Source organism: Sus scrofa, chromosome 15 (assembly GCF_054392235.1).
Source record: "Sus scrofa isolate SSC_HxYL_T2T_F1_AM1 chromosome 15, Sscrofa_HxYL_maternal_Yorkshire_Landrace_v2.0, whole genome shotgun sequence".
NCBI lineage: Eukaryota > Metazoa > Chordata > Mammalia > Artiodactyla > Suidae > Sus > Sus scrofa.
Window position 1 is genome coordinate 143,399,125 of NC_139397.1, and position 72,089 is coordinate 143,471,213.

General features: G+C 43.3%; 2 protein-coding genes across 5 annotated transcripts; both read right to left on the reverse strand.

Moving 5' to 3' along the window:
* Positions 1–10,198: 10,198 nt before the first annotated feature.
* On the reverse strand, positions 10,199–35,594 carry SLC19A3 (solute carrier family 19 member 3). 4 transcript variants are annotated; one of them, XM_021075295.2, is made up of 7 exons: positions 35,523–35,594; positions 30,990–31,151; positions 21,538–21,689; positions 17,634–18,447; positions 14,763–14,955; positions 12,720–12,861; positions 10,199–11,935 (listed from the first exon to the last, which is right to left on the reverse strand). In XM_021075295.2, the coding sequence occupies exons 3-7, from the start codon at positions 21,685–21,687 to the stop codon at positions 11,777–11,779; spliced, it is 1,458 nt and encodes a 485-aa protein (XP_020930954.2). In that variant the 5' UTR covers positions 21,688–21,689; positions 30,990–31,151; positions 35,523–35,594; the 3' UTR covers positions 10,199–11,776. The 4 variants fall into 4 exon arrangements, with proteins under 4 accessions (XP_020930954.2, XP_005672321.2, XP_003133743.2 ...); XM_005672264.4 differs by having other exon boundaries at positions 35,519–35,594; XM_003133695.5 differs by lacking the exon at positions 30,990–31,151 and having other exon boundaries at positions 35,519–35,594.
* A 3,616-nt stretch (positions 35,595–39,210) lies between these two features.
* Positions 39,211–42,845, reverse strand: LOC146396174 (uncharacterized). The gene is made up of 2 exons (XM_085000860.1): positions 41,224–42,845; positions 39,211–40,640 (listed from the first exon to the last, which is right to left on the reverse strand). Exon 2 carries the CDS (start codon positions 39,669–39,671, stop codon positions 39,324–39,326), a length of 348 nt encoding a protein of 115 aa, XP_084856986.1. The 5' UTR covers positions 39,672–40,640; positions 41,224–42,845; the 3' UTR covers positions 39,211–39,323.
* Positions 42,846–72,089: the final 29,244 nt, after the last annotated feature.

Consider the following 72,089-nt stretch of genomic DNA (forward strand, 5'->3'; position numbering starts at 1 on the left):
GCGCGTTGCCCACAGCATGTGGAATTTCCCAGGCCAGGAATGGAAGCTACCTCCGAGCAGCGACCTGAGCCACAGCAGTGACAACACCAGCTCCTTAACCCACTGAGCCACCAGGGACTCCTCACTGGGTTGAATTTTTAAAAGTTCACACACTTCTCCTTTTTCTTTATGACATTTTACATGAATTCCTGTCTCCAAGGTTGACTGCAATCTCCTCTATCATTTTCATTGGTAAGGTCTCCCTTTCCAGAATCTCAAAATTATTTTGGTCTTTTAGGATTAATATTTGGACATCTGCTTCCTATTATGGCAATTATTAATGTGCTGCCTCATTTTCCCTGTTACATCACTTACAACCTGACCTTGAACCACCTCTTTTAAGACATTTGCATTGGCTCTGGGCCAGCATTCTTCTGTCTGCATGTGGGTGTAGCTCTTGGGGCTGGATGTTTGCCCATCAGCACTGTGGATTTGCTGTGATGACCCTAAAGCCCACAGACATTCTTCAGTTAGGTCGGCTCTCCTTATACGGCCATAACCTCTGTATCTATAGGGGGCTGGTTCCAGGACCCTCTCGCGCTACCAAAATTCACAGGTGCTCAAGTCCCTGTATAAAATGGCATCGTATTTGCATAAATAACCTACAGCCATCCTTCTGTGTGCTTTAAATCATCTCTAGAGTACTTATATATCTCATACAATGTAACCACGAGGCAAAGAGTTGCCAGGGAGGACCAAATTCAAGTTTTGCTTCTTAGAAAATTTTTGGAGTTTTTTTCAAATGTTTTTGATCGGAGGTGGGTGGAATCTGAGGAAGTGAAACCCTCCGATACAGAGGACTGACTGTATTCATTTTGAAAGATATGAAAGAGAAATGAAATTCATGAAGAAAACAAAAAGAATCCACCGTGTCGCCCAAGATTCTAAGCTGTGTGCGGTAGAAGGGAACAGGCTATGGAGAGGGCACCCCCCTCAAACACACTTCAGAATTTGCCTTGGGCAATCTTAGCATCCACTTGCCCTTCCAGATTCATCCCTTATCTTTCTGGGTCATCCTGGGAGAGAAACCCAAAGGCAGTACCTCATATGATAGTGACTGTGGAGTGGACACTGCCAGATGCCAATATTTTTTCATTCCTCCCACTCCTTTTTTTTTTTAATTCCAAAGGTCTAGAAGAGCTAAGCTGGTGATGAGAAATTTGTAAATGGTTGGTTTTCATTGCCCCAAACATCCACGTTGTTTTGGCGACAATGCTTTACATGCATCTTCATAATCCACTATTTCCCGTAGTGTCTCCAGCGTAAACTTTGACTATAAAGTTAGAGTTTGGGAGTTGGGGGTAGGGTCCACCAAAACGGGATACCAGAAATTGGAAATTTAAGAATTTAATTAAATTTCATATCAATTCAAATAAAATACATTTCTAATTTACTCGGTGTTAAAGCAGGGAACCCCCCACCCATCCGTTTAGATAAAGCCCTCATATGATCTAATCTGAGCTAAGATCTAATTTGGTCCAGATGGAGCAAAAAAGAGCAGATACTAAAGGAAGGGAAGAGAGTTGTTTAATTTTTATGTCTCTGCTGAAAATAGAAAGCCTTCTGATTAATGCAGGGCCTGGAATAATGCCTGCTCATATCAAACTCTCCAATTAATTGCTAGTACATAAAAGATTTTACTTTTGATGGGACCCCCTCCAAAGCAATTCAGTATTTTCAACCTCAGGCAGACCATCTCTTTGCAAGACCTCTAATTTTCCTGCTAGTGCAGTGACCATCGTTTTCAAAACCCAAAGTAGTGCACTGCTATGTAATTAGTCAGAACCATAAGATATTTGAAATTTCAACTGTCCTAGAAAAATGCTAACAATGTGGTCTCTGAACCCAAACTTGCTCAGCTCAGGAAAACATGTATGCCTGAACTTCTCACATTAGAGGAATCATTGCTAACAGTAATATTAGCCAAGACTTACCCAGCCCTTCCTGTGTCCTGGGCACTATTGGGTATGTGACATGCGGGTCTTAATCCATTTAATTCTCAAAAAAATCTTAAGACATAAGACCACACTTGTCCTCATTCTGTAGATGAGAAAACAGTAGTACAAACATGATAACTCTCTGGCCCTGAGTCGTGCAGTGCCCAGGGATGGGAAGCTAGGCAAGTTGACTGTACAAATAAGACAAATTCTCCTGAAGCTCCATCAGAATATCCTATCCCATCATCCAATTCCCTCTTCCGTCACCAAGGAAGAGAAGAGGCTGACAAATGGCATGAGTTACCTGTTCTCACTCCTGCCTGTGTTTATTCCTTTCTGGATGAGTTCTGATTTCTGCTTCTCCTGCTACCTGTACCTGTGATTGCCCAGCTTAAAAGTCTCCCCAGAGCCACCCTGCTCCACTGCCAAGCTGTCAGGGCATAGTCTAGACACTGAAGCATACACTCTGCTGAAGCCAACTTCTTTTGTAAAGTCACACAAGAACTGGATTCTTGGATCCAGTTCCCTTTCTGGAAATATGGGCAGCTGGGGAAAAAAAGCATAAACCAAGATTTTCCTTAGATTGATAAGAGCGAAGGAACTTAATTCAGAATTTCTTTAGAATTTTGTGCTCAGTGGCCTAAAGTCCTAGAACTACAGATAGAAAAGACTCCCAGGGTAGGTGGCCCCCTATTCAGTGTCACTGCTGTCTGAACACCATCCCTCTGTCCCCCTCCCCCCTCCCCCCCCCCCCAAATGACATTTTTCCACCCTCTGCAGAAGTAAAGGGACACAGAATGGTAGGGTCAGAATGCTGTTGCTTTTATCTTGCATTTTTACTTTAAATTGAATGTGAGATGTAGGGAAGAACCTGTGCATTAGTAGAGAGCTAGATATTATCTAGACATTAGAGCACATTTTTTTCCAGTTACCTCATTCTCGACTTTCATTGCCAGGTAGGCTATTTTACAGAGCTGTACATTGTAGATAAGTACCTGCAACAGGAAATAACCCTTATCTATAAACATGCAAATGAATTCTGTCATCAGAGGGACCATCCTTCTTCCCTGTGGTAAAAATGTTTGAAAGAGAGTTTCTTTGGGACACAATTTTTTTTTTCTTTTTATGGCCGCACAGGCGGCATGTGGAAATTCCAGGCTGGGGGTCAAATTGGAACTGCAGCTGAGGCCTATGCCACAGCCACAGCCACAGCAGAACCAGATCTGAGCCACATCTGTGACCTACGCCACAGCTTGCAGCAATGCCGGATCCTTAACCCCCTGACTGAGGCCAGGGATTGAACCCACATCCTCACAGAGACAACGCTGGGTCACACTGGGAACTCCTGGATACAATTCTTGGTTGACATTTTATCTTCTGCTGTCTTCTGACTTTCATTGTGTTGAGACACCTACCTTTGATTTAGTAATTATGTCTTTGTAGGTGATTTTCTCTTTTGTTCTGGCTATCTTTAGATTTTATTTGCATGTGTGTGTTTGTGTGTTTGTGTTCTTCGGCTTTGCTATGGTGAAACTGTCTGAAGTTTGAATTTCTTTGACCTTATCCACCTTGGTATTTGTTGAGATATCTGAATTTGAGGACTGGTGTCTTATATCAGTTTGGAAAATTACCAACCACTGCCTTTGAATATTAAGTCTTCTCCAACTTCAATTAGCCATTCTTTAAACTAATGCTTCTCCGTAGAAGTACTGTTGTAAATTTGGATGGGAAAATTCTTCATTGTGTGGGACTCTGCCTTCTCCTATAAGATATTTTCCATTCTCTGTTCTCAGATGCTAACTGTTATTATTGTGGTGAAAGTGCCATCTGACATACCCAAATACCCCCTAAGCTAAGTTATAGCACCTCTGCTGGGGGACCACTGTGATAAATCTTCTCTCTTTTGTCTAAGTCTTTCCACTCTTATATTTGTAATCTCTATGCCTCTTTGTGCTGCATTCTGAATAATTTATTAGGCTGTGTTTTCTGTCTCTGGTGTTCTCTTCAGCTGTGTCTCATACTCAGTTTAACCTTTCTATTAGGTTTTAAAATACAGTTGTTTTATTTCTCATCTCTAGACATTCTAGAAATTTGCTTCATTTGCAAATGGTATTTAGGAATTGTTGCTAGCCTTGTGTTCCTTTGTCATAGTTATATTATCTTTTATTTCTTCATACATGTTAGCCATGTTATATTTCTAGATTTGGTTGAACACAAGATGTCACTGACTGTAATAAATACCATTCATTTATGTACCACTTAAGAAAGATAAAGGACTCTGTGATAGGCACGTATCTTTGCAGTAACCCTCTGAAAAGAAATATGGTTTCTTATTCATTCAGACTCTTACCCACTTTTTGGAAAGTGATCAAACATCTAACACTTTTCCTTGAGATTCTCCTAAAATCTGAATTAAGGCTTATGTTTTAGGATTGTAGTGGGAGAGACCAGAGAGATGGTGCCTCTGATATAATTCAAAATTCAAAGGAAAACCTAGTCAGATACAACATAACCTTTCGATTACACAGATTGCTTCCATAATTTCTTTAATTTTATGCTGTCCATCTATGATCACCTTTTTCTTTGTGTTTGCAAGTCAACACATTAGATATGGATGACAGGATGGATGACATTTCCACATGACTCAAGGTCAGAAGGACGTATACTTTCAATTGTGTGTCTAGAGGTGGTAATCATTTGCTCTGGGCAACACATGTCCTCACCTAAGTCAGTCTGCCAACCCACAGTGTACATTTATACAAGAAGGAGATTTAGAGTGTGTGGTTATGGTGATGGACTAAAGCCCACATAGGAATAAAACCTGTTCTCTGGCCCCCGTTAAGACTCAGTGGTCCTACCTTGATGACACAGCCCCAGCTGGACTCTCTCCAGGGCTGCCAGGAGCCTGGAAGATGCACTGTGTCTCCCATTTGATCCTAATCCTTACTGTCTGCTCCCAAGGTCTTAATTCCTGGATCATTTTACTCTTGCACAGTGACCCCCGACAACTTCACCAGCCAGCACAACCCTATCTCCTCTCTGCATCCGCAGTGCCAGGAGATGTTCTAGGTCCCACCCTGCCCCTCGGTGTGGGACCTGGGGGATCAGCAGCATTCTCTCAAGTGGAACAGTGTGTCTCTGGAACAAGGTAAGATTCATGGCCACTCATTGCTGCTACCTCTATCTTTCCTTCTTTTCTCCACCCTGTATTCTACTGATCAGAAAGCCCCCATATTCTCCTTTCTTGCAGGTCCCGCCTTCTGAGTATGTTGCTTATGAGTCTTGGTTCTTCACATGTAAATGGGATCTTTTCATTTTTATAAAATTTTCTCCTAAAATTTATTAAAATAAATGTTTCCGGTAAGGATACAAATGAGGACGACTCTAGATTTTTTTTTTTTTCCTGGAGTAAATAGTAATAAGGAAGAGGCCATTTTTTTTTTTTTTTAATTTTCCCACTGTACAGCAAGGGGGTCAGGTTATCCTTACATGTATACATTACAATTACATTTTTTCCCCCACCCTTTCTTCTGTTGCAACAGGAGTATCTAGACAAAGTTCTCAATGCTATTCAGCAGGATCTCCTTGTAAATCTATTCTAGGTTGTGACTGATAAGCCCAAGCTCCCGATCCCTCCCACTCCCTCCCCCTCCCATCAGGCAGCCACAAGTCTCTTCTCCAAGTCCATGATTTTCTTTTCTGAGGAGATGTTCATTTGTGCTGGATATTAGATTCCAGTTATAAGTGATATCATATGGTATTTGTCTTTGTCTTTCTGGCTCATTTCACTCAGTATGAGATTCTCTAGTTCCATCACTGTTGGTGGGAATGTAAACTGGTACAGCCACTATGGAGAACAGTTTGGAGATACCTTCGAAATCTATACATAGAACTTCCATATGACCCCACAATCCCACTCTTGGGCATCTATCCGGACAAAATTCTACTTAAAAGAGACACATGCACCCGCATGTTCATTGCAGCACTATTCACAATAGCCAGGACATGGAAACAACCCAAATGTCCATCAACAGATGATTGGATTTGGAAGATGTGGTATATATACACAATGGAATACTGCTCAGCCATAAGAAAGAATGACATAATGCCTTTTGCAGCAACATGGAAGAGGCCATTTCTCATGTGTCCTGGGTCACGCCATCACTCCCCTCTTCAAGATGGTATATAACGGTTTCCCCAGCAGGAGGTGGCATCGGACCGTCCTCATCTCCTGAGTCTCCTCCTCACCTCTCCCGAGTTCTTTCTACTAACACCCTGGGCTACTGTGGCTGTGGAAGTTGTGGTGGCTGCAGCAGTGGCGGTGGTGGTTGTAGCAGTGACTGTGATGGCTGCAACAGCTGCACCAGCTGCAGATGCTCCTGGGTGGGCTGCTGCTCCAGCTGTTGCCCCTGCTGCTTCGGCTGCTGTGGGGACTGCTGCAGTTGTCCCCGTGGTCTGCTGCCACGGCCACACCTTCAGCAGCAACTTGTGTGGCCGTGGCTGCAGGAAGGGCTGTTGCCAGCCGAAGAGCTGTTGCCAGAAGCAGTGCTGTTCCTAGGGGGCTGGCCTGCTTGCTTCAAGGGCAGGAGATGCTGGGAACTGCTCTCTGCAGTCAGTGAGGCTTTCCTCCATCTGTCCTGTCTGCTCCTCCCACGTGCTGTCACTTGCATCTCCTGGGACTAACTCTTTCCGACGATATCTCTGGCGTTTGAACTCTGTGCTCCTCTCTTTCATCCTGATGGTCTCAAACCATTTTTTTTTAAGTTGTTTAAAATTACAGTTGATTTGCAATGTTCTGTCAATTTCTGCTGTACTGCAAAGTGACCCAGTTTTATAAAGTATATATATATTCTACTAACCCCAAATTCCCAATCCATCCCACTCCCTCCCCCTTGGCAACCACAAGTCTGTTCCCCAAGTCCATGAGTTTGTTTCTTTTCTGTAGATAGGTTCATTTGTGCTGTATATTAGATTCCGGATATAAGTGATATCATATAGTGCTTGTCTTTCTCTTTCAAACTTACTTCACGTAGTATGAGAGTCTCTAGTTCTCTCTAGTTTTTCTATTTGGAAAAAAAAAAAAATCCAGACCAACAAGAAATGGCCATTCCAAAGCTGCAAACCCAGCCAAAGGAATCACAATTCTGAATGTTCTCTCTGATGGGTGCTTATGCAGCTTTCCAACTTGGTCCTCCTGTGCCCACACTCACACTGTTTCTCTTACTCTTACCTGTTCTGGTTCTACGACTCTTGTTTCCTTTCACCACAGAGTCACTGCCAAAATGTCCTAATAAAACACAGAAGAACGACCCTCAGGGATTCTGTTTTGATTCTGCTATGCAAGACGAGATTTCTATCTTCCTGTGTAAGTGGAATGACAGGCGTGCCGTGAGAGCGATGCTCGATCAGGGGCCTCTGGCCCTGGCCTTGGAGCCACCTGCCATTTCCTTGTCGCATGGGATGAATGAGTCTCTCAGATATTTCAGCTCCCGATACCTGGTGTGCCTCTTCCCTAAAGGCCCTGTGACCCCACTCGCCCGTCCAAAGGGCATCACATGCCTCTTTCGTGACAACTTCCTCAAGCCAGATCTAAATATTTCATCAAAGTCCAGGCCTAAATATAGGCGAAGGGCAAGTCTAAAGCAGCCAGGCCCATTACCCCCTTTTCTTCTCAGAAATGCTTATTCTTTGGCTGTTTCTACCCCCTTATTTCTGTTCCTTGTCCATGAGTTCTGTTTCTGTTGTTTCTGAGTCACACTATGAACAAAACGCTGAAGGTATTTCTCCATTAGATGTTACTACCAGTCTCAAAACCCTGCATCTTAGGAGTTCCCATCATGGCTCAGTGGGAATGAATCCGACTACCATCCATGAGGACACAGGTTCGATTCCTGGCCTGGCTCAGAGGGTTAAGGATCTGGCGTTGCCATGAGCTGTGATGTAGGTCACAGACGCAGATCAGATCTGGCGTTGCTATGGCTGTGGTGTAGACCGGTGGCTATAGCTCCAGTTGGACCCCTAGTCTGGGAACCTTCATGTGACATGGGTGTGGCCCTAAAAAGACAAAAAAAAAGAAAAGATAGAAAACCCTGCACCTTACAAACAAACCTGTGTTTTAATTCAAAAAGTAATAATCTTCTCTTTAATGGGATACAAAGATATAAAAATATCAGAATAGTTACATATAAAAATAAGAAATCTTTACCTCCTTATTCTTCAATGCTACTTTATCCCCAAAGATTAAATGCTTTTTCGAAAATTAGCACTTTAATTTGGGGATAATTTATATGGTGCAAACATCAAAAACCATGAAAAGATGACCCATTTCCCATTACCCCACAGCAGGGAATCATTGCTATTAGGGTTTTTTTTTTTTTTTTTTTTTGATTCTTCTGGAAAAGCTGCAAGTGTATATAAGCCAATGTAGTAGACATTTTTTCCATTACTTTTACACAAATGATGAGCTATTGCATGCATTATTATTTTGGCACTTGTCTTTTATGATTTGCTAAATAATAATAATATATCTTAGAGCCCTTTAGCACTGTGTTAAGCTTTTCCTCTTTTTTTTAAATCTGGTGAATATTATCATAAATTAATATACTGGTGTACCATCATACATTTTCCCCTGTCTTCATTTAATGAAATTGAAATAATTTCCAATCCTTTGTGCTTAGAAACTTTACGGTAATGAAAAATTTTTTTGTATAAGTCAGTTCCCAGGCATGTACGAATATCAGCAGTATATATTTCCATCAGAGAAATCTATAGGTGGAAAGATATACACACTTGTTATTTTGAGGCTGCTGAATTTTCCTTCGTAGCAATGAAACCTAATTACACTCCTGCCAACAATCTTCATGATTGCCCATTCTTAGAGAACAAATTCTATCGTCTCACTCTGAGATCATTTTTGAGTCTGACAAGTGGAAAAGGGTGCTCTCTTGTGGTTTTAATACACATTTCTCTGATGAGTTAATTTAAGCATCTTTTACAGGTCTGATCCACTTGTGTTTCCCTTTCTCTGAAGTTGCTGTTCACATCCATTGCATATTTTTCCATCAGGGTATTGACTTTTTTTATTATTATTATTCATTCGTATTGGTTCTATATAAATTAGGAAAAGTAGCTTAGGTGAGTTGCACTATTTCTTCCAGATTATCACATCTTTTGGCTTTGCTTACATTATTCCTTCCATCCATGCATTAGTTTTACTCTGTCGATTCACTTTTTAATGACTTCTGGGTTTTCAGTTACTTTAGAAAAATTTAAAGTTACAAAGTTATTCTTACACGTTTTCTTTTGGTCCTTTTGCAGTTTCATTTTTTTACACAGGCATATCGGTACATACGCATTACATACAGATGTTATTCTAGCAGTCTTGGGTGCAACTTAGTTCTTCCTTTGAAAAAAATTGTTCCAATCTTATTAAACAATCCACCCTTTCCCTCTAGTATGAAACTTCCTTCTTGTGTGAAGCTTTATCACAGTCTAAAATCCCATATGAATTAGTGACTAATTCAGAACTTCCTTCTGTTTCACTGGACTATCTCTTCATGAAGATTATGCTCCTGTCGTTAAAAGTTTAGAGTAGAAATTTATTCTCTGCAAATAACAATATCATTTTTCCACTTAGAAAATCATTTTCTGGAGTTCCTGCTGTGGCACAGTGGGTTAAGAACCCAGTTGCAGCAGCTCAGGTCACTGTGGAGGCTCAGGTTTAACCCCCAGCCCAGGGCAGTGGGTTAAAGGATCTGGCGTTGCCACAGCTGCAGCGAAAGTTGCAGCTGTGTCTTGGATTCAATCCCTGGTCTGGGAATTTCCATATGCCTCAAGTGCAGCCATAAAAAAATAAAAAATAAAAAAAAGCCATTTTCTTGGTTCTTTGTTAATTTTCCTATTTATTTATTTATTTATTTATTTGGGGGCGGGGGGCTGCCCCCGCAGCGTGTAGAAGTTCCAAGGCTAGGGGTGGGATGGGAGCTACAGTTGCTGGCCTATACCACAGCCACAGCAATGCAGGATCCAAGCTGCATCTAAGACCTACGCCACAGCTCAGGGCAATGCCAGATCCTTAACCTACTGAGTGAGGCCAGGGACTGAACCTGCAACTTCATGGTTCCTAGTCAGATTTGTTTCCACTGCTTCACAATGGGAACTCCTTCCAAATAATTTAGAATGACCTTTTTTGGTTAAAAAAAAATGTATCTTTTTCTCTGGGATAGGCTTTAACATTAAATTTATTTAGGAAGCCTGATGGCTTTATACATTTTTTCTTCCTAAGAACAAGGTAGGCTTTCCCATATGTTTAGGTGTTAATTAATAATCTTCAAAACTTTTTCAGAATACACATATATCTTACACATTTGTTAGATTATTAAATAGATTACATATAATCTTAGGTATTTCATTTTTATTCTACTATAAGTGCAGTCTATTACCCCCATATATTTTCTAAATGGTTGCTGTATCATGAAGGTCATTGGTTTTTAATGTATTTATTTTCTACACCATCATCTCAGGTTTTAGTTGAGTCTCTTGGGTGCATACTTGTAGCCTTTGGAATTATGATAGTTTTGCCTCCTCCTTTCCAATTTTTAATTTTTTTCTTGTCTGTGTTGGCTAATATCTTCAGTACAACTACAATTTTGATGTAATTAACTATTAATTTTCCCCACTAAGTGTGTTGGCTTTTGGACTGAATTTTATTTTTAGTCCAGTGGCTGAATTTTTGAGATTTGGAGAAAAGTCTGAAATACAAATCTTGAGTGAGCACACTTTACTCCCCATGGCAGACCGCTCAGGAAGACTTTTGTTGGTGTTTCAAAGGACAGATAAACTCAGACAATTTTCAGCACAATTCATCGAAAAATTAGAAAGGCTCTTTAATGTTTTTTGCACACATTATTTTATTTACAACAATCGCTGCCATTTAAAAATTACATGTTTTGTTCCACAATCAGTGTTTTCTTATTTACAAATACTTCCAGAAATCCCTGAAAACTTATACTTACGTTCTCCTGTTTTAGACAGACATCATCCCTACATGACACTAAAACACCTGTCTAGAGTCACGATAGGAGAAAGCTCAACGACTCTCCTGGGGCTGCTCAGAATTGACATGAACGTCATTCTTTGGCCCAAGGGGAAGGTCTGGAACTAGTCCTGAGGTAGAGTTTCAACAGCAAAGCTCAGCAGAGCACAAAGTGAAAAGTAATCATGAAAAAATTAAATGGTGATATTATCAAAACAGTAGCTTGGGAATAATACTATGTTATCAGGAGAGAAAAGGAGTCCTTAGAAATAGGACCCAGCCCTATAAGTTTTAAAGAAAAATACTTTACGGAAGAAGGACAATGGCTCAGGTGACATAAAAAAAAATGCCCATTGTGTTGCCTGCTTCGGTGAAATAAAACAAACCATCTAAGCCAAGTGACAGGGTCACCTCTGTTCACATTTCTGGTCACAAATGGGGAACATCAACTCTAGGATGGCTAGAGTTCTCTCATGTTTGTTTTCATGCCCTTTGCACATCCTTGCCAGCAATCAAAACCAGAATTTTCCAGGCATTGCTATTCACTAGGGTTCCCCAACGTGGGTTGTTTAACTGAGATGATAGACCTGGACAAGTGCATTCAGTTCAGCTGGGCACATAGACATCTGGTCTGAAGCTGAGCTTTCTTGGTTTTGAAAAGGTTCATTGGAATTCAGATTTGTTAAGTGGGTCAATTTATGGCACTCGGTGATTCTATGACCAGCACAGTCCTTGCTCGGAGGCTGTAGAGGTTGACGGAGGTTCATCAGACATTCTTTGGCTCCTCTGGGTGTGGCCCATATGGATTCTGACTTGTAGCAGGGCTTTGCACTTTCTTACCACAGTTGGTTGAGTAGAGAATGTACATGCTTCGAATTAGGAAAATGCCAGCAATGACTGCAAAATAACTGCCATACACTAAAAACTAAAGGAAAAACAAAGAATTAGACACACACGAAATATGACCATCTCTGTCACTGATAATTGCGAGGCCGTTGACTTCCTTGGATTATGGGGTAACTGAGACCCAGGGTCTTAATATGGATCTTTTCGACTGGCACAATACTTTCTTCTCCCCTCTTAGAAGAGCTGCTTAAGTATGAAAGTATAAGCAATGTAGTAACTAAGAGTGTGGGCTCTGGAGTCAGGGTTGTTTAGATTCAAATTCTAGCAAATATCACCTATAGTGAATCAACACTAAATCCCACTGATTGATGTGTCTATGTTCGGAGGTTGTGCCATGCTTTGGTAACATCTCCAGGGATGAACTTAAGACGCTGAGGTTACTTTTTACCTGCCTCGTCCCCTGTTACTCAGATCCAATGTGAAACTGGTCCAATTGAAGTCTCCCAGTGTTGGAAGGAAAAGGGATCTAAACTGTGCAGCCACGTACCCATTCCCAGTTACATCTTGGTAAACTTTGGTACCAAAGGATAGGAGAGAGAGGAGACATAAGGGCACAGAATGGCCAGGGTGTTACCTGATAGGGACCAAAGGTAAATGCTAACCACAGTGGTTATTGCTCAATGCCTACTTGGCTTTACAGTTGATAATGGAAGGAATGGCTTATTTTAAAATTGGCCTAGCCAAGGAATTCAAGAAATTAAGTACTGGCAACAGTAAGGGTGAAGAAACCCCCTTTGAGATGACCTAGGCATTCCACCTTCCCCCAGCTACCTGCAGAGGATAATGGAAGTGCTGTGGCTTACCTGAGTGCTGACTGGCAGCTCCAGCCCCCTCCGATCTACTACGATCACGGTTATGATGGTCTGAATCACCAGGGCAATGAAGGTGTTGATTCCAAAGACCAGGGCATAGCGTTCCACACTCAGATTAACTGCGATCTGAAATCTGCCCGGAAACAGAGACTAAGTTCTTAAGAAAGAACATCCATGGGATTCTGAGCTTTAAAAGACAGACACTGAGGAGAAAGCAGTGTCTTGGTAATACCACTTTTTGTCTAAATCTCCTCTCTTCCAGTGGAGACAAGCAGGCAGAGCAAACAAAAAATTTATTCTTGAAGGCCGACTTAGAATACACTTAAAGGAAATATGGCAAAACTCCTCCTAGCCAATTGAATGCTTCCAGAAATTAAACATAAAGGTGCTAACTCTCACAACTTGAGAATAGGGGATGCTATCTGATTTTAGTTACTATTTTGCAATGAATTTTTACCAAAATACTAGCTATGCCCAACCTAAGGAATTTTTTTTGGAGAGTTATTCTTTTCATTGTCGATTGCATCAAGTTTCAAAGTCTGGTAAGTGAATTATTTTTTGAAGATCCAGGTCATGATTGGTTGTACCACTAAGTGATTCTATAATTAATTTATTTCTTATAATTATGTAGATTTTGAAATCTTACTGCAAAACATTTAGGAAAGATGAGCAAAGCATGTCGTTTACAATTTGTCCTTGGAATGCGGGGGCTGCTCCACGGCATATGGAGGTTCCCAGGCTAGGGGTCTAATCAGAGCTACAGCCACCGGCTTAGCCAGAGCCACAGCAACTTGGGATCCAAGCCGCACCTGCAACCTACACCACAGCTCTCGGCAACGCCGGATCCCTAACCCACTGAGCAAGGCCAAGGATCGAACCCACAACCTCATGGTTCCTAGTCGGATTCGTTAACCACTGCACCACAATGGGGGAACTCCTGAACATTCTTAAAATGAAAAAATGTCACCCTACTTTAAGAAAATTCTCATGTGAAAAATAACCCAAGACACATGAGTTTGATAGATTAAATTGATAGCCTTCAGTGAAAAAATTGAACTTGCCACAAGGTTCATCTCTTTCCTCAGTTTCATAATCTCTTCTCAGGGACCATGTATTTCCATGTGTGGTCGATTACTTATCAAGTATTTTTCACAAATTAAAACGCAAAACTTGATAAAGCTTTTGGCTCTACTTCTTTCATCTGATGAGAAATTCAAATGATTCTTGGGAGTTCCCTTCGTGGCTCAGCGGTTAACAAAACCCAACGAGGATCCATGAGGGTGTGGGTTCAATCCCTGAGCTCGCTCCGTGGATTAAGGATCCGGCATTGCCATGAGCTATGGTGTAGGCTGCAGACGTGGCTTGGATCTGGCATTGCTGTGGCATAGGCTGGTAGCTACTATTTGACCCCTAGCCTGAGAACTTCCATATGCTGTAAATGCAACCCTAAAAAGCAAAAAAAAAAAAACAAAAACAAAAACAAATTCAAATGATTCTTAACTCTTTTGGTTAATACCAAAGCACATTTCCTAAAGTCAGTTTTCTCTGCACTTATATATAGAACCAAATGTTTTTAATCATTAAAAAAAACTATCTCTGGGGTTTATAGTTGCTTGTAATCTTTGCATCTACTTTTTTTGGTATGCAACCTTAACTTGCTGAGAATACTCTGTTTCATACAAAACTATATGCCTGGAATTACTCAAGCAACCACATGAAATTAGAGGTGAAATTTCAGCAATCATTCAAAATCAAATTACACCACACCACGTTGCGGCAAATTGTTTGAAATAAAAATCACAACCTGACAGTGTATCATAGCTTTGCTTTTCCCTGACGACTAATCTTAGCAATATTCAGAGGGCAAACAGGTAAACGGAAAGATGGCTTCACCGTGTCTAACCTAATACGAAGTCAACATTTAACACTGCAATTGATGAAAATCCTTCCCACATTCTCAAAGGAACTACAGGGATACAGAAGGAGAACGTGGTTTCGTTTCAGGAGTGGAAAGAAATGCTTAGTCATACTTACACTGCTATGGTGATCAGCAGCATATAGACGGTCTTGAATATCAAATAGCCGGCATAGCATGCCCAGATGCTGGTTGTGTAATGCATGAGAAACAGAGAGCCTGCACTGACCACGGAGAAGATGGCCAGAGCCAACTCTCCCAGAAGATCCCAGTTGACTTTCACATACCCCACTGCCAAGGCAGCCACGGCCCCTGGAGAAGAAACATTAAGGCAGATCCAGCATATTCTCTTTGGCCATGGGAAACCTCAGCACGCTCTCCTAAGAACGCGGGTCTCAGTTCACAATTCATGAAACTAGTGTGATCCACCTAAGAGGGGATTTATCTTTTTCTCAACCATGTTTCCTTGGGTTACTTGCTTTAATTTCTATTCTTTCAGTCATTTAGTTGTCTCACTTTTAATCAGCATGAGCTAACTACATGCCAACAACTGCTGGCATATGGTCAATGCTAATGCATTATGCAGAGGGTTCCTAATCAAGACCTCAAGGAGAAATGGTACATAAACTCAGTCACTTAACACAACGTGCTCAAGGCGGGGATGGATAAAGGTGAACAACTTCTCTGGGAATACACCTGGCTTGTTCACATTTGACTTCATTGTTTTTCTCAGTTATAAGCAACAGATGTGCTGCATTGGGTAGTACGTTTTAGTCTTCAGTATTGGTGTTGTGATTACTTTTATTTTAGTCATTCTGAGAGATGTGTTTGTGATATCTCATCGTGGGGTTTTTTTGGGGATGGGGGCATCCCCCTGGCATGTGGAAGTTCCTGGACCAGGGATCAAACCTGTGCCGCGGCAGAAACCTGAGCCACTGCTGTGACGATGCTGGATTCTTAACCTGCTGTACCACAAGGGAACCCCCTCGTTGTAGCTTAAATTTGCATTTCTTTTTTTTCTTTCATTTTTAAAAGTTTTACTTACGTGTAGTTGATTTACAATGTCGTGATAATTTCTGCTGTACAACAAAGTGAGGTTATATGTACACACATCCATTCTTTTTCAGATTCTTATCTCAGAGATTATTAGAGAATATTGGGTAGAGTTCCCCAGGGATTTGGGACTGGCATATACACACTGCAGTAGATGGCATGTCTAGCCAGCAGGGACCTTCCATGCTAATCTTTTTTAATCTTAATCTTACTTCTAATCTCCATTTCATGTTTTCAATATCTGGCTTCATTTACTTGAGGTTTTGGGTGAACCTCTTAGAGAGTTTAAGAGGTTGAATAATTAGCAGTGATTAGGGTTAGTAATTATACTTGAACAAAGTGAGAGGTATTTATGCTTCAAATAACTGAGATTTGATTGACTTTTCCAAATGTGATGCAGGCAAGAATGATGAAAACAGAAGAAATAGTTACTTTTCTCTCTAGAATTTGGAATGCACCAGAAAGAATTTCAGTGAATTCATTCCAGCCCAGTCTTGGTTTCCAGGAGTTAGATTGAAGTCTCCTGGAAAAGAGACAATAACAAAACGGATGCCACAAGAAGTTTCTGAAAATTTCTGTAACAGAGGGTGTGGAAGTCTCCTGCTTCCTAGAAAATAGCTTCAAAGTCTTAGTTGAATTTAAGCTTCCATTAACCAGGATATAAATATTTAGGGCAGAGGGAACTTCAAAGGCACGTTTTCCTCTGATATTAGAATCCTGGCTGCTAGATATGTTCAACGTCTCATTCAAACTCATAAGAAAACTACTTTTGAAATGTTGTTTGGCCTCAAATTGCTTAAAAGATGGGCACGAGCCAAATCAAATCCCTTAGTAAAAAAACTCTTCCAGTGGTATTGGAAATCTTAACAGCTCAATTCCTTTTCTAAAATAATAAAAACTCGGGGGAGTTCCCGTCGTGGCACAGTGGTTAACGAATCCGACTAGGAACCATGAGGTTGCGGGTTCGGTCCCTGCCCTTGCTCAGTGGGTTAACGATCCGGCGTTGCCGTGAGCTGTGTAGGTTGCAGACGAGGCTCGGATCCCGCATTGCTGTGGCTCTGGCGTAGGCCGGAGACTACAGCTCCGATTCGACCCCTAGCCTGGGAACCTCCATATGCCGCAGGAGCGGCCCAAGAAATAGCAAAAAGACGAAAACAAACAAACAAACAAAAAAACTCGGGTAAGCAATGAGATCCTGCTGTATAGCACAGGAAACTGTACCTAGTCACTTATGATGGAGCATGATAATGTAAGGAAAAACATGTATACATGTTATGTATGGGTCACCTTGCGGTAGAGGAGAAAACTGACAACACTGTAAACCATCTACAGTGGAAAAAATAAAAATCATTATTAGAAAATAAAATAATCAAAACTCATTGTTTATATACAAGATGCCTATTTTCCTTTCGAGATAAAAAAAATCTGAAAGAACAGGAGGCATTATGAACCCTTTTCCTGATGATGAAATGGAATTTTAGGAATCTGGTTAGAATGTAATCATTGGTGCTGAATCTTGATCTCTTGAGTTACCTGTAATGATAACACATTAAACAGAAATGTCACATTCCCCTTTTTTCCCCTTCTGTTCCTGAAAAAGCTTAATATGCTATCTGAACAGAGCTAAGTTAGCACCATGGGGAATTTAGCAACTGGAGAAATAGACTGAAAGGGGGTACCCTCAAAGGAAGGTAAGTCAGGAGCTCCTGCTGTGGCACAGTGGGTTAAGAGTCTGACTGCAGCAACTTGGGTTGCTGTAGTGGTGTGGATTCTATCCCTGGCCTGGCACATTGGGTTAAAAGATCCAGTGTTGCTGCAGCTGCGGTGTAGGTTGCAGCTGAGGCTTGGATTCAGTCCCTGGTCTGGGGACTTCCGTGTGCCGTGGGTGTGGCCATTCAAATTAAAAAAAAAAAAAAGGTAAGTCAATGCTTACTTACCTCCAAAGGTTGCAACAGCTTCCACTGCTCCATTATATACTGCAGAACTCTGGGACGGTGCCTTGTTATCCCACAGGACTTGAACGTAATTCAAAATCTGATTATAACCTGCGGTGGATAAGGCCCACCATAGGGACCAGTAAAAAAGATGCTTTGAGGCATAACACTCCTTCAGATCTCGTAACCACTGCACAAAAACTCTCAAAGCTACGTTTCCTGGTTTGGGGTCCCTCGACTGGACAACGTATGGGGTCTCTGAAACAGGGACTTGCTCTTGGCAGACTGGGTTGTGATCCTTGTGAGGTTCCCCTAAGGCAGCATCCTTTTCTGATGGCTTTGGAGGTGCTTCTGTGCTGGGTTTCGCGTGAAAGAACAGGCTCTTCTTAGGCATTGGTAGGAAAAGGGAGAAAAGGAAGGCCGTGGAGACGGAGACCAAGGAGATGACATTGAGGTAGAAGTACGACAGGCTGGCCAGGGACACCAAGAGCTGGGCCAGCACCGAGGCCAGTGTGTAGGCCACCAGTGTGACACTCCTGCAGTAGCCGCTCACTTTCTGGTAGTGCTCTGGGCTGACCACGCTGTATATGTAGGCATAGTAGGCCACCTCCGTGGCAGTGACCATCCCATAGCAGAATTCCAGCACCTGCATGACCTTCACTCCTTGGCCAAACAAGAGCAGCAGCCAGGTAACGATGTAGCTAATCCCTTGGAAGAGGACGACTGGCTTGTAGCGGACGTAATCGGTCAGCACAAACACTGGGAAGAGCAGCGCCAGGTAAGAGTATGTCCACACGGGGAAGATCTCATTTGTGATCTGCAGAGTCGAAAGATCGCGTGACCAGAAGCACCAGGAAGTGAGAAGGGTGACCTTTCTCGGATACCTTAACTTATGGGTCCCTAAGTTAAATTATACGTGGCTCGTCCAATCTCAAACTCTGCATCCGCTCCGATAGGCTAGTCCTCATAGCATGAAACAGCCCAACAGAAAACTGATTTTCAAGGACACCCCTAGGAAAGGCGAGTTCCTCCTGCCCCCAGGAAAAAACCTCACTTCATAAACGTACATGCAGCTCAGCAGAAGAATCTATTGGCTTGAAGTGCAATTTGAACTATATTAAATTTATAATGGTATGTCCCCTACAGTCTGGGCATACCTCATTTTACTGAGTTTTGCTTTATTGCACTTTGCAGATATCATGATTTTTTTTTTTAATACATTAAAGGTTTGTAGCAACCTGTGTTGAGAAAGTTCATTGGCACCGTTTTTTCCAACAGCATTTGCTCACTTCATGTCTGTCTTACATTTTGGTAATTGTTCCAATAGTTCAAGCTTTTTGTTTGTTATTATATTTGCTGTGGTGATCTGTGATCAGTGACCTTTGATGCTACTATTGTACATTTTATTTGGTATTTTTTTTTTTTTAGCAGTAAAGTATTTTATTTATTTATTTATTTTTTAGTAAAGTACTTTTTTTTTTTTTTTTGTCTTTTTGCTATTTCTTTGGCCACTCCTGTGGCATATGGAGGTTCCCAGGCTAGGGGTCTAATCGGAGCTGTAGCCACCGGCCTACACCAGAGCCACAGCAACGCGGGATCCGAGCCGCGTCTGCAACCTACACCACAGCTCACGGCAACGCCGGATCGTTAACCCACTGAGCAAGGGCAGGGATCAAACCCGCAACCTCATGGTTCCTAGTCGGATTCGTTAACCACTGTGCCATGACGGGAACTCCAGTACTTTTAAATTAAGGTATGGATATTGTTTTTTTAGACATAGTGCTACTGCACACTTACTAGGCCACAGTATATGGTGTACACATAACTTTTTTATGCACTGGCAAATCAAAAACTTCATCTGACTCATTTTGCTGCAATATTTACTTTATTGCGGTGCTCTGGAGCTGAACTTGCTCTCTCTCTGAGTTCTGCCTGTGAACTGGTTAAAACTTGTTCAACAGACACTTCTGGGTTACTCAGGCTATTAAAAAAATACTATGCTTATCTTGTTCAAAAAGTAACAACATTAGATAAAGCAGCTACAATGTTAGAAGAATCCAACAACATTGATCTTTGTGTGATTCATCCTTAGGACAAAAATCTCAGCCCTTCCAAAGCTGGGATGAACAGACCCACGAAGACAGCAAAGAGTAAATCTTCTTGCAGAATTAAGGTGTGGGCACGAGCAAGGCATTGCATCCCTTTCCTGACCAAATGAGTCGGGCTCCCAACCCCTTTTCCCTCTAATTCTACTGATTTGTCTCAATACTCAGCCCTGGCCTCAGTGTAATGTGGGTTATTTCAAGGAACTAGTCAGAAATGCACGGGACCTCAATGTTCATTTATAGAAAGAAAGGACTGAAGAAGTTGTTGAGAATTGGTGCCCAATGGGTGGCAGTGCAGATCAGCTGCATAAATCTTGGTTCTGTGCCCCTCTGCTTTCTCCAGCAACCTCGGCTGGTCCAGGTGTCACTGCCGAAGGCAGGTTCAGTGGTCCGAAAGGCCATTGTGACTGAGCTGTACCTAACTCTAACCCTAACCCTAACCCTAACCCTAACCCTAACCCTAGCTGGCCCACAGTGGATGTGGAAGCAGACCTCTGAGGTTTGCTGGCTGATTCTGGACCTCTGTCTGTCTTTTGTTTTATCTTAATTGCACCATGCTTCCACTTGGAAAGCTTTGAAACAGAGTTGCCCCTAAGGGACGGTATCCCACAGCAGAAAAAGCTTGCCTTCCTGTTCTTAGGCCTCATCACCAAATGAAGCAGCATCAGTGAGCCCTTCAGGTAAAGCCACACGCTCTGCAGTAATTTCTTAGCTATGGCAGGAGACTATAAAACCTGCCCAAGGTAATTCTCCCACTGGGTCAGTGCCTTTTCTTGCTGCACTTGCGATTAAAAAAAAAAAAAAAAAAAAAAAAAAAAAAAAAAAAAAAGATGTGGGAGAATTCCCACTGTGGCACAGGGGGTTAAGAGCCCGATATAATGTCTGTAAGGATGTGGGTTTGATCCCTATCCTTGCTCAGTGGGTTAACGATCCGGCATTGCCATGAGCTGCATGGTAGGTCACAGATGCTGTGGCTGTGGTTTAGGCTGGCAGATGTAGCTCTGATCCAACCCCTAGCCTGGGAACGTCCATATGTCACAGGTGTGGCCATAAAAAGAAAAGAAAAACAAAACAAAACAAAACAACCTGTGGATCTTTTGAGTAAGAGGATTGGAACTTCTGGGGAAGATAAAGCTGGGAGATAAAGCTGTTAACGTTTTACCTGCTGACAAACAGTTTTTCAAAACTGAGTAAGAATCCTAAAGAAATTTCTACAATTCTTTTGTACAGCACTGCGAACTACTTCTAGTCACTTATGATGGAGCATGATCATGTGAGAAAAAAGAATGTATATATGTATGTGTCACTGGGTCACCTTGCTGTACAGTAGAAAATTAATGGAATACTGTAAACCAGCTAAATGGAAAAAAATAAAAATCATTTAAAAAAAAAAAAAAAAAAGAAATCCTACAATTCTTTAACTGATTCTGCTTATACCCAAGTGGGCAGAAAGTTTATTAGGACTAGATCCTGTGCCTGGCAGCGATTTTATTTTAGGATTAGTATAATGGAATCAATGAAGACTTGACAGGTTCCCACGTATGAACACGTCTGTTAGAACTGTATAATAAAGTGAAAATATTTATTACCCATATAATGTGTTTTGGTTTCCCGCTTTGCAAGTATGAGGAGGAAAGAGTAGTTTGAACAGTTCTATAAATTACCAAATACCACAAAAAGGGGGTTTATTGAGGCCATTTGTTAATCTTTTTTTCCAGCTGAATGAAGCCCTGACTCTATTTCCTTTGTTCAGGTCCTGTAAGATTAAAACCACATCAAGATATGTATGTATATTAACTTACCTGTTCAGTGGTCAGGTTTTTATCCGGTCCAGATAAATACGGCATAAGGAAGGGTTCTGAGGGTCTCATCATGGAGAAAAATCCAAACAGGCAGAGAATCACAGTCGGATAAATCCAGGAACCACTCGCTGAAGTTTGGAAACAACTCATGTCTGATCAAATAGAAACAAAATCCAAATTAACCGATGTTTATTCTTTTTGGCATCTGGGATGTCAGGAAAAAGCTGACTTCTAAATGTTTTATCAGAAAGTGAGTGATGAATAACTGCTTTTAGATATTTCTTTCCTTTTTTTTTTGCTTTTTAGGGCTGCACCTGCAGCATATGGCAGTTCCCAGGCTAAGGGTCAAATCAGAGCTACAGCTGCCAGCCTACACCACAGCCACAGCAACACTGGATTCTTAACTCACTGAGCGAGGCCAGGGATCAAACCCACATCCTCATGGATCCTAGTCGGGTTCGTTAACCACTGAGCCACGAAGGGAACTCCGCTCTTAGATATTTCTTAAGGGAGACCCTCCACTGTCAGCAAACTTCTTATTCATTGTTGCTGGGGGTAGAAGTCTACTTTTTTAGTGCTCTCCATCGTAAGCATGGTCATGATAGATCCTAATAAATGGTAAACAATGGACCAATGCCTGTTTGAAAGTAAGCAGAACACTGGCTAGTGAATTACTGGTTTATAGGCACACTGAGAGATACCGCTGGTTCAGTCCCAGACCACTGCAACAAAGCAAATATTACAATAAAGTGAGTCACATGAATTTTTTGGTTTCCCATTGCATATAAAAAATATTTTTGTTTTTTTGTCTTTTTAGGGCCCCACCCACAGCATATGGAGGTTCTTAGGTTAGGGGTTGAATTGGAGCTGGAACCACTAGCCTACAGCCACAGCAAGGAGGGATCTGAGCCATGTCTACAACCTACAGCACAGCTCGTGGCTGCACCGGATCCTTAACCCACTAAGCGAGGCCAGGGATTGAACCTGCGTCCTCATGGTTACCAGTCAGATTTGTTTCCGCTGAGCCACGATGGGAACTCCATAAAAAGTATGTGTACACTGCACTGTAGACTATGAAGTGTGCAACAGCATTGTGTCTAACAGAGCAATGTACATACCTTAGTTAAAAAATACTGTATTGTTACAAAATGCAGACCAGCGCTGGAACCTTCAGTGAGTCATACGCATTTTTCAGTACTCACAGCAAAGACCGCTAATCACAGGTCACCACAACCAACATAATACACATGAAAAAGTTCGAAATATGGTGAGAATTTCCACCATGCGACAGAGCGGCACGACGTGAGCAAAGACTCTTGGAAAATGGTGCTGAGAGACTTGTTCAAGGCCAGGTGGCCGCCAACCTTCAACTTGTAAAGAAAGCAGCTTCTGCGAAATGCCATGAAGTGAAATTCAGGAACATCCAACCCAAAAGAACACAGACTGAGTCGATCCAGGCTCCTACTATCTGCTCACTATATTTGGCACAGAAACCTCTGCCTTGGACATCGCCATACATGGAATGGCGTGTATTTATTTACACGTGTCCCTCCTTTGGGCCCCTCTCTTGCTTAGTATTGAGCTTGACACCTAACAGAGGTTCAAGTTGTTTTTGTTAGGTGTCTCTGAGGATTTGTAATTCTCCAGTTAAAAATGAAGCTGCAGTGGGGTTAAGGATCCGGCGTTGCCATAGGCTGTGGTGTAGGTCGAAGACGAAGCTTGGATCCCGGGTTGCTATGGCTGTGGTATAGGCTGGCAGCTGTGGCTCTGATTGAACCCCTAGCCTGGGAACCTCAATATGCTGTGGATGCGGCCCTAAAAATAAATAGATACAATAAAAAGCAAAAAAACCAGTGAGGCTGGATAAAGATCTGACGTGCCATCTTTTCCATATTTCCTTCAGTTTCCATCCTGGTGCTGACTCTGTGTTGGGGGTGGAAGGCATCCCTTCTCAGGAGGTTATTCCACTTGTCTTTATGGCTGGGTCCATCTCTTCTCTAAGCCCACAGTTGCATACCTGGGGCCAGGTAGTTAATTCATAGTTCACACTCGGTGCATGCTTTTTTTTTCCCCAAATAAAATTGCTGGAAATTCAAACTTCAGACAAAAAGTCCGGTGAAGAATGTCCTTTGTCACTGCCCAGAAAGAACATCAAAGCCCTTATTTTACAGTGGTCACATTTAAAAACATCTTGCTGTTTCATGTGGATTACAATGTGCAACAGAAAAATTCACTCTCATTCCTTCATACTTTTTTTCATTTTATGGCTGCATCTGCAGCATGTGGAAGTTCTTGGGTCAGGGGTCGAATTGGAGCTGCAGGTATGGCCTGCGCCAGAGTCAACATCTGATCTGAGCTGCATCTGTGACCTATGCCAAAGCTTGCGGCAATGCCAGATTCTTAACCCACTGAACGAGGCCAGGGGCAATGCCAGATTCTTAACCCACTGAATAAGGCCAAGGATCGAACCTGCATCCTCACAGAGACAATGCTGGGTCCTTAACCTGCTGAGCCACATGGGAACTCCTCTCATTCCTTCATACTTTACATATTTTTGGTGGTGTTGGATGTGGTTAAGTTCTCAGAGATAATTTATAGGTAAGAAACTAAAATGAAGTGAGTATGATACTTTCCTGCATCTGATCTAATGAACTTCTTGTAATCACTGAAACACACATTAATTTCCCAAACTCCCAGGTGAGTATAGGGAGACCCAAGATGTCCAACTGGCTTCAAACCACATGGTCAAGATGTGAATCCAGGTCTTTCTGATTCCCATCATGGTCCTGTCCCCTGCTCCACTTGGCCCCATTCTGGTGGCTGCTGCTAGTAACCTCGTGACAGTCTCTCCCCACAGTCAGGGGAGAGAGCATTTTTCTGAACACATTCATACTGAAGATTATGGCTTCATGCAGAGTTTCCAGGGGCAATTACTGTTTGAAAGTAGGTCGGAGACATCAAAGATGCTCTCTCTAGAAAAGCAGGTCCCCTAGATGGGGTGGGAACTTTGCTAGGGGCCGGGGAGGCAGGGGCCCCTACTGAGTCACACCACCGGTCTGCCACCCACCCGACCCATTCACAAAGTGGCCCCAGACAGCTGCATAGTCCTTCTCTTAAGTAAGGTAAGTTCTGCTGATGTCAACAAAACCCTTGATGAAATCGCTGAGACAGTGGAAAGGAACGGGATTACAGACACGTGAGCAAAGCTGACCACGTGAACATTTTGCCAGAAGCGTGTTGGATTTGACAGGGCTCTACCTCCCTCCTTAGCCTAGAATGCATGGGATTTATCTTCTTTCTGAGTTGCTGCCTGCATTTTCTAGAACCTTCTTTCTCTGTCACATTCTTGTAGAAAAGGCTTTCTTGGGTAGGGAATGACTGAGGCTTGGCCATCTTTCAAAGGGTGGTTTTCCTGGGGTGGCATATGCTGACTCTCCATCTAGAATGTTCTCTCCACCTGTGGACCACAGGTTGTGCACTAACTCCACAAGTCATCATTTTCTCTACGCATCTCACAGACCTAGGACTGTGCCCATGGTCCCCCGGCTCTTCAGAGTCCCCTGGATTATCTATCCCTTCATCTCTTAACTCTTATAACAGTGCTGCCCCACTGGATGTAGCTGGGATGGTTGCAGAGAAAGACAAGATGTGCCCGGTTGGGTGTAAACCTTCTGTTTGCCTCACTGCTCTATCCCTGTGCCCAGAAGAGAGCCCCTGACATAGGAGGTCTCGTGGAAGGAAGGGGAGGAATGTCTAGCCTCACGTCTGAGAAGCAAAAAAGCTCTGTCTGGGCTTCCTGAGAGCATTTCCTAGTGGCATCAGGTAAAGGCCAGGGGGATATTCAACTTGACAAGTGCCTTGCGTTTGGTTGCTCATCTGTGAAATGGGACAACAAGGCTACCTCATGTGACGGCTTTTTGTGGGTGCGGAGGGCTCTGACACCTGGATAGGCCTTGGGGCCAAGTGGACACAGAGCTGCTGCTCACACACAGGTCGCTGCTCCTCCCTGCCCTCTCTCCACATTGCAGCCCCCACCGTGATGCGGAGACGGTAAGGGAGGGGGTCTGGTTTTCGCAGAAAACAACTGAGAAACACCTTTGGGGGCGGGGGGGTGGGGGGGTGGCTCGTGCCTGAGCCCTAGGATGCTGGGCTTTCTTGCCTCATTCCTTTCCCAGCCCCTTCCCACAGAAACAACCATGCTCCAGAGCTAGTTTTTCTGTTGAAGATAACGAGAGAAGCAATCTTAAGCAAACATTAGCAGGAGTCCTTTAACCCAGAAGGACTGAGCTGAGTTGCTGGAGTTTCCTGGTTGAGCAGCAGCAGGAGCTCCCCAGGCCCTTTCAGAGGCTGTGTCTCATCTGGTGTTGATAACCCAGCCTTCAGGGACACAGCCACTGTCCCTGCCCACCCGCTGCCCCAGGGGAGCCTCTGGGACACTGAGCTGTTAAAACCCGGCTATTCCTCCACCTCCTCCGGACTCAGGGTCTCCTGGTCCAGAGGTTGCCTCATTATAAGGTCCTTTACACCCCTGGCCAGTTACTCTGAACCTGACTTGCATGTCAGTCACCAGGAGCTTGGTCAAAATATGGCTTCCTGGGGAGTTCCCATTGCGGCAAAGTGGGTTAAGAACCTGACTAGTATCCATTAGGGATGCGGATTCTGAGCCTGGCCTCGCTCAGTGGGTTGGGGATCCGGCATTGCTGTGAGCTGTGGTATGGGTTGCAGACCAGCTCAGAGCCTGCATTGCTGTGGTGTGGACAGGCAGCTGCAGCTCCGATTGGACCCCTAGCCTGGGAATTTCCATATGCCGTGGGTGTGGCCCTAAAAAGACGTGTGTGTGTGTGTGTGTGTGTGTGTGTGTGTGTGTGTGTGTGTGTGTGTCTTCCTGGACTACAGTGAGGCCCAGGAACCTGCATTTATATGCACTGAGTGAATCTGATGCCAGAGGCCCAAGGACTTCCTGTCCCTTATCTATGCACTGGGCTGACTGGTTCCCAACAGGTGTGGGAAGTGGAGAGAAATCACCCAGGGAGCTTTCTCAAAACTGCACACAGACCTATTACCCTGAAAGTCTTGCTGGTCTTCCAGGCCCTGGAGAGTCCAGGCTGGGTGGAAAAATCCTCAGGGGATTCTGATGACTCTGATAAGACTCTCACACCCTGCTCCACCCACTGAACCTTCCCAGGCACACACGATTCTTTCTCATCCAACCTAAACTGCTTATCCAGCAGGGGCCTTCCTGTGTTCAGCACTGAACAAAATACTGTGGTTCTGGCTCTTTCAGTTACCACAGCTATTTAAAAAAAAAAAAAATATATATATATATAAAATATTATACATTTATATAATGTTAAATCCTAGTATAACTTTAATATAGATGTCATTATAATTTGATATAAGTATATAACATATTTTACATAATATTTTAATAAATATTTTCCTTTTATAAACTTTTTATATAATATATATTATATTTAATACATATAGTCTCTGACTTCTCAGTAGTCCAACTTAGGACTTTTTGATTTGAAGTGGTGTGGAAGTGACATGCATTCAGTAGAAGCTATCCTTTAAATTTGGGAACTTTGCTCCCATCTGGACTTGTGACATGTGGTTCTGGATGGTCCTCTCTTGTGATGCTGGCCAGTGGCAGCTGCAGCTCCCAGTCAGCCAGGTGATCATGAGGGGGAACAACCAAGATGCTGACAGCCTTTCTGTCTTTCACTCTCAGTACAGCATTCCATCAGTTACGAGAGACATTCAACACTGCATCTTCCTGATCCAGCTGTCTGTTCCTGGGCACTTGGGTTGCTTCCATGTCCTGACTACTATAAACAGTGCTGCTGTGAACAACAGAGTACATGTGTCATTGTGAATTATTCATTTTTTTCTGGATATACACCAAGGAGCGGAATTGCTGCATCATATGGTAGTTCTATTTTTAGTTTTTTAAGGAACCTCCATACTGTTTTCCATAATGACTGCAAATTACTTTAATTTTTCTTTGATAATTTTGTGATGTAGATAGAGGGGATAGCATCGTCCTTGTTTTATGGATAAGGAAACTGATGGCCAGAGGCAATAAGATGGATGCTGGTTTTCATGTTTAACCAACAACAAAACCTGGATTTAGACTCAGTTTTTCTAGTTACAAGTTCAGTAATCTTTCCTCTAATACTGTGTCGAAAGCGCCTGGCTATATCCTCAAAGTTCTTTTTTTTTTTTTTTTTTTTTTTTTTTGTCGTTTTAAGGCCGCACCCTTGGCATATGGAGGTTCCCAGACTGGGGTCTAATCAGAGCTGTAGCCACCAGCCCATGCCAGAGCCACAGCAATGCCAGATCCAAGCTGTGTCTTCGACCTACACCACAGCTCATGGCAACACTGGATCCTTAACCCACTGAGCAAGGCCTGGGATTGAACCTACCACCTCATGGTTCCTAGTCGGATTCATTAACCACTGAGCCATGATGGGAACTCCCTCAAAGTTCTAATTCAAATTTATTTTAGAATAGTGTTCTTCAGATTCTTTTCTTTTTTTTTCTTTTTTTTTTTGTCTTTTTGCCTTTTCTAGGGCCACACCTGCGGCATATGGAGGTTCCCAGGCTAGGGGTCCAATCGGAGCTATAGCTGCTGGCCAGAGCCAGAGCCACAGCAACATGGGATCCAAGCTGCATCTGCAACATACACCACAGCTCACGGCAACACCGGATCCTTAACCCACTGAGCAAGGCCAGGGATCGAACCTGCAACCTCATGGTTCCTAGTCAGATTCGTTAGCCACTGAGCCATGATGGGAACTCCTGTTTTTCAGATTCTATCAAAAAATTTTACTGGGTTGCCAACAGGGTTTTTAAAAAAATTTTTTTGGAAAAAAACCATTAAATATCCAAGTGCACTGCAGAGTGGGCCTGTTTTCTCCTGAAACTTTTGTGATTACTTACCAGAAAACGTTGATGCTACACCTCTAGAAAGAAAAACCACAGTAGTTAACTTCCCAGTGCCTACTTAGTTTTTTTGTTCTTATTTTTTTTTTTCAAGTAAAAATAAGAATCTGTACTGATTTTTCACTTTTAAAGGATGAGCTATAGGTTGTGCTTTTCTGTATCGGCATGACACTTACTAAATACTTTTGTGCCATGAGTGCAATTTGAGGTGTTTTGCAAAAACCAGACCAAATCAAAACAACATAGCTATTTCAAATAACAGAGCAAGACATTGATAATTTAAAATAATCATGAATCTCACAGGCTCTAAATGCCAAAGGGCTTGGGCAGGTGGGCAACCAGAGATGACACTGCAAATGGTTTCACTTCCCAAGGCCCAAAGCCTTTTAAAAACTAGAGGCAGGGCCAGTATTTGTTACATTTTCCAAAAAGCTTAAGCTCCCTTTTAGGTTTTTATTTTGTTTGTTTGTTTGTTTTTGTCTTTTTAGGGCCAAACCTGTGGCATGTGGAAGTTCCCAGGCTAGGGGTCAAATCGAAGCTACAGCTGCTGGCCTATACCACAGCCACAGTAATGCAGGATCTGAACCACGTCTGTGATCTACGGCACAGCTCATGGCAACACCAGATCCTTAAACCACTGAGCAAGGTCAGGGATCGAACTCGCATCCTTAAGGATGCTAGTCAAGTGCGTTACCGCTGAGCCACAATGGGCACTCCCTCCTTTTAGGTTTTTAACAAGGTCAAGCTCCTCACTAGACAGAAGCAAACCACAAATTTAATTACTGAAAACAGAAATACCTTGCTTTTTGCTGATAGAGTTTTAATACCTAATTATGCCTTTTAAACTACTTACGACTAAAATAAAAAAGAATATAATTTCGAGTAAAACATCAAAATAAAGTGAAGAGCAGCGGTCTGCTTAAGTCTGCCTTGAGGCAGAGCTGATGGTGGAAGAAGGCCTGAGGAAGCGACTCCAGGGAATCACTTAATTACTATTCCTTGGCTGCAAATCAGGGTTAGAAGGTGGTCTCACCCATTTCTGGGGAGCTATTGCATTGTAGCTGTGACTTCATCTTATTCAAAATGCATTTTACTCATCTCTACCTCACTCCATACAGAAAAACTAATTTGACATCATAAACCCTAGTACCAGAGAGTACCATCTAGAAGAAAACCGATCTTTGGGAAGTAAGGGTTGGCACAGATTTTATTGCGATGACCAAAAGGACTAGACTTAAAAGAAAAAGAGAGAAATTGGATTGCATCAAAAAACTAAATCTGCTCAAGAGACACCGTTAAGAACTGACAAGGAAAACCACAGAGAACACTTCACAATCACTACAAAGTCTAAGTACAAAAGCATCGGCACGCCCAGTGTGCACAAGATTTAGAGCCACTGGGTTCGGATACATTGCTTGTGAGAATGTGAAACGGTACCAACCGTTTGGAAAGCCTTTTGACCATCTACACAAGAAAGTTCATGTCTTCATCACACTTAAAACAAAAAAGAGAAGCAATGGAAATGTCCATTAAAGGTCCATTAAATGTCCATTAAACGAATCAAAAATACTGTATGTTTAAGCAATGAATACTAATTTGATCAGCAAAGGAATTTTTGCAAAACCTTGGGTGAATGCGAAAAACATAACGCTATCCCAAAGAATTCAGACTCTAAACTGTACGATTCAGTTAGGAAATATATAAAGTCCTAAGATAAGCAACATTCATCTGTAGTGCTAAAAACTGGATCCGTGGTCAGAGAAGGGACCGACTGCAGCGGAGCAGCCGGGCACCGTCCAGAGTGATAAAGATGCTTAACACCTTGACTGCAGCTGCGATTCCACACTTATATTTATCAAAATGCATGTACGTTTTCTGTACATTTTATTATACATCCGTATCAAGAAAGACGATTTGAAAAAAAGAGAGCAAATGATTGCTATGTGGAACAAATCTCAAATACTATGCTGCCTGGAAAGAACCCAGACATAAAGAGCACGTCCTGAATGAGCCCACTCCTAACTGAAATCAGAACAGTGGTCACCTCTGAGCAGGGAGTGGTTGGGAGTGGTCTGTAAAAGGGCAGGAGGGAACTTTCTGGGGGGGGTGGTGATGAAATATCCAGTGTCTTGATAAGATACAGTTATAGGGGTGTATACAATAGGAACACTCAAACTTAAAGTCTAGATTTTATCATGCATGTACATTATTCCTTAATGAAAAGAACTGCATTGCCCCTTCCCCATCAAAGCATTTTACCATGTAGGACTCCTTGAAGCCCTGGTCCTTTCCTATTGGTGCAACCACTAAGGTCTTCCCCAAATTCTACAGTGTACTGGGGGCAAGACCTCAATCTAAACTGAAACTAGAATAGCATCTTTAAATTGGGTCTGTCCTAGAATATCAGAATGGAAACAGTGCCCATACATCAAATCTGCGACAGGCCGATAAACTTTCTAAGTCTGGCCACCTGTTAACATCCTTCAAAATCATACAGAATCAGTTACCTGTTCCCTCTGGGTCCCGAACTTATTTCTTCCTTGAACCAAGTCCAGTTTCCTGCCTTCGGATCCCCCGTCTGTTCCTTCCTGCTGCCAGACGCTGCGAGTCCCTGTCACAATGCCCCTTTTGCTCTTTGGAGTCTCCAGACCTCCTCCTTCAGAAGTGAGCTGTCAAGAATAACGGCTTTATATGCACCAAACCTCACCTCCTTCTGATGGCTTCATACACCAGAACCCACCCTCTTCCGCAGCCACCCTCTTTGGAATGCCATTGCATAAAACAATGGCAGTGTTTTATAAGACTGAGTGAGATTCAGTTCTTTCTAAAACACAGATGATTAGGGAGGTAGACATATCAAAAACACTTCCCTCTAAGTGTTATAAAATCATCTAATTTAGTTTCTCCAGAATTCTGTATTCTGTGACTTAGAAGCTTAGAAAACTATGGAGTAGCCTTACCACCTATCACCCACTCATAATCCTTTATGTATCCCCAATCCATCCTCTCCCCCCTCAACAAAAGACAAAAGCAAAACCAAAAGCAAAACGAAAACCATGGAATTGGAACAGGCATGGACCTGGGACCCTTTGCTGCAGTGGCTGCAGTGCTTGCATCTGGACAAACTTCTGGAGCAACCAGATGCAAAGAAACTCTAAGGGACTAAAAATAACTGAGTGCACTGGCCCAGCTGGGGCAAATTATGGGCAAGGAGATACAAAAAAAACCAAACTCCACTGCCACTTATGAAGAGCAGAGGGCAAAAGCAGGGTACTAAGCATGCCCCCTGCATACACCACCACCAAAGGGGTGGGCAGACCACCTAGGCCACCCCTGTGGCCCGCCGGACCTGCCCTTACCCTGCCCCATTAAAGGAACCAGCCTGAGTCCCGTGTCTTTCTCTGTTCTTCCCCCCCCCCCCCCCCCCCCCGCCAGCAAGCAAGCAAGGGAATCTGTGGTTTGTTTTCACTTCTCTCTTCTACTGCAGCAGGAGTCCTAATAAAACCTTGCCTGAATTTTCCTCTCTGGTCTCTTACCAATTTCCATTGATTACAAAGGCCAAGAGTCCAGGAACAGTAATAGAAGCGTCACTGAAATGAAGCACTCTACACAACTTCAAAAGGTGAATTAGGTGCAGGCCCTGGTAGTTCTGCTTTTGGTCAAAATCATGGCAACAGCAGGTACAGGTGATCTTTAAAATACATGCTCCGGATTCCATTTTACCATAAATGACAACTTTCTTTTTTTTTTTTCTTTTTTTTTGGTCTTTTTAGGGCTGTGCCTGCAGCACATGGAAGTTCCCAGGCTAGGGGCTGAATAGGAGCTGCAGCTGCCGGCTGCAGCATAGCTACAGCAATGACAGATCTGAGCCACTCCTTCAACCTACAGCTACCACAGCTCATGGCAACACCAGATCCTTAACCTACTGAGTGAGGCCAGGAATCGAACCTGTGTCCTCATGGATACTAGTTGGGTTCATTATCCCTGAACCACAATAGAACTCCCAACAACATTCTTTTTTTTAGCTTGCACAAGACATTTGCTGATGAATATTCGAATCACCCTGTCCCAGACTGTTTATTCTCTGTATGTCTATGGTTAGATCAATCTGGTCTCAGGTGCAGCTGGAGAAATATGCCTATGAAACCACCGCACTGGCAGACAACTTCAGTAGAAAGTCACGTCCAGCCGTTGAAATGCAGTGGGTAACTAGTCAAAGGCATGAGGTGGGAGTCGGGGTAGAGGGAAAATTTGTGAGTCCAGGAAAAACTGGGCATTGTTTGAGATATTTTACAACCCTAGAAATGTAGTAACCCATAGGCAAGTTGCAGTAATGCTTGTCTGTAGGCATGAAAATGAGTTTTATCCAATGAAGGTATAGGTTTCTTCTCTCTCCTCTATGGAAAACCAGTTCTACCTCCACTTCAACATTCCTGATCCATAAATGTACAGATTCTTTGGAGTTCCTGTTGTGGCTCAGTGGTTAACGAATCCGACTAGGAACCATGAGGTTGCGGGTTCGATCCCTGGCCTTGCTCAGTGGGTTAAGGATCTGGTGTTGCCGTGAGCTGTGGTGTAGGTTCAGATGCGGCTGTGGCTGTGGCGTAGGCGGGTGGCTACAGCTCTGATTAGACCCCTAGCTTGGGAACCTCCATATGCCGCGGGTGCGGCCCAAGAAATGGCAAAAAGACAAAAAAAAAAAGTACCAATTCTTTGGATTCTTCTTTGATCTGGTTCTAACCATTTTATGTTTCCTCATTAATGAGTTAATAAAATCTTTAACGTGTTTATTTTTACATCTGTATGAGAGTCATGATGAACCCTTTCTGAAAATTTTCTTTTAATACTTATTAACTGTGCACGGGGCTTCCGGCCTATCTAAATAGCCTCCGATTTATTCTTCCGAGTCTAAAGGAGTTGCAAAGAGCTGTGATTCAGAATTGCCATGGAATGATTTCCCCATCTGCTTTTTTATTTTGACATCTCTCTGCAGACCTACCCAGCCTTAGGCTTGTTTAATTCTTTTTTCCCCAGATTTGGGTTTTAATTCTTTTTTCCCCAGGTCTGGGTTTCTCCAGAAAGAGCATAGCTTTGTCTGAAGTTCATGTTCCTCCTGGCCCTGCCCTTGCTTGTGGCCCATACTTAACCTCCAAGCCTCCTTTTAAAATGTGGATAATCCTGTGCATCCCACAAGGTTGGCTCAGGAACTGCTCCACCTGGTTCCTGACACACATAAGGCACTTAATACAGCTTCCTTCCCATCTCCCTCATGCAAGGGCACACGGCAGATCCAACCAGAATGAACATAGCTGGGCCCTCATAGTTCAGAGACAGTGATTTCAGGTAGGTACACAGTAGATAATTTCACCTAAACTGCTACGGGGCAGCAAGCCTAATCAATCCATCTTTAAATATCCTGGCTTGAATGGCATTTATGTTATCTAACCTTGAGAAACCACTGTTGGTCCACAACTAATAATACTGAAAGAAACTAGTATTTTTGTCCATTTCAGCTATCACTAAAATGGTTTGAAGAAAAGCATTTGAAGGCAATCTTACCAGCAACTGTGGGTTCAGTCCCAGATCACTCCAAAGAAAGCGAATATTACAATAAAGCAAGTCACAGATGGGAATTCCCTTTGAGGCTCAGGGGTAATGGACTGGACTAGGATCCATGAGGATGTGGGTTCGATCCCTGGCCTTACTCAGTGGGTTAACGATCCGGCGTTGCCGTGAGCTGTGGTGTAGACATGGCTCAGATCTGGCGTTGTTGTGGCTGTGGTGCAGTCCAGCAGCTGTAGCTCCAATCCCCGCCCCCCACCCCCTGCAGCCTGGGAACCTCCATAAGCCGAAAGTACGGCCCTTAAAAAAAAAACAAACAAACAGCAAAAGCAAGTCACAGGAACTTTTGGTTTCCCAGTGAATATAAAAGTTATGTTTAAGCTATAGCGCAGTCTATTAAATGTGCAATAGCATTATGTCTACAAAACCATGGATAGATCTTGATTTGAAAATACATTATTGCTAAAAAATGCCAATCATCATCTGAGGCTTCAGCAAGTGGTGGTAAAAACATCAAAAATCACAGATCACCATAACAGTTAAAATCATAAAATAATGAGAAATTTGGAAATACTGTGAAAGTTACAAAAATGAAACAGAGAGACACAGAAGTGAGCAAATGCTGTTGGGAAAATGGTGCCAAGAGACTTGCTCAAAGACGAAGATCTGCCACAAATCTTCAATTTGTAAAAAAATGCAAAAAAGTTATATTTTGGTCTATTTAAAATATGTACTTAAGGGAAACTCACCTCTTGCCTTAGGAGACACCAAAGTATTCTGATGTTCGCAGAAACAAAATACTTTTTTGGGAGCATTTTTAGAAAACATTATTTCCTTCACCCTTGTCAAACTTTAAGCCCTCCACAAGCTGAAACTTTTCCTATATTTACAGCGGCGACACTGACTTGACCAGTAATTCTTATTCACGTTATTTAATGAATTAGGTATCCTTTTCAGAAATGTTCTAAGACAATGTTGTGTTACCTTTTAATTGCAATTAAAATAGGCTGATTAGAGTTCTGGATCTCTTAACTTCCAAGTCCCCCTTCTTTCTCTCACTAGGAAATTTCTGGCATTCTTGGATGGGGGTTTGGAATGGCGCGCTAAGGTTTCTTTTCAGTTAAAAGATGTGACCGGGGGTGTAACCATGGCAAAGGCTGGCGCTTTACCAGAATCGTGGTTTTCTTTAATCTGCTTTTCCAGATGGCTCAAAGTAAGAATTGTAGCCAAACCTACTCGGGCGAGTATCAGCACTGTGGCTGGCAGGTCTGAAGATCAGAGTGAAGCAGCAGCAGCAGCAGCAGGAAGCTGCTGGCTGGCTGCCCGCCGAAGGCCCGGGATGTAATCCAGACTAGTCCCAACCCGCCCGCTGCGCGCAGGTACCCGCCCGAAACTGGGGCGAGTGGAGCGGGGGGCAGCGGCCATGGGATGATGGCGTTTTTTCAATTAATTTACCTTCAGGAGGCATTCTTACCTACAGGATGGGTTTCTGCTCGCCAAATCGCCGCAACTCGGGATATCAAGCCTCTGGTGGTACCTGCACCCTCAGCGGTCAGGTGAGCTGAAACCCGGCTCTAAAAGTAGCGGGGCGGGGCGGGGGCGGGGCCAGTCCTACAAAGAGCCCTGAGGCCCCGCCCCAACGTCCTATGCTGTTTGCTGGCTTCCAGAACCTTTTTCTTTTCTTTTCCTTTCTTTTTTTCTTTTTTTCTTTTTTGTCGTCTTTTTGCCTTTTCTAGGGCCGTCCTGCAGCACATGGAGGTTCCCAGGCTAGGGGTCCAATCGGAGCTGTAGCCACCGGCCTACACCAGAGCCACAGCAACGTGGGATCCAAGCCGCGTCTGCAACCTACACCACAGCTCCTGGCAACGCCGGATCCTTAACCCACTGAGCAAGGCCAGGGATCGAACCCCGCAACCTTGTGGTTCCTAGTCGGATTCGTTAACCACTGAGCCACGAAGGGAACTCCCCAGAACCTTTAAATTAGGGGTGGGAGTCTGCGATTTGTGAGCAAACAACTCTACTGAAAGGACCGAGGGAAAGTAATGGATTGATACCCGATGTCAACGTAATAAAGCAAGGTGAACTGAATGCAGTGTCGATCGTCTGTTTATAAGTCTGTCGTTTTATATAAATCATTCCCCAAACTTACGAGGTTCAGCCATGATCCTCATTCTATAAGTAAAATGAGGCTGAGGGAAATAAGACTGGCAAAATAGAAAAGCCTAGATTTCTGTCAAGGTATCCTGGCTCTAAGCCAATGTTTTTGTTTTTGTCCGCACCCATGGCATATGGAAATTTCTGGGCCAGGGATCGAACCTGTGCCCACAGCAGTGACTGGAGCTGCTGCAGTGACAGTGTTGGATCCTTAACACACTGGGTCACAAGCGAACTCCTGTTTTTGTTTTTAAAGCTTGTAGGGTGGGGTGGTTTTCTGGTGCTTTGAGAATTTGCTGATACAAGTAGCTCATTTATTAAATAATTTTTATTAAGCAGAGTTTTTCTTTTCTTTTCTTTTCTGGCTGCACCTGCAGCATATGGAAGTTCCCAGGCCAGGGACTGAATCCAAGCCATGGCTGCAACCTACACCATACTTGCAGCCATAGCAGCCATAACCTTAACCCACTAGGTTCTTAAGCCACTGTGCCACAGTGTGAACTCCTTAGCTGAGGTGTTTTTTTGGTTGTTGTTGTTTGTTTTTGAAGAAGCATTATGAAGTTATGAAGTTCTCATTGGGTAAAATGGATTTTAAAAACACTTTTCTTTTTTTTTTTTTTTTTTTTTTTTGGTTTATCTGTTGGTGGAAATGGAAAACCCTCCCCAAAGATGAAATCTGCTTGGTGTCTGAGGGCTAGCAGTGAAAACAAAATTGTTAAAATTCTCCCCAAGTGTCTTGGGTCACTGTCCTCTTGATTTAAATTTTCTTTTCTTTTTTTTAAAAATTTTCTTCTTCTTTTTTTTTTGCTTTTTAGGGCCGCACCTGTGGCATATGGAGGTTTCCAGGCTAGGGGTCCAATCAGAGCTACAGCTGCCAGCCTACAGCACAGTTACCGCAACTCGGGATCCGAGCCTTGTCTGTGACGTACCCCACAGCTCACGGCAATGCCAGATCCTTAACCCACTGAGTGAGGCCAGGGATCAAACCCAATCCCTCCTGGTTCCTAGTTGGATTCGTTTCTGCTGCGCTGCAGTGAGAACTCCGGTTTAGATTTTCTGTTATCACCCTCATGTGGTTTTTAGGAAGTCTGCCCATAAATGACCAAGATGCACGTCAAGAGTGGCAATGAGTAAGTTGTAGGGCCCTCCCAGAGAACGCGAAGATGTCATGAGACCCTCTACCCTTCTCCCTGAAGGGCCAACTCACTTTTGACCTTGAGACGTTTGTGGCTGTGTTTCTCTGACGTCTCCAAACCACGGTCTAAGTCAGAGAGACATGATGAGGAATTCATTCCTTCATCGACATGTAAACAAATTTGCTGAGGAGATGACAGGAGGAGTCTGTTCCAGGTTATCCGGGGGTGGGAGGGGTGTGGGTGAGCTCGTGGGTGACAAGGAAAGAGCCGTGTGTTAACCGTTGTTGACCTGGGTGATGGCTCTTAGGAAATTCTTATACTGTTCTTCACGTTTGTGTATATTTGGCATTTTCCATGATTAAACAAAATTTTAAAAATCATCTGTTTATGAGGAAGCTATTTATGGATTACCTGCTATGTTCTAGTGGCTCTTCTAAGTGCTGGAGATACTGTAGACGTCAGTGAACCAAAGAGGGAGAATCTTGGCTTTGTACATTCTCCTTGGGTGTGGGGTGAGGCAGAGAGAACCACATAGGGTAAGCCTGATAAATGCATGAATTTTATGGTATGTTAGAAAGTGTTGAGTACCAGGGAAAGAAAAAAGAATAGAGATCAGACAAGGAGGTAGAAGGATGGCAAAGAGGATGAAGGCTTGAGTCTTGGGTACCAAAGTTGGGAAAGGACCCTCAGAGCAGGCTGAAGAGGAAGGAGAAAGGGAAAAGGGTGCAGGCTGGCAGGGGTTGGGGAGGGGTCAGCTGCGGCAGATGCTGCAATGCTGCTGGGAGGCTGGATGACAAGCCCCATGGAAAGTGTCAACTACTTCTTTGGTTGGCTTATCTAGGAATGAGAGTCTCTTAACATAGATACTCAACGAAGGGGCTGCAATAATATCCACAAAAATCTATTTGAATTGCTGATATGAGATCAACCATGGAGAAAATGTGACAAGACAAAGAAAACAGAAAAAGACAAAGAAAACAGAAAGAGAATTGTACCTGACGCTTCATTCCCTCTTGGATGTCGACTCCTCGAGGGCAAACACTGGTTTATCCTCAGATCTCTAGTGCTTGGCTGAATATCTGGCTGAATACCGCACATATTTGCTGAATGAATAAGTGAGTAAAAAAGCACACGGAGGGAAGAAGTGAAGCTTTGACTGGCCACACAGGGGCTGGCAACACCTAAAACTAGAATTCAGTTGCAGACACAGACGTCACGACAGCATCTGTAGGAGAGCATAGGAACTTCCCTCGATGATATTGACAACCAAAGTTTGGGATTTTCCCCCAAATTTCTATCTTTATTATAAAACCTGATATAAGACAGTATAGGACCAATCATCCATTAATTGAAACCTCTCTCAATCTTTGAATATGATCCTTTGTCTTTTGTGCTGTGGGCCTTACCCATGGGAGGGTATGCATCTTATAGAACAGAGAGACACATCAGAATGCAGAAAGATTATTTTTAATTAAGAAAGTGTGGCTTTTTTTCTAATAAAAAATAGAAATGGGGGAAAAGTTAGCAAATGCACAAGAGAAGAACAAAAACTTTTGTCCATCATTAAGTACTGTTTTCAAGAAAACTAAATATTAGCTATCATGATTTTACTTGATTATGCTTATAATATAAACAGATTTTGAACACGAGTAGCTGTATTCCCACGCACTAATGTTGATAATGTATGCTGGTCTTTCATCTTGTTTTCCAAGTAGAGACAAGATTACAAAATGGCAGAGAACAGATACCTCCTGATGCTAAGTTCTGAAGATACAGGGAGAAGAAATTGGTGGCATCATGGCACCAGATTGAAGGGAACGAACAAACCTGGAAACTTGAGAGTAAAAGAGGCAGAACGAGAAGTTCCAAGGGACCTTCAAGTACCTGGGGCAGGAGGAAGCAGGCAGGAGGAATGGAGGAAAGTCTTACCAAATGCTGGGAGCTGAGCTCTCAGCATCTCTGACCCCAGAGACAGAGCCCACTGGCCACCTAGCAGCAGCACTGCTTCTTGCAGCAGTGCTTCTGCTGGCAACAGCACTTCTGCTGGCAACAGCCCTTCCCACAGCCACAACCACACGAGTTGCACCTGCAGGTGCGGCGGTAGCAGCAGACCACGGGGGTGCTGCAGCAGCCCCCACAGCAGCCACAGCAGCAGGGGCAGCAGCCCGAGCAGCAGCCCACCCGGTAGCATCTGCAGCTGGTACAGCTGTTGCAGCTGCCACAGCCACCGCCACAGCCACCACCGCAGCCACCGCAGCCACCGCAGCCACTGCTGCAGCCACCGCAACCACCGCAGCCTCCGCAGCCACCACAACTTCCACAGCCACAGCAGCCCATGGTGTCGTTAGAGAGGACTCAGGAGAGGTGAGGAGGAGACTCAGGAGGTGAGAGAGGTGTCCTGCTCTTAGCTTCAGGGGTCCTTATATACCCCCTTCAGGGCCTGACCCAGAGCAAGTGACTACTTCCTTGTTGTGGTGTCTACCAGCTTCCCCGGGAGAATTTCACAAGACCTTGAATGTATTTCCTTATGAAACACCGCTGACCTCATAAAATTGCTTATTTTAGCATTTACTTCTTCCTTAAGTTGTGCTTTTAATGAAGCAACGTTTCTAAAATGTTTAACCTTGTCGTAATCTATCAATCTTTTTAAAATTTTTTTGATTTTACAGTTGATTTACAGTGTTGTATCAGTTCCAGGTGTACAGCAGCATGAATCAGTTACACACGTACATTCATTTCTCCCTTAAGGGATTTACAGAACATAGAGTAGCTCTCCCTGTAACCTAGCAGTCTTTTTTTCCTTTTCCTTTTTCTTTTTTGGCCACCCAGTGGCATAGAACGCAGCTGCCGTTGCTGACCCACGCCGCATGGAGGGATCCTTAATCCACTGTGCCAAGCTGGGGACTGAACTGGCATCCCAGAGCTCCAGGGCCACCGCCAATCCCTTTGCACCACAGCGGGAACTCCTGAATCTAGCAGTTTTTAAGCACAAGTATGACCTGCCTGTGAGTCTCATTTGATGAAAGTGTATCTGTTTTCTAAGCATCCGGATCGCTCAGCACCCAGTGAAGATCTTTCTCTGGGTTTCAGAGGCACCCTCTTCTGCTTGGAGATATTCTCTGATGAACCCCAGACAAGGTGGGATTCCCATGGGTGGTGGTGGGGAGCAAAGCACCCAAATTTGCCTCTGCTCACATGCCATAAGCTGGTGAGACTAAACATTCAAAGAGTTTTATAAGAATCACTTATTTTATTTATTTTCAGAATCACTTTTGTCCTTGACTCACAAGTCAGAATATGGAAAACCTTGCAGCACTATTCACAATAGCCAGGACATGGAAACAACCCAAATGTCCATCGACAGATGATTGGATTCGGAAGATGTGGTATATATACACAATGGAATACTACTCAGCCATAAAAAAGGATGACATAATGCCATTTGCAGCAACATGGATGGAACTAGAGAATCTCATACTGAGTGAAATGAGCCAGAAAGACAAAGACAAATACCATATGATATCACTTATAACTGGAATCTAATATCCAGCACAAATGAACATCTCCTCAGAAAAGAAAATCATGGACTTGGAAAAGAGACTTGTGGTTGCCTGATGGGAGGGGGAGGGAGTGGGAGGGATCGGGAGCTTGGGCTTATCAGACACAACCTAGAATAGATTTACAAGGAGATCCTGCTGAATAGCATTGAGAACTTTGTCTAGATACTCATGTCGCAACAGAAGAAAGGGTGGGGGAAAAAACTGTAACTGCAATGTATACATCTAAGGATAACCTGACCTCCTTGCTGTACAGTGGGAAAAAAAAAAAAAAAAAGTTGGTTCTCAGCCAGTTAAGCCAAAAAAAAAAAAAAAAAAAGAATATGGAAAACCTGCTTGGGAAGGGATGGTTCTGGGGTGGGAGGTCTTGTGTGGATGTATTTCAAAATCAATATCTAATGCCAGCTTACAACTTCCTCTTTTCTCTGATACCCAGGGGGTCAGGGGGCCATGGAGCCCAGCGCTTCAGTCCCCAGATGGCTTCATGCCCCAAAGAGAGCCACTGACTCTGTGACATAGTTTCCTTGGTTTAGGTTAAATCATGTCTATTTTTTTTTTTTTTTTTTAGGCAGGCTCTACTTTTTAGAGCAGTTTTAGATTTAGGTTTGCAGCAAAGTTGTGCTGAAAATACAGAGATTTCCCATGTGCTCCCTGCAACCCCCACCCCCAGCCTCCCTGCCGTCAACGTCTCACACCCAAGTGCTGCAGTTGTTACAGTTGGTGAACCTCGACTTATGCCTCATTATCACACCAAGGCTGGTTATTTACATCAGGGCTCTCTTTTGGTCTGGTGCCTTCCGTGCATTTGGATCGATATAGTGGTAGGTAGCCGGAGTTACAGTCTCATACAGGGCAAAACAGCTCTAAAAACTCTCTGTGTTCTGCCTATTTGTTCCTTCCCCACTAAACCCTGCCTCCAGTCTTACCTTTTCCAGAATGTCATATAGTTGGACTAATTTATGTCTTGCTTAATTTGTGTTGCCAGGCCTGAAATAATCATACAGTTATTTTAACTACTACTCACTGAAGGTCCTAGTAAATAAGAAACTTACTTCGTACACCACTTGAGCATCTATCCCTAGCTTTCTTAGCAGAAAGGGGCTGGCTTCATGTATGTAACTCCACTCCAGGTACTTCATTGTGTTCATTCTCGCTGTTGTCCTATGATGTGGCCTCATGAGCAATTCTGGCTCGAAGGGGTCAAGGGCTTTGCCAAGTTCACTTCTGGGGTCTGGGTAGGGTTCCAACTTAGCTCTGCCTCACTCTGCACACGAGGAAGGGACGGCCATGTGTCTTCGGTTCTAAGATCTGCTCTGTTTCCTCAGAACCTGCTCCTGAGACTTGCAGGTTAGCTGTTTCCTTTCAGTTGTAATGTTGAGACCCAATATCACCAGCAGTGATTTCCTATTATATTTAACATATTTTTATTTAGAATGAAGATGAGTTGAGGCTGTGAGCCTCTGTAGAAAAGCCCCAGTGGCTCACATGTGCTTAGTTACGCATCACTCCTGAGGAAGCAAAACTTCTTACCACGCAGTTACCCTCTGCCAATGCCCCTGTAGATTGCAAAGCCTGGGGGAGTGGTGACCTTTGCTTTCACAGCCAAGCCAAATTCCTTGGGCAGATTTTTATACTTGAAAATATCAATCAAATGATTGATTATTTAAAAATCATATTTAGTAAAACTGATTTAAAAAATATAGGAATTCCCATTGTGGATCTGTGGGTTGAGAATCTGACATGGTGTTGGTGAGGATGCAGGTTCGATCCCTGGCCTCACTCAGTGGATTAAGGGGCATTGACGTAAGCTGTGGCATAGGTTACAGATGTGGCTCAGATTCGGCCTTGCTGCGTCTGTGATGTAGGCTGCAGCTAAAACTCTGATTCAACCCCTAGCCTGGGAACTTCCATACACTGCGGTCTGGCTGAAAAGAGAATAATAATAAAAAAAAAATCATATTTATAGAGAGAAATCCCACCACCTCTATTTTCTGCACTAGGGGTCTCTTGGAAGATTTTGGGTCTTAATTCAAAGCTCAACTGATACATCTTCTGTCCACCATCATTGTCCACAGAGTGATGCTCATTCTCTTTTTCAAACTTCATCTATTTCTCTCTTGATGTCCTCACATTAACAGATCATAACCCTTTTCTCTGCTCTTGACCAGAGGGTGAGCTTCTTAGTTTGGGATCGCATCGTATATGTATTTTCATCCCTGTATTGGGAGCACAGAAGTGAATTGACAAAGAATCAGGTTGAGGAATGGCAAGGATGCTGCAGTCGACTGAATGTTTGTGTCCCCTCAACATCCAGATCCTGAAAGCCTAACCCCAATGTGTAGTAAAAGGAGGTCTTTGGGAAGTGATTAGGTCCTGAGGGTGGGGCCCTCCTGAGTGGGATTAGTACACTTATAAAAGGGATTGCAGAGAGCTCGCTCACTGTCTTTCTGCCGTGTAAGTGGCAGACACCTACAACCCAGAAGAGCCTTCTCACCAGAACCCAACCAGGCTGGCCTTCTCATCTCAGACTTCCAGCCTCCAGATGTGTGAGAAGTACATTTCTATTGTTTATAAGCCACCCAGACTGTGCTCTTTTGTTATAGTGGCCCAAACTGAGAGCACTGTGGTCAGGTCAAACTACTTGGGCCAAAGAAGAATCCCCATGAAAGCTTCCAAAGAGAAACTGAGGAGACGGCTGTATCAGTCCTTGGAAAAGATGGGCTCTTCTCAATGAGCTTCTAAGCAATAGGAATTGAGGGGGAGGGAGGCACAGGATAAGCACTGGGCCGAAGCTACAAGACGGCAAAATTTGTCCATTGCATTCTCCCAATTCTGTTTTTATGCCCTTTCCCATTTCTCAGAACATCACCTGCCTGCCTGCCTGCCTGCCTGCCTTCCTTCCTTCCTTCCTTTCTCTCCCTCTCTTTCTTTCAATTGCTCTTTAGAGCTGTACCTGAGCATATGGAAAGTCCCAGGCTAGGGGTCAAATTGGAGCTGCAGCTGCTGGCCTACGCCAAAGCCATGGCAATGCCAGATCCTTAACCCACTGAGTGGAGCTAGGGATCAAACCTACATCCTCATGGATACTAGTCAGTTGTAACCTGCTGAGCCGCAATGGGAACTCTCAGAACAACACCTTTCTATTCCCCATAACCTGGGTCTTCTTGGAAGCTTCTTTGAGCTCCTTCTGGGTACCCTATATTATAAAAGGATCATCTCCCCGGTATCCTCCCCCAGGTCTCCCGCCTTTTCAGCAATGACCTGTGGCAGCCAGAAGTCAGAAGGCAAGCCTGCTTCCAACTATGGCCCTTCCCCTCACCAAGCATTGCTTACGTTTCTTTGCATTTCCTTTTGCCCTTCCTGCATGAGTAAAAGATAATATTGCTTTATGTTGACCAGCAAGACAGTATGCATGCGTTTTACGCCGGATCTGAGCCGCATCTGTGACCTACCCCACAGCTCACTGCAATGCCAGATCCTTAACCCACTGCGTGAGGCCAGGGATCAAACCCACATCCTCATGGATACTAGTCGGATTCATTTTCCACTGTGCCACAATGGGAACTCCTGTTTTACTCTTTCTACTTTGTGTTGGCATCAGTAGAATTTCAATAGCAGAATTTACTATTGACTGTCTGCCTTCCTATAATAATTGACACAAGAGAAGCTACATGAGAGTGCAAATCAATTTATTCCAGCAAACATTTTCTGAGCACTTACTCCTTGTAAATCTGATAGCAGGGATAAGTCAGAGCAGGAGAGCCCTTCCTGTCCTCTCGAGCCATCCCAGGTCTTAGCCCCTTCAGAATCCTATGCCCTGGGGATTCTTCCCAAAGTTTAAAAGGAAAGAAGAATTTCACCCCAAATCCTTTTGTAGACTTCAAGGGACTGTTTCCAAACTTGCATCCTTTTCTCAGGTACCATGATGGAAGATATCCTGCCTCACATTTCTATAGGGTACGCCATCCCAATGGGGGGCAATTTTGCTCCCAACCCTGGGAGATATTTGACAATATCTGGAGACATTGTGGGTTGTCATAACTGGGGGAAAATGGTCATAACTAGTGGGCAGAGGCTGAGGATACTGCTCAACACTCTGCATTGCATGGGACACCCATGCCACCCCCCCTCCCCCGCAACAAGGAAATGTCTGGCTCAAAGCATCAGCAGCACCAAGATTGAGAAACCCAGCTATACAGTGTTTTATTGTTCTGAAGCATTTCCCATTTACTGTTTCAAAACAATGGAATTGCCTGAGACTTGCCTGTAAGAAAACCACTCCCCAGGTCATTAATAAAAATGCTCGGAGCCCCTGACATGTGCAAAGTTCTTGTGCCGGGAGATTTTGTAATGGAACATGTGGTGCCATTATTTGATCTGTGATTTAGAGCAGGAACTAGGCTGGGGGTGGGGGGTAGGGCCACGTGAAATGGAAAGGGGTCATGCCAGTTGATTGCAAAGATGCCTTGAATATTAATTAAGAAAATATATGTACACACACTGTTTAAATAACTCTCAATTGTCCTCTCATCCCACTCTAGGCCACTCTGCAGAGGCAGCACTGCCATCTTGCCAACTCATGTTGTGGGGAACTTCCCCCATGCTTCTTGTTAATTCCTATAATGATTATTTCTTGGTAGCCAATGTTAGCTTTTGTTAAGATAGATGGAGATTTAACTCTTTGATGCCACTGCCAATGTATTTATATCGTTTTAATAAAATCCATAACTGATGGTAACAGTGACTGCCATATAAATGTGACTCACCATGGAGTTATGATAGTCCACTGTGCTTGTGCTGCCTTCATGTACAATCTTTTGTTTTCCTGGAGTATCTGTCTTTTTAAAAAAATTTAAAATTAGATTTATTGAGGTGTAGTTCACATGCAATAAAATTCATCCCCTTGATATAGTATGTATTATAAGATAGAGTATGGTGATTCTTGGCAAGTGACTATTATGTAACAGCTACCACAATCAGGAGATAGAAGTGTCCATTGTCTTAAAAAGTTTCCTCATGTCCAAGGTCAGTCCCCTTCCTACACTTTTAAGCTTTGCCAAACACTGGTTTTATTTCCGTCTCTATAGATTTGTCCTTCCTGGAATGTCATACACCAAACTTTGTTCTTGTTGTGTTTTGTAAAACTACATTAGCACAAAACTATATTAATCCCTATTTATTTTATCCTATTATTTAAAAAATTTTTGTTGGCGTGTAGTTGACTTACAACATTGTGTTAGTTTCAGGAGTAGAGCAAAGTGAATCAGTTAAACACATACATATATCCATTCCTTTTCAGATTCTTTTCCGATATAGGTCACTACAAAGTATTGAGTAGATTTCCCTGTGCTAAAAGTGGGTCCTTGGTACTCATCCATTCCATATATAATAAATAATGTATATATCAAGCTCAACACGCCAATTTATCCTTCCCCCCAATGCTTCCCCTTTGGCCATCAAAAGTTTGGTTTCAAAATCTTTTGAGTCCGTTTCTGTTTTGTGAATAATTTCTTTTGTATCATTTTTATTAGATTACACATATTACTAATCTCATGTGATATTTGTCTTTCTCTGTCTGACTTACTTCACTTAGAATGATAATTTCCAGGTCCATGTGTTACTGCCAATGGCATCATTTCATTTTTTTATGGCTGAATATATATTATACCATTGTATATATATATCACATTTTTATCCATTCATCTGTTGATGGACATTTAGGTTGTTTCCATGTCTTGGCTATTGTGAACAGTGCTACAATGAACACTGGAGTACATTTATTTTTTTGAATGAAAGCTTTGTCCAGATATATGCTGAGGAGTGGGATTGCTGGATCATATGATGGTTCTATATTTATTTTTCTGAGGAAACTCCATACTGTTTTCCATAGTGGCTGCATCAATTTACATTCCCACCAACAGTGTAGGAGGGTTCCCTTTTCTCCACACCCTCTCCCACATTTATTGTTCATAGAATTTTTGATGATGGCCATTCTAACTGGTATGAGGTGATGGAGTATCTGTGTTAATTTTTAATCTTTTTTGCTTTTGTTTTATCCCTCTTCATCTCTCTGCCATTGTGGGTCATGATCCTGCATGTAAGATTCTCCTCTTAGATAACAATTGGTAAAAACTCTTCAAACACTCCAATTTATTTTCCTTTCAATTTAGGAAATGCTTCCTTGGTTTAAATGCAATAGAAATTGTACCAGAAAAGGATGAGCCGTTAAAAGCTTTGCTTGTGCTTTCTAAGCCACCGCACGACGTGAATCTATGAAACAACGGAACACGGTGGTTTGATTTACAGCCATGTGGTGGGGAGGAAGAGTTTCAGTTTCCCAGTGAACAGCTCTGGTGAGGGGATCAGGGCTGCTTCTGCACTTGGCAGTGACTTTTGAGGCTGAGACCCCTTTCATTTATCTAGTTTTTGCTAAGAGAACTTCTGGGCTGTACATAGAAATAGCCTCCTGATCATGTTTATTTGTTCCTCAGATGTCATTTTAAGCACAGCATGTTGTGTTATGTGGGCCTTCCTTGTGTGCTTGTGACTGTTGACAGCACTGAATTTTCCATGGCTTCCAGGGGCCCTTATTGGGATTTTTAGTGCATTTGACTTAGAAAAATAAACAAGTCATCTAATACATCCAGCTGACATTCCAAAAGGGGGAGCCAATTAAATACACTATGAGATTCTCCCATGACAAGGGATCTAAATAGCAACAGGAAAGCAGTCATGCGTCTTGCCTCTCCTGTCGCCAGAGGTGGTATATAAGGGCCTGCCCAGCAGAGGGCAGCATCACACCTCCCTCACCTCCTGAGTCTCCTCCTCACCTCTCCTGAGTCCTCTCTACCAACACCATGGGCTGCTGTGGCTGTGGAAGTTGTGGTGGCTGCGGAGGCTGCGGTGGTTGCGGCGGCTGCAGCAGTGGCTGCGGTGGCTGCGGTGGCTGCGGTGGTGGCTGTGGCGGCTGCAACAGCTGTACCAGCTGCAGATGCTACCGGGTGGGCTGCTGCTCCGGCTGCTGCCCCTGCTGCTGTGGCTGCTGTGGGGGCTGCTGCAGCACCCCCGTGGTCTGCTGCTACCGCCGCACCTGCAGCTGCAACTCGTGTGGCTGTGGCTGTGGCTGTGGGAAGGGCTGTTGCCAGCAGAAGAGCTGCTGCCAGCAGAAGCACTGCTGCAAGAAGCAGTGCTGCTGCTAGGTGGCCAGACTGCCTTCTGGGAGGGTGCTGCAGGTAACTGCCTCCTCGGTAAGATTGTCCTTCCTTCTGCCCATCCTTCCTGCTTTGACTGTCACAAGGGTAACATGAATTGGGTGTCCACATCCTCTGGCCCCTGAGATCCTGCCTCCAAATGAAAAACACCAACCCAACCCTTCTTCTCCATCCATCGCCAAGAGTGGGAGCCCAGCAACACGGAGGGATGACGTTTTCATGCTCTACTTTCTTGAAACTGTACTGTTGAAGTGTCTCCTTCTGTTTCTTTCCTCTCTTTCTGTGCCTTCTGCATCCTGTATTTCTGCCACTCTTTTCTGATTCTGTAAACCTAAGACAATTCTTTTCCTAATAAACCACATAAAATTAGCATCCAAAGACTCATCAACATCTCCTTTTTTTCCTTCTTTAAATGTGTCTCACCCAAAGATGCCACTAAACCATCAAAGTGAGTAAGAACTCCTGATGTGTGTTTGAGATGGGGTCAGAGTAATTAATGGATAATCTGTCTCTGATAGGTTTTCACACGATGGTAAAATTTGGTGCCCTCAACCGTCCTCTCATATAAGTCGGAAAAAGGATTCTTAGAACATTCTCTCAACAGATGCCTACTACATCATTTTCTGGCTACTCCTAGGTCAGTTTTTCCAACAGAATTTGATCTCAGTGTCTATAACCAGGTGAAATTCAACACCTAAAGGAACGTGTGATTGTTTAGGTCCTAGTTATTTTAGTTTGGTCTTATTAATAATCTAAAAATCCAATTACAATTTAATGAGATTTTAAAATTTCATTGCCAGTACGAATTAACTGTCTTTTTGGAAGATTATGGTCAGAAAACACTAGTGTGGTCACAAGTGAAAACAATCTACTAGGAAGAGTTGTGAGTTACCAAAACACTACCCACTTTGCTTATATTCTATTCTCAGAGACCATTATGGGAAGATAAAAATAAAAAGTTTACAATGGGTTCCTTTCAACCACATCTCTCAGAGTCCCTGGAAGGTGAAACTACCTACAGTGCACAATTTGTTAAACCACCTTTCAAATTCAGTGCCCTTAGGATTTTCTTTCTTTTGTAACTTTTTTAAAAGATTTTAATTTTTCTATTATAGTTATTTACAATGTTTTGTCAATTTCTGCTGTATAGCAAAGTGAGATATGTATATGAGATATATATATATATTCTTTTTTTCACATTGTCCTTCATCACGTTCCATCACAAGGAGGGTTGAGGGCACCAAATTTTTACCACCATGTGAAAACACAAGATATAGTTCCCTGGGCTATACAGCAGGATCTCATTGCTTATCCACTCCAAATGCAATAGTTTGTATCTACTAACCCCACACTCCCAGTCTATCCCACTTCCTCCCCCTCCCCTTCCCCCTTGGCAGCCACAAGTCTGTTCTACAAGTCCATCAGTTTCTTTTCTGTAGATAGATTCATTTGTGCCTAGGTATATTAGATTCCAGATATAAAACTACAAGATATAGAACTACCATATGACCTGGCAAGCCCACTTCTGGGCATATATCCAGACAAAACTTTCATTGAAAAAGATACATGCATCTTTATGTTCATTGCAGCACTATTCACAATAGCCAAGACATGGAATCCACCTAAATGTCCATTGACAGATGAATGGATTAAGAAGATGTGGTATATATACACAGTGGAATACTACTCAGCCATAAAAAGAAAAAAAATAATGCCCTTTGCAGCAACACGGATGGAACTAGAGACTCTCATACTAAGTGAATTAAGTCAGAAAGAGAAGGACAAATACCTTAGGATTTTCTACCTAAATCTGTCCTCTCCTGAAAGGAAGCCATGAAGAAAGTGGCCACAGAGTGCCCTAGGGGTCAGGCAGCTGCCCTGGGGCTGCAGAGGGTGATTTACTCCTTCTGGTTGATGGGGGGTGGGGAACCACAGAGGTCCCGCCCTCCATGTCTCCTCCTGGCAGATCTCAAAGGGAGGAGACAGTTCAGAAGTGTTGCATGGAAGAGAACCGCAGGAGGCTGGTGCAGGAGGCCAGGTAAAAGCGCACCCTAAATCACAATGCTGGGGAAGCTTCCAGGGAGAGGTCCTGGGAGCACCGCACAAGGCTCAAGGGAAAATGGGCACTTCCTGCCTGGCCCTGGTCTGGGTTCACGTGTCCTAGACCATGAAGGGTGGTATTGCCTGCTGGCGGGAGGGGGTCATTACTTGTTACGACTTGCCAGCCACCCCATTAACGTGTGCATCAAAGGATAATAATATGAATAGATGCATTTGCTTCTGCATATACATGGCAATCACTAACTCTATCAAACATTGTGCCTGGCACGCTAAGATACCCCCAAGTAAGCAAAAAACTGGAAGCCAGCCTGCACCAAAGGAGAGGCCATAGATCTTAGTGGTAGACTTTTCACTCCTGAGGATAATGGCAAAATCAAACATAGGCACCAGCAACATACTAGTTTAAAGGTACGGCATACCCCCTCCTTTTACCAATATTCACTGGGTGCCTACAAAGTGCTAGGCACTGTTCTAAGCACCAAGAATACTTTACTGAATAAAACAGATAAAAATTCCTATCCTCAGGCTTTTTTTTTTTGGTTCCAACTGAAACTTTATATTAGCATATTTTATTACTTTCAGAACATCCTTGGCAGCTAGAAACTTGCCTGCAAGAGTCATTTTTATAACTGCAGAGTAAGTAAATACATCTTAAATATAGATTTTTTTCTACAAAGAATGAGCATTTCTTAAATATTACAAGTGGTAAAACAAATATGTTAGCTTGTGTATGCATACAATTTCCCACTTTATAATGTAAAAGTGCAGGAAAATAAATTATATACATATATAAAATTCATGTGCAAATACATATGTATAGATATATATTTATATATAATATACAGAAATATAACATAATACAGAAATACATAATAAGCAATATATTATATATTTTATATAAATATTCACATATACATGATACACAAATATTTACATATAATATATATATATAGTGTGTGTGTGTATATATAAAACTTTAGAGCTAGTGAACAGTTCAGTATTACCCCTGTGTTGGTCTTGCTGTGCTGCACACAGGCTCAGGGCATGGCTCTCTATACATCCAGCCCAGGCAGTCAGCCTACTATTCACAGCAGACTTCCAGGAGTCAGACCTTTATCTCTAGCCAAGGGTGCAAGAGGTCAAATGATAGCTCTTGTCACAATTGGCCCCAAATGCCCAGGACTTGATTAATAACTTACAACTTCCCTAATTTCGGTCCCTTCTTTCACCTTAGGGTGAGCCAGAGAAAGCCAAATATGCACCCCTAAGCCATCACATAGGATGCCCCACTTGTCAAAGGCCACCTCCAGCTTCCCCAAGACAACAGCCTCCCATTAGGACCTACCTGGATCCTTCCCTTATCCCACAAGTAGGCTTTCCCACTCCTCTGTTTGCCTTTGAGTCTCTGCCAAAATGCAAGTGGTGGTGGGTGGGCCTTTGCCATAGAGATGCTGAATGAATAAGCTTGACCCATTCTCTTTACTTGGCAAATCCTCTTTTCATTGGAGTCTAACTGTGGTTTGTGCCTGGACTCTGTGGAGAGCAAAGACGCCTGAGGGCATTTCTGTGGGAGGAGGGGGGCTGGCTGGGGCCCCAGAGTGAGGGGACACAGGGCACCCAAGGGTGAAGAGCATGGCTGTGTTGGTCATGATTTTTGTTTTAGGGCCATACTCACGGCATATGGAGGTTCCCAGGCTAGGGGTCAAATCACAGCTACAGCTGCCAGCCTACACCACAGCCACAGCAATGCCAGATCTGAGCCGCATCTGCAACCTCCACCAGAGCTCAGGGCAACGCCAGATCTTTAGCCCACTGAGCAAGGCCGGGGACTGAACACATGTCTTCATGGATACTAGTCAGGTTCATTACTGCTCAGCCCCAACGAGAACTCAGGTCATGATTTTAAGTCACTTTTTTTAAATCCTTGAACTTTTACTAGAGACTTGCTTGGTTACAATATGGGACCTGAAAGGTTGTGAGGAATGAAGGGGAGACCCAGCTCCACCTCTGGGCTGGAGGAGGGAAAAGGGGAGCCGGGCTGGGGGAAGGTATGAGCATAGTGGGCCAGCAGGGGGGCCCCAGTCCTGCAGAGCAAGGACCCCAAGAGGCAGCAAAGGGGCTTTGTGGTGAGAGGACTGGAAGTGGAGGAATGTGGCAGTAGGGACGTGGGCCTGGTTCTGTGACCTGGCCCCCTGGGACTCTCTCAGGACAATCCAAGGTGGGAGGGTGCATAGGCACAGGGTAGCATGGGAGAGACTGCCAGAGGGACGAAACTCCAGCCCAAAACAGGGAGTGGGGTGGGGGTGGGGGTTGGGAGTGGAGCCAGCCCTTACGTCACATCACCCAGCCCTACCGCGGGATCTCGTGGAAACATGACCCGGTTCTACCTAAAGGCCTGAACATTTGTGTGGTGTGAAGCACATCAGTGCAGGTGGTCCTTGTTTGGAACATACCGTGTGCCATTTTATACAGAACAACAGTGTGGTACCCATGCTCGTACAGATATGTTGGTTTGGGACAAAAATGTGCTCGATGCTCACGTAAGAGCTATTAGCTGTATGTCGCACGATTTATTTGGTTAACTCCTATATGTGTCATTTATTAGACATTTGCAAGGTTGATGCACCAATTGTATGTGGTTTATTAGGAAAAGAATTGTCTTAGGTTTACAGAATCATAAAAGAGTGGCAGAAATACAGGATGCAGAAGGCACAGAAAGAGGAGGAAAGAAACAGAAGGAGACACTTCAACAGTACAGTTTCAAGAAAGTAGAGCATGAAAACGTCATCCCTCCATGTTGCTGGGCTCCCACTCTTGGCGATGGATGGAGAAGAAGGGTTGGGTTGGTGTTTTTCATTTGGAGGCAGGATCTCAGGGGCCAGAGGATGTGGGCACCCAACTCATGTTACACTTGTGACAGTCAAAGCAGGAAGGATGGACAGAAGGAAGAAAAATCTTACCGAGGAGGCAGTTACCTGCCGCACCTTCCCAGAAGGCAGTCTGGCCACCTAGCAGCAGCACTGCTTCTTGCAGCAGTGCTTCTGCTGGCAGCAGCCCTTCTGCTGGCAACAGCCCTTCTGCTGGCAACAGCCCTTCCCACAGCCACACGAGTTGCAGCTGCAGGTGCGGCGGTAGCAGCAGACCACGGGGGTGCTGCAGCAGCCCCCACAGCAGCCACAGCAGCAGGGGCAGCAGCCGGAGCAGCAGCCCACCCGGTAGCATCTGTAGCTGGTACAGCTGTTGCAGCCGCCACAGCCACCACCGCAGCCACCGCAGCCACCGCAGCCACTGCTGCAGCCACCGCAACCACCGCAGCCTCCGCAGCCACCACAACTTCCACAGCCACAGCAGCCCATGGTGTTGGTAGAGAGGACTCAGGAGAGGTGAGGAGGAGACTCAGGAGGTGAGGGAGGTGTGATGCCACCTTCTGCTTGGGGAAGCCCTTAAATACTGATCCCCACCTCCCCTGTTTTTAGCCCAGTTTCCATGGAAGACTCTCACAAGACCTTTTATTTACTTCCTTCTTGAGTATCCTTGCAACAATAACTTGCTATTTTTAGCACAGCAGTCTCCTTGGGAAACCTTGAGTTTTCTGTTACCAGCGAAATAGCTGTGCGTTAGATCTTCAGTTCAGAAGTAGAAGAGCGATGGCCGAAGCATAGGGAAAGGCACCCAGAATGTTGCCTGTATCTCACCCATGCCCGCTGTGGATGCGGGAGCTCCCCTGTGTGCAGCTGAGTTTCTGCACAAGGCTGGGTCCCTAGAATGGAGAACTGAGAGTCCTCCTGGTTGCTGAGAAGTAGATAAAAGGAGAGCATTTTAAAGCTTCATACAGAGAATGAAAAATATCAGACATCACTTACATGTATAATCTAATAAAAATAATACAAAAGAACTTATTTATAAAACAGAAACAAGAGTTCTTCTTGTGTCTCAGCCAGTCAGGTTAAGAACCCGACAGTATCTGTGAGGATGCTGGTTTGATCCCTGGCCTCGCTCAGTGGGTCAAGGATCTGGCATTGCTGTGAGCTTCGGTGTAGGTCACAGATGTGGCTTGGATCTGACGTGGCTGTGGCTGTGGCTGTGGCAAAGGCGTGAAGCTCTAGCCTGGATCCAACCCCTAGCCCGGGAACTTCAGTATGCCACAGGTGTGGCCATAAAATGAAAAACCAAATTAAAAAGAAAAAAAAATGGAAAGAAACTCACAGATTTTAAAACCAAGCTTTTGGTTACCATAGGTCAAACCATTTCGGGAGGGAAGAATTGAGAGGGTGGGAATGACACATACACACTATTGTATAAAACAGACGATTAATGAGACCCTACCGTATAGCACAGGGATATGTACTCAATAGTGTGAAATGACCTACATGGGAGAAAAGAATGGATATGTGAATATGTATAACTCGTTCACTTTGCTCTACACCTGAAACTGACACAACATTGTAAATCAACTCTACTCCAATGAATTTTTTAATAAAAGTGTTTTTTTAAAAGCTTCCTTCTCTAGCTTTCAAAAGGTTAACACATCCAAGAGATGCCAATTGTCAATCCAGAGACACCAACCTCCTGAGAGAAGCACGGACCCACCAAAGCACGAGCATCTCTGATCCAGAGGCTGCCATGAAATCCTGACGGAGATGAGGAGGGGGTCCCCTCCCCCCTGAGCTGGCCAGAGCCCCAGGACCAGCTGGGCAGGCATCAATGCGCAAGACATTCAAGCAAGAGCACACCTCTATGGACTACGACTGACACCTGCAGGCTACCTGGTGCAGGAGACGACCAGGCAGGTAGAATCAGCTAGATGGAGACCAAACATTTCAAATAAACATTCTCCTGGGCCATGGCTGGGCTGAAATGCTGGGCTGGCCACAGGGCTTAGTGTGGAGAAGCATAAGAGAAGGCTGGCCACTGGAAGAAATCTCTCTTATTTTTATTTTCCCAATTATTTAACAGACAAACAGCAAGCAGGAATTTCACTCTTGGCAGATGACTTAGGAGGAGGCTACACACACTTATATTTTTAGCATCTGTCATCATACTCTTTTCGGGGTGTAATTTTTAATGATCAAGCAAATCTTCTTGTGAACAAAGAATCTCTGGGAGCCAGAAAAAAGCACAGCCTGTTTCATTTTGTTTTGTTTTTCCTTTTTTTGGTTGCCCTACCGCACATGGAGTTCCCAGTGCCAGGGATCATATCTGAGCTGCAGTTTCGCCAGTGTTGGATCCTTGAAGCCACTGTGCTGGGCTGGGGATCGAACCTGCATCCTGGCACTGCAGAGACACCATGGACCCCATTGTGCCACAGCGGGAACTCCCATAGTTGTGTTTTAAAATGACATACACAATAAGATATGCTACCCTTAGGGATGTGGGCTCTTTCTCTTTTGGGTCTGATTTTTTCACTTATTCTTCCAAGAGGTTTTTGTGACTTAGGGGTCAGTAACGAATCCCAGTAGAGAGAAAAACCATCTCTTTTTCTAACCTGTGATGATGAAGAAGCTTATGCAGAAACACCGGACTTTGTTTTAGCCTGGCTCTAGATTCAGACTCTCATGGTTATAGAAAAAGAAGTTAAGAAGATTGTTCTTAAATATTGTAGGCATTTATTTAATTCAACAGCTGGGTATCGAACACTTAAAATGGGCCAAGCACTGTGCTAGACCCAGGGGTAAAAATATAAGTTTGAGATTTAAGTTCGTAGGGGCACAAAGATTTGTATAAGCATGTTCTCATCCAAATATAGATTTAAGAGACAGCTAAAGGTTAAAATTAGCAATATTAACTGGGCGAGCCTTCAACGAGGAAGGGCATAAGAAGCCTCATGAGATCTTTTATAGGAAGTGGGGTAAACAACCACAGGCATTGGCTGTTGATTCTGGGTTCAGCTCCTGAAGATGGTATATAAGGGCCTTGCCAGCAGAAGGGGACATCAGACCCCCTCACCTCCTGAGTCTCCTCCTCACCTCTCCTGAGTCCTCTCTAACGACACCATGGGCTGCTGTGGCTGTGGAAGTTGTGGTGGCTGCGGTGGCTGCAGCGGTGGTTGTGGCGGCTGCAGCAGTGGCTGCGGTGGCTGCGGTGGTGGCTGTGGCGGCTGCAACAGCTGTACCAGCTGCAGATGCTACCGGGTGGGCTGCTGCTCCGGCTGCTGCCCCTGCTGCTGTGGCTGCTGTGGGGGCTGCTGCAGCACCCCCGTGGTCTGCTGCTACCGCCGCACCTGCAGCTGCAACTCGTGTGGCTGTGGGAAGGGCTGTTGCCAGCAGAAGAGCTGCTGCCAGCAGAAAAGCTGTTGCAAGAAGCAGTGCTGCTCCTAGGTGGCTGGTCAGCAGGTGCTGTGGCGGCGTCCGCTTGCTCCCACTGCTAAGGCTCTGCTCCCTCCATCCACCTGCTCTGTGCTGCTGCCCTGTCACCTGGGCTTTCTCACGCTTTCCTCTTTGGTTTTCATGCTCTGAGTTTAAGTTACTTTTTCCACGTTCAGTGATATGGGTGTAATGGTGACCATAGCTGCCTTCCTTTTTTAAGGTGGTCACGTGGATATTTTCTTCACGTGACCCAAGAAAGAAGATGGAGAACATCTGGATTCCTGAGCTCAGCAAAATGAGGTAATGGTTTTCATTTTTTTTTTAAAAAAAGTTATTTTTTGTCTATGTATTGTCTTCCTGTCTTTACCATACATATGTTGTCCTTCTTATGGCCATAGAGTTTTTTTCTAGATGGAGTTCTCAAAATCTCTTAATAAAATACAAAAATAAAGTCTCAATAAAATACAAAAATAATAATCCTTAGAGTTATTTTTATTAAACCGGCATTCAGGATGGTCTTACTGGCTGGGGCTTTCAAGGATACACAACTAATTACGCCCTGGAGTGATTTACAGTCCAGCCATGCCCAAATAACCATGTACGTGAGACAGAACAATAATGAATGTGCCAAAAGGCCATGACGTCATGTGTCATGACAGTAGGAACTCTTTCTGGTTGGATGTAAGGGGTTGAGTAGCTTCAAGAAAGAGATGGCATTTTGAGATGTGTTTTGAAGAATTAGTAAGGTTTTGATAAGTGTAGATGATTAGAGGCGGATGTTCTGGAAGAAGAGCAAACAAATCGAGGGTGGGAAAGTTCGAGACATGTATGGGAACAAGCATGCCATGCGTCCGACCTAAGTACAGAGTATAGCAATATAAATAGTTAGAAATACACCCTGAAATGAAGATGCCTGTCATTTACCACGGCAGCAATAACCAGCATTCACATTGCCCTGAAAAGCCAGACGTTCCTCAAAGAATGTACATGTTTTGCTAGAAGCACTATTATTATGCCCCCTGCATAGATAGGGACATGGCACAGAGAGGTTAAGTAACGTCCTTAAAGCTCAGAGCTGCTGCTGGTGGAGTTCTGACATTCAGCCGTGCTGTAGGCCAGTGAAGGTTTTTTGAGAAGGGATGTTCGTGCCGCAACCTGCAGAACTTACGTGTTCATAGGAAAAGCCAAAGCCATGTCAGGAATCCTAGGACAGGTACAAAGGACTTGAAACAACGGCAGAGTGGGAACAGCAAGAGTACATGTGGGCACATACAACATCCAAGAAATGAGGGCAATGTCTGCATTGCAAATAGGCAAGGTAACAAGGGTGCCTGCTGTGGCCTGAACTGTAGCCTGCAAACTCACGTGCAGAAGGCCTAACCCCCAGTGGGATGGTATTTGGAGATGGGGCCTTTGGGAGTTAATTTTGTTTGGATGGGGTCCTGAAGGTGTGGGCCTCATGGTGGGATTAGTGCTCTTACAAGGAGAGGAAGGGGCACCAGAGCTCTGTCTCAGCCACATGAAGACACAGCGAGATGGTGGCTGTCCACAAACAGGAAGAAAACTCTCATCAGGCCTTGGCATATTGACACCCCGACCTCAGACTTCCAGCCCCCAGATATGTGAGAAAATAAATCTGTTGTGTAAGCCACTCAGTCTACAATATTTTGCCGAGGTGGCCTGAGCTGATGGATAGAGTGATGGAACAATGAATGGTGACCTCTGTTCTTCTTTCTAAGAGATGTGGGAAACTGAACAAGGTAGTCCATTTAAAATCAGACAAAACCTTCACTGAAAAAGATATGTGCCCCCATATGTTCATTGAAGCACTATTCACAATGGCTAAAACATGGAAGCCACATAAATGTCCAATGACGGCTGAATGGATTAAGAAGATGTGGTGCATATACACAATGGAATACTTCTCAGCCACAAAAAGAACACAATAGGGAGTTCCCATTGTGGCTCAGCAGTTAATGACCTGACTAGGTTCTATGAGGATACAGGTTCGATCCCTGGCCTATCTTAATGGGTTAAGGATCTGGCATTGCCATGAGCTGTGGTGCAGGTCACAGATGTGGCTCGGATCTGGTGTTGCTGTAGCTGCGGCATAGGCCAGAAGCTATAGCTCCAATTCGACCCCTAGCCTGGGAACTTCGATATGCCACTGGTGCAGCCCTAAAAAAGCAAACAAAAACAAAAACAAAAAACACAACAAATAATGCCACTTGCAGCAACATGGATGGAACTAGAGACGCTCATACTAAGTGAAATAAGTCAGAAGGAGAAAGACAAATACCATATGATATCACTTATATGTAGAAGCTAATGTATAGCACAAATGAACCTCTCTACAGAAGAGAAAAAACTCATGTACTTGGAAAACAGACTTGTGGTTACCAAGGGGGAGGGGGAGGGAGTGGGATGGACTGGGAGTTTGCGGTTAGGAGATACAAACTATTGCATTTGGAGTGGATGAGGAGTGAGATCCTGCTCTATAGCACAGGGAGCTCTATCGAATCACTTGTGCTGGAGCGTGATGGATAATGTGAAAAAAAGAATGTGTATATGTATATTGTATAACGGGCTCATTTTGCTATACAGCAGAAACTGACAGAACACTGTAAATCAACTATAATAAAAATGAAAAATAAAATAAAATTTGCATTAAATACGGGCCACCATTCAGCGAGGAGCCAACCCTTTCCTCTGAGGTTGGTGGTTTCACTCTGTAGGGTGTAGAGTTAAATGGATAACAACTTAAAAGAGTGGTCCCATAAAAGACACATTGCATTCTCTCATACATCGCTCTGATCCTCTTCACGGTGTACTCATTCCATTCCCACATCGTAGCAGTGAACTGAGCCACAGCAGTGACAGCTCTGGATTCTTCACCTGCTGAGCCACCGGGGAACTCCCATTACACTCATCCTTACTGTAAACCCACAAAGGTGGAATAGCTTGAACAGAACACACAGTATTAAGGGAGCCCTAAACTAGAATTGAAATTAACTTCTAAGAATAAAATTAGGAAGCTTTCAAATATAATTTATGCATCCTGTGATATACTCCTACGGGGCAAAATGACGTGTGTAACAAAATGACATGTGTGGTATTATTTGTGGTTGGAAAAAATTAGAGCAAATCCGAAGCTCCAGCAGAGGAAGTTAAGTTATATAGCACATAGAGGAAAAAGACTAAAACGTGCCATGAACAAAAATGAAGCTGCTGTCTATGTATTACTTTCAGGTAATTTCGATGAGAAAGTCAAGGGGAGGAACAGAATGGTAAGGTGTGTTATCCCAAGGGCCTGTATGTGCACAGAATATTTCTAGAAAGATACCCAAGATAATGACAAGGAGGGGAATTGAGTGGCTAAAAGACAGGAGGTTGGGAGGGGCGGCGGCATTTACTTTTCACAGTTTTTTTTTTTTTTCCCTGAACCTTTAAATTTTTGCCGGCACACCACCAGAAGCCAGGAAGAGGCAGGAAGTTTCCTCCACATGGAGTTTCCACTGTGGCTGACATTGAGTCCCTGGCCTCAGTGGCTTAAGGATCTGGCATTGCTGAAAGCTGCAGGTTAGGTCGCAGGTACGGCTCAGAGCCAGTGTCGCTATGGCTGTGGCACAGGCATGCAGCAGCGACTCCAGTTCAACCCCTGGCCCAGAGACTTCCATATGCGGCAGATGCCGCTGTTAAAAAATTTTTTTTTCCCTCTACAGGTTTCAGAGGTAGCCATGGCCCTGCCAACATTCAGACTTCAGGCTTTGGACTTCCAGAGCTGTGAGACAATGATGTCTATTTTTTTCACTCACCTAGTTTGTGATACTTGGTTCTAGCAGTGCTAGGAAATTAAACCAAGGGTTAAGTATCCCACGTTTAAGGACGGCCTGCAAAGAACTGCTCTCGATTTCTTCCATTTGATTCTACATCTGGCCACCTTTCTGAGCTCTCTTCTTAGATCTAATGATTTATCAGTTGGTTCTATTAATATTTCTAGGTATCCTTATTTTGTTTCTAATAATAAGCAGAATATAGCTAAAGTCTCTTTAATAAATATCGTATTTGTTATAAGTTATCTGAATATTTCTAGGTGGGAAAGATTATTCTTTTCATAAACCATAAACAGTTTTCTCATCTTTTTTTTTTTTTGCTATTTTTCCCTTTAAAAAAAGTGTTATTGAAGTATAGTTAATTATAATGTTGTGAACAGTTTTCAAATTTTATGATAGGTTTTTTTTTGGCATACATTGAGGTAGTATTTTAGATTTTCTCTTTCTGTCTACTGAACTAGTGAATTTTATAAGTGAAATTCCTACACATTTCTTCTATGGTGTGACCCTTAGTTTGGAATCAATATTACACTTGTGTCATAAAATGATCAGGGCAGTTTTCACTTTTTTTTTTTTTTTCTGTTTTCCAACACAAATTTATAAGTATAGAATTAAGTGCTTTATATATTTTTTTGGCTGCACCTGTGGTATGCGGAGGTTCCCAGGCCAGAGTCAGAGATCAAACTCGAGCCACAGCAGTGAAAACACCAAGTCCTTAACGGATGGGCCACCAAGGAACTCAACTCCACTCAAATTAAGTGTTTTATGGAATTGGGTAGGATATCTGATAAAAGGGGTGTTTTAAAATGTATGTATTTGCTTAAAATTTTCAGAAAGTCAAAGTAAGTTAAAGTGTTAAAAAACTGATTCCCAACTTGAAGAAAAGAGGGAACAGAAGTTTCGCTTTTCTGAACATATCTTGTTTTGTGCATTTGACTTTGGAACCATGCGAATATTTTACATAATTATTCAACACAACTGACAGTAGAAAAATCCCTAAGAATTGAAAGTAAAATGAAACAGATGAACTTAAGTGTGAATTGAGTAGGCGGCATAACCGCACAGGAACAAGTGACTTGAAAGCACAGTAATTTGACTTCTGTGTCTCTAGCGAAATGGTCTGTAAGGACCAAAGAACTGCAACACCAAAAAACCAAAAAACCCCAAAAACCCAAAAAACACTGGTGTTTGAGGATGCTCCTTTTGTTGGTAGTTTGGTATTGTTGGGCTGAATGTTGTGCTATGGGATAAAACAAACGAGTTTTTATGTTGATGGAAATTGGAAAATGGAACTTTGGGTATAGAAGAGAGTGTATATTATGTGAGATAAGTCCAATTGGTAAAACCTCTGCAGTCCTTATTTTAAATGAGAAGTATCGGTATGCATTCATGGTGGAGTTTCAAATTCCTACACTGAAAAGGTCTAGAAAAAGCAGTGATCCGCCCACCAGCCATGAATACTCCTGGGGCAACGACCTAACCCTAAAAAAAATCAGGGCTATTAAGAGGATTTAAGAAACTACTTAGAGAGGTTCCCCCTGGCCAAATAGAAGCCAATTTGAGTATCAATGAGAAAGTGATAGCAATGAGTTGAAATACTAATTAGGTTTAAATTTATGAGTTCACAACCATAGTTAAAACAAAAACAACCTTGGCCACATTTTGGAAGGTGCTAGGGAAACAACTGATTATTCTGAACATTGTGAATAAGCATTTACTTTGCCTTTACTCTGTGAGCTGAATCTCAGGGTAATCAAATTGTTGACAAGGGGATTTTTTTCTTAATAGAAAAATATTCCGGCTACTAATGGAAAAAAAAAATGACAAAGTTAGACTATCATCATTTTTCCTCATGTAATGAAATGATGGATTTGAACAATGGTTGTCAATGGCTGATATCAATATTAGTCGATATCAATGGCTGGTAAAAAACACAAATGACAGAAAACCAATAGTATGTGCTACCGGGTGACATGCACAAACCTCTTAGGACATTCTTATAAAAATATGGAACTTAACGTAGATCAAGCTGAAAACCTAATTATCAATTTATAGGAGACACAGAGCATGATAGAATAAGCTAAATCACACCATGAAGGCATAATAATAAAAATCCAGTCTGTGGGGAATTCCACAGTATAAGCATCTTGGTATCTTCAACAAATAATTACAAGGGGAAAAAAAAAAAAGAATGGGGAGTGGCTATAATTTTTAAAAGAGTTGAGCAATATATTAAGCAATTGCAATATGTGACCTTGTTTGGATCCTGATTCAAAACAACCAGCTTCACATATATACACATTTTTTCCTTATTTTTGGTGATAATTTAGTTTACAAAGACTTCTATGTTTTAGAACTATTTGATAAAATACATTTAGAATGACTTCTGAAATGACATGATACATAATGGATGAGATTTGTTTCAAAATAATCTGGGAGAGGATGAATGAGTTGGGTTCCATATGAAACAAAGTCAGTTATGAGATAGTAATTATTAATGCTGTCTCTTTCTGCCTGACACTGAATTTTCCCCTCCCTTCTTCTTTCTTCCTACCTTCCCTCCCTCCCTCACTTCTTTCCTTCCTCCCTCACTTCCTTCCTTCTCTCCTGCCTTCCTTCTTTCTTTTCCTTCCTTCCTTCCTTCCTTCCTTCCTTCCTTCCTTCCTTCCTTCCTTCTTTTCTTTCTTTCTTTCTCTTTGTAGGTCACTGTAAACACTGGGGCTTGTACTCTCCAGGACTCTGAGCTGGAATGACGTCAATCAAGCAAGATGTAGCATTATACAACTTAATGCGAATTTAAATAACGTATAAGACCCTTCTCCATATTACTATATGGATACATATAGACACTGTAAAAATTATTTTAGAAATTATTTTAAAATGAGGAAGACACAGCAACTTTATGATTATTTGGGGGGCCCGTGAAGGAACCAATTAGTGTGGTTTTGGGAGAAGGGATTTCAGTCTAGTGCTCCTCCTTGCAAAAGTCATTTCCTGAACAAGCTTTGAAAAACTTTCTAAAAGTGTGTACTTAAATACTAAAGACACACTGTTAAATGGGTCTCATAACTCTCTCTGCCTGCCTGATGGGAAGAAAGCCTAGAGTTGACGCTAGCGGTGAGGAGAATTGATTAATGTATATTTCTCTGTATTACCCTCTCCTTTTAGCTTTGATTTATATACCTCTATTTTCCCTTTGCCTTTCCTTTTTCAACTATTTATCTTTCTGTGTGTTTTTTGAAAGCCATCTCAAGTCCTTTGTGAAATAAAGTGGAACACAAACAAGCAAGGAAGAAAATAAATAATCAACAAAAGCCAACTGCACTGAGCCAAGAAAACTGTTGCTCATTTACTTTTCTTTGCTGTTGCTTCCCAGAGTGTAACTTCTCTGGTTTTTACTGATCCACCCTGAGAGGTTTCTTCCTGCAGGAAAAGTGCATACTTTATGAAAAACCTTCCTCTGTGTGCATTTCCTTCAAATATCCATCTATTTTATTTGCTGCATGGTGAAAAAATGGACCCAGTAATTCTCCAAAACAGTACATTGTGCGTAATGCTGAAAAGAAGTAGGTTCGGTGATATTGGAAGAGATGAACTCCGTCTGCACCATTAACGATTGATGACCAGCTTTCCTTTCGTGTCCAGAGATAAATCTTCGGTCATACGTGGTGGACATTCAGATAAGCTGCGTTTTCAATGATCTATGTCCATTATTCTCCTTCAATGTAGGTATCTTTTTTGCTTATTGTGGAATTGTTCTTTTCTCTTATCACTTTACCTTCCTGCAAGGCCATACTTGCTAACTAGTATAAACTTCGAGAAAAATGGTTTGGCTGAATTTCCCCAAGACATACCACAGCCTCTCGTTCTGAGATCCAATGGAAAGTTGATCCACCTGTCTCTTTCTCTTCCCACCCTGTGACCTGTTTCAAAAGTCCAAATTACGGGAGTCCCCATTGTGGCACAGTGGAAACGAATCTGACTCATATCCATGAGGATGTGGGTTCGATCCCTGGTCTCACTCAGTGGGTCGGGGATTCAGTGTTGCTGTGAGCTGTGGTGTAGGTCATGGATGCGGCTCAAATCCTGTGTTGTTGTGGCTGTGGTGTAGACCAGCAGCTGCTGCTCTGATTGGACTCCTCGCCTGGGAATTTCCATATGCTGCAGGCAAGGAGCTAAAATAAATAAATAAATAAATTAATTAATTAAAAAAAATCTCAATTACAGTTCCACAATATTTTCTCACCAGTTTTTACTGATTTACTGTTTAAGTACACTGCTTTTGGAGACATGAAACCCAAATTTAGTAATCCCTTATTAAGACCTCCCAGCATCCTTTATTTTTGGTCTGAGACCCACTCCTGACTTCACTCTATCTTTTCTATCCTAGTTATTCCTTCTTTTATTCTTCTGTCTGCACTTGAAACAGAAAATCTTATGGAACAAAGTGGCCATGACTAGAAAATAAAAGAGCATTGGAAAAATATATATTTTTCTTTTTAAATTTCACACTAGTCAAAAATAACTTTTCTAGTGGCTTCTTTTGATAATGAAAAATATAGCTTTATTAGTTTTTTTAAAATAGCTGATTACTAGTGAAGCTTCCCAATCACATGGCTAATTCTCCATTCCAAAGACAATTTTCTTTTTTTTTTTTTTTGGCCACTTTTTGGCTGAGACTCTAATCACAACATTTCTTGACATGTTTTGAATTCGGTGAACACTAATCCTATTTCCAGAACCTAAATTTACGGGTGAAGACACTTGGAAAATCCCGTAGACAGAGTCAGTTTTCTGCAGCATGGCGTGCAGATGCCTCCTCGCGTGCAGGTGTGCACAGGCTGCTGGACCGTATCTTGATGATGCCAATTGATGAGGGGCAAAGGCTGGCATCCAGGATGGGATTTCTTTTTTCTTTTTATGGCTGCACCTGCATCGTATGAAATTTCTTGGGCTAGGAGTAGACTCTGAGCTGCAGCTGCTGGGCTATGCCATAGCCACAGCATCACCAGATCTGAGTGGCCACGCTGGATCCTTAACCCACTGAGCAAGGCCAGGGATCAAACCTGTGTCCTCATGGACACTGTGTCAGGCTCTTAACCTGCTGAGCCACAGTGGAAATTCACAGGATGGGACACACAGACAGTGCAAAGGATGTTAATTTGCTTGAATAACAGCTATGCAAAATAAGGGCTAATAGCACACTAGATACTCATCCAACCTCCCTGTGGTGACACTTCAGCCCACAGCACAGGAGAGGAAAGTGCATCAGACCAAGAAAGGGCGAAGTTTCATAACCGACCGTAAAGCACCTTTACAGCCATTTTTCCAGGCTCTGCTTTCATGGTGGAGAAAACAGCTTCTTAAATGATTAACACGGTTGATAGCCACTGTTCTTTGTCTTCAGAAAAGCATGAGATATTTTGTCGAAGACATGTGGATGTGTGTTTCTGTGTGCATTTAAAATCAAATATTAACAGGAGTTCCTGATGTGGCTCAATGGGTTACGGACCCAACTAGTATTTGTGAGGATGCTGGGTCAATCCCTGGTCTCCCTCAGTGGGTTAAGTATCCAGTGTTGCCATGACCTGTGGCGTAGATCACAGATGCAGATTGGATCCTGTGTTGCTGTGGCCGTGGCATAGGTCAGCCAGCAGTTACAGCTCTAATTTAACCCCTGGCCTGGGAACTTCCATATACTGAAGATGTGGCCCTAAAAAAAACCCCCATAAAAACAACAAAAAAAAATTAACAGATATTGTAGAAGCACCTATGTTTTCTTTTTTTGCACTTAGCCCCTGGCATCCTACATGTTTCAAGGTAAAATCACTGAAGTGGGATCTTCAGGGTACATGTATGTGTGCGTGGTACCTTAGATAAGATGTCGCATATATTTTGTAGATAAAAGCAAGCCAGGGGTCTATGTGACATCCTGTCCTCGACCCCATAGTTTCTGAGTTGGCCAGCCGGTTCCAAGAGCAGAGAATGAAAGAGGTTCAGAAAGACAAAATCAGTTTATATTTGGAGGATAGGGAAAGATTAGATAAGGAAAGAAAATAGATGGTGCAGGAGAAGAAAGTCGTAATTCTTTGGGAATTGGGGGGTAGTTCTGGGAAAGTGGGAGAGATGAGAATCTCAGCAACCCTCTAGTGTGGTGAGCTGTGGTGTAGGTGGCTAACGCGGCTCGGATCCTGCTTTGCTGTGGCTGTGGGGCAGGCCAGTAGCTACAGCTCCAATTTGACCCCTAGCCTGGGAATCTCCATTGCCTGTGGGTGCAGCCCTAAAAAGACAAAAAAAGTCCCCAAAACTGTATCATAAAGCTCCTCTAAGTTATCTCAATAATTTCCTCTTCTATTATTATCAGAATTTGAGTGAAGAGAATTAAGCAAAAGCTCATGAAATGATAATATAATTTTTTGTTCTATAATCTGCTTCTTAATATGTTATTTCTCCTATTAGCTGGAGAAAGGGCACCACTGCCTGGTTTATCTATTTCAAGTAATAGGATAATATGCTGCCCTTAACTAGGAAAATGCTGGGAAGAGACACAGTGCTGGAAAACTTATTGTTTATATAACCCAAATCGCTTGTTAAACATTTTCTTAGGCTTAAATTCAGAGCCACTACAGAAGGTTTACTTTCAACTCTGTTACCTTCCTTTTGAGATGATGCCCTGTAATCTATTTAATAATTGCCGGCAAGGCAGCTAACTAATTCCTTGTATTTGTAGAGCTCTTTATGCTTTAAACAAATGCTTTCACAGCCATAAATAAATTAGTCTATACCCTAAAAGATAAATTAATATATCATTCAGAATAGGTCAATTAGGTGGCTGTTGTTTAAAAAGCAGTAATATAAATTCCCAGAAGAAGCAGCTCCTTAGAGATTTTAAATCTAGTTAATCTTCTAGGTTCAGTTATATAGAATATTTCACAGCATTTGTTAATAGCTAGGTTAATATTTCTCAGGCATTGTCCATTGGTCCTTTGCCTTAGAATCACTTTAGAATCTAGTTAAAATGCAGATTCATGGGTTTTGCTCAAGGCTTAAGACATCTGAATTCCTACAACGGTGCTGCCAGGAATCTGCATATTCAATACAAGATGAAGACATTTCTCATCCTGCCAGAATTTTCTATAGAACACGGACCAGTCTACAAATGATTATGGGGTCTCTTTTGTGCTTGGTATATGTTGTGTGTTGGGTGAGTGTAGCTGGCAGAATAATGCACCCCCCCCCCATCAAGAACCTACTCCCCAGAACCTGTGAATATGTTGCCTTATATGATAACAAGGGACTTTGCTGATGTGTGTAAATTGAGGATTTTGAGAAGGAGAGAATCTTGGAATATCTGACTTGACCCAATGTAACCACACCGATTCTTATAAGGAGAGAAGAGGGGCGTGATGCTGGGAGCAGAGGTCAAATCTAGGTGATCGCTGAAAATGGGCTTTAAGACAAGAAATGCAGACAGCCTCCAGAAGTCCCAAAAGGCAAGGGAACAGCTCCTCCTGGTGCCTTGAGAGAGCAAGCCCTGCTGTCACCTTGACCTTCTTCAATGAGACCCATTTAGAATTTGGAGCTCTAGGTCTGAACAATAAAACATTTGTACTTGAAGCCACGACACTTGTGGTCATTTGCTACAGCAGCAACAGAAACCAAATACAGTGGGTGTTCACTCTCCCTCTCGAGATCGATTTGCCATTGGCTGAAAGTGTGATGGTGCCTGGTAATGTCCAGAAACTCAGAGCGCTCCCAGGCCTGGCTTATAGAAAGAACGTGGCCAATGGGATCGACAAGGCTTCAGTGAATGAGTCAATGAATGAATGAATGACGGCAATGCTAATGCGATTTTGACTTTATTGCTTCTTTGATGTAGGCAATGGCTGGGATCAAAGTCCCAGAGTTCTCAGCAGTGCAGGTGATGCTTGAGGGGTGCCCAGTTGGACCTAAACATGGACTTTGTGGTTACCATCCAGCCTCTGGACACGGGGAAGTGGCGAAGTGGCAATGTCATGTGTTTCCATTCCTTTCTACGATAAGGATCATAGCTTGTTACTTGGCCACAATCCTAGGTTTAGATTTCACCTGTGACTAAAAGTCTCAAATTTAGATTTTAAGCACACAGGTATTTCTGGGGCATTTTTATTTCAGAAAAATTGTCAGTGTGCTTAGTCAAATAGATGCCATATTTTGTTCATTAGCCAATCAAATTCTTTTTTTCTTTCTTTCTCTCCCTCTCTCTCTCTTTTTTATTTATTTATTTATTTATTTGCCTTTTCTAAGGCTGCTGCCACAGCATATGGAGGTTCCCAGGCTAGGGGTCTAATTGGAGCTGTAGCCTCTGGCCTACGCCAGAGCCACAGCAACGCCAGATCTGAGCCACATCTGTGACCTACACCACAGCTCACGGCAACACCAGATCCTTAACCCACTGAGCAAGGCCAGGGATCGAACCTGCAACCTCATTGTTCCTAGTTGGATTTGTTAACCACTGAGCCATGACGGGAACTCCCCTGGCCAATCAATTTCTGAGGGAAATTTAAGACTTTTTTGGAATGGAAAGCATTATCATTAGGTTACCAATTTTTCCTTTATCTCCATAGAAACTAGAAATTCTGAGCCTAGAGGCAAACTTCAGGGAGTTATGTTAAGTTCAGCTCAATTTATTACACATCCAATGGGCACTGATTGTTTTTAGGCCCTGAGCTCAGAGAAGGATGAAGCACACGTGTCCTTGCCCTGGAGAATGTCAGGCTAATATCAGATCTACACACATCGGCTCTGCTTAAATGTCTGCTTTCCCCTGGGCACTGTACATACGACAGCTGGGGCAGCCCTGTTCAGTCAAAACTCAGAATAGTCAGGGGTCCCCCTGTGGCCCAAGTGGGTTAAGAATCCGGCTGAAGTGGCTCAGGTCACCACAGAAACACAGTTCAATCCCCAGCGTGGTACAGTGGGTTTACAGGAACTGGCATGGTCGCAGCTGCAGTGTAGGTTGCAACTGTGGCTCGGATTCACTCCCTGGCCTGATATTTCCATCTGCTTCAGGTGTGGCCATAAAATTAAAAAGGGAAAATCAGGATAGTCAGCCTTCAGTAAGGGTGGGAGTCTTCTTCAGAAAAACCCACTAGTAATTAAGGATGAATGTGTCTATTATTTGCGGTTGCATCACAAAACACACTGAGACTTAGTGGCTTAAAACAACAACACTGAGCTTTTGTGGGCTGACAAGGGCTCAGCCTGGCAATTCTTCTGTCTCCTCCTGTTGCATGCAGATGGCGGATGGGGCTGGAGTCCTGCAGCGTCTATGGCAGGCAGGGCTGACCTCTTCCCTTCTCAGGCTTCTCCTCTTCACTTGACCTCTTCCTAAAACCTCCCCAGAATTAATCCAGAACCCCCAGTGGACCTTTGTGAACTGGGTGGAGGAGGTCAGACTTTACCCTCTGGGCAAGGGTGAACCAGATAGGACATTGAAGCAGGGGAGTGGCATGATTAGAACTCTTCTCAAAAAGTCCCCTCTGATGAGGAAATAAAAGACAAGTGTTTGCAAATCCTGGAGGGTGGAGAGGAAAGGAGGGGTTGGGAGGTGGGCAGGAAAACTCGCCAATAATTTGGAAAATGTGAAACCCCCAGGATAGAATTAAGAGGCTTCTGTGAAGTGGACTCTATTCTACTCATGTTTGAACATGAACTGTTAATTCCAGTCTACGGGGAGAGACCAACACCTCAAGAGATAATTAATATTTAACAGATATTCTTACTGAGTATGTGGGACTTTCTGAACACTTTTCATTTAGCTCATATAATCCACACAACGATTCTATGAGGCAGATTTTGTTTTACCTCCATCTTACCGACAAATAAAATGAGGCACAGACAGTAGCCGATTTACCCGAGGTCACTTAACTGGTAGTTGGCACAGGCTGGTGGTGGAATTTAGGCAGCTTGGCCCCCCCGAGCTGCTCTTAAACACAGCCCTGTTCTGCCACCTGGTGGTTCCTTGTGGGAAGTGCAACAATAGAAGTGTGCCCTGGCTGTTCCTCTTGGGGAGGTCAGAGAAGGTGACCTGGAGGAGGTGACCTTGAAGCCAAAATTGAAAAGGCTGGGCTGGGGCCATCCCAGGCTGTGGGAGCAGCACGCTGCAAGGTGCAAAGGCTCTTACAGTCCAGACACCATGAGCGGGGAACATGATAAATCTGCTCAGCTTTTTCTTCTCCTTGGGGAGAAGATTTTTGTGTATTTCTAGGCTGGGAAGGAAAACTGGTCTTCAGCAAAGAGTCTCAGAACTTCCTGATGGGGTTGGGAAAGTGGATCATGAGCGCCCTGAAGGCTGTTTCGGAAAACGTGCCCTGAATGTGAGGAGAAAGAGCCCATTCTTCCTGCAGTATAGTTTGGTCACCAGGGATGTGAAGAGAATCATCCAGGCTCTGTCTTTTATCAGAGATGTGCTGCAGCCTCATCGAGCATCTGCTCATTTCACCTGCTCCCTCAGGGAGTGGGAAGTGAGCTGCGCTGACCGCAGGGCTGCCCGTGTAGACCTCGCCTTGAGAGTGTGTGATGCTGTCCTGAAAATTCCATGAGGTTATTGTGTTTATTTACTTATTTGTTTGTTTGTTTATTTACTTATTTCCTTTTTATGGCTGCACCTGCCATAAAATTTTAAAATAAATTTTATTGGAGGGTGGTTGACTTAGTTGTGTTCGTTTCGGGTATACCACAGAGTAAATGAGTTAGGCATATACCTTTATCTGTTCCTTTTCAGATTCTTTTCCCATATAGGTTATTACACGGTCTTGGGTTGATTACCCTGTGCTATACAGGAGGTCCTTGTTACCTATCTATTTTATATGTGATGGTGTGATTTTGTCAATCCCAACCCCCTAATTTATCCCTCTCCCCACCATGAGGTTATTTGAGGCCAACGGGTGTGAACACACAGGTCAGCAGCCCTGACAAGATGCATCTGGTCTTGACGCCTAAAATCCCTCTGTGCTGCCATTTGAGTGAAAGTAAAGCAGGTCCCCTGACGGATAACTTCCTTGGGGCTGGCAGTTGAGAATGATTTTCTTAAGAACCATTAAACACACACACACACACACACACACACACACACACACGGACAGAGAGAAAACTACCTTTAGAAGTTGACAGACTCTTGATGCCTTGAAAGCTTACGTGGGCTTTCACACATTCCTTTCTTTCCTTGGGGAAAACTCTCTTTCAGAAGAGTTTGCAACATTTGGGCATCAGTGGCAAGTGGAAGAACCACAGGTTGAAGTCTAGAAGGCTGACACAGTAACAGTTGAAGATTCTCAAGAAAGACACTCTTGTGTGCTGGATGCAGTGAAAGACCGAGCAAGATGGCCTGGGTACAGCACAGCCAGCTCACATGGGCTTGAAATAAGCTCTGTGGTTTCAGAACACTGCTTGCCTCCGTTTCTCCCCTGGTTTTGAAAAAGGACAATATTTGCTTATGCCGGGGGTGGCGTGGGAGCTGTTGTTTAAAGTTATAATAATAAGAGAAAAAGTGGGTGGAATGAAATGTAGATGGTGGGGCCAGTGAAGATACACATTTTTCTCACAGGTCAAGAAATAGCAACTTTTTTCCTCCCCTCGCACTCCCCCCTGGTACAAGACAGTAATTTTTATGGTCTTCTGTATAAGAGGGGAAACCTGGAAAGAGCTTTCATGCGAAATGAGGAAGTGGGAAGGAGGGTTACGGAGTCTCAGTGGGTCGTTGCTAACAGAGTAAATGAGTTACGACTGCTGTCAGCTCTCTTTACAG

Coding starts and splice junctions, on each gene's coding strand:
- SLC19A3 (XM_021075295.2), bottom strand. CDS start 21,687: ATGAGTTGTTTCCAAACTTCAGCGAGTGGTTCCTGGATTTATCCGACT. Junction 18,448..21,537: donor AAAACCTGACCACTGAACAG/GTAAGTTAATAT, acceptor TCGACTCTGCAG/ATCACAAATGAGATCTTCCC. Junction 12,862..14,762: donor CTGCTGATCACCATAGCAGT/GTAAGTATGACT, acceptor GTTTCCGGGCAG/ATTTCAGATCGCAGTTAATC.
- LOC146396174 (XM_085000860.1), bottom strand. CDS start 39,671: ATGGGCTGCTGTGGCTGTGGAAGTTGTGGTGGCTGCGGAGGCTGCGGT.